Source organism: Orcinus orca, chromosome 10, assembly GCF_937001465.1.
Source record: "Orcinus orca chromosome 10, mOrcOrc1.1, whole genome shotgun sequence".
NCBI classification, from domain to species: Eukaryota; Metazoa; Chordata; class Mammalia; order Artiodactyla; family Delphinidae; genus Orcinus; species Orcinus orca.
The window spans coordinates 83,924,479-83,996,148 of NC_064568.1; the positions used below are offsets into that span (position 1 = coordinate 83,924,479).

At 40.4% G+C, this 71,670-nt stretch overlaps 2 protein-coding genes, 6 non-coding genes and 1 pseudogene across 8 annotated transcripts; 6 read left to right on the plus strand and 3 right to left on the minus strand.

Annotated features, from left to right (window-relative positions):
* Positions 1-287: 287 nt before the first annotated feature.
* On the plus strand, positions 288-17,830 carry SCAND3 (SCAN domain containing 3). The gene is made up of 4 exons (XM_004286111.3): positions 288-1,501; positions 9,870-10,017; positions 12,145-13,640; positions 15,708-17,830. Exons 1-4 carry the CDS (start codon positions 1,082-1,084, stop codon positions 17,622-17,624), a joined length of 3,981 nt encoding a protein of 1,326 aa, XP_004286159.1. The 5' UTR covers positions 288-1,081; the 3' UTR covers positions 17,625-17,830.
* A 1,631-nt stretch (positions 17,831-19,461) lies between these two features.
* On the plus strand, positions 19,462-19,538 carry TRNAT-UGU (transfer RNA threonine (anticodon UGU)). Its single transcript has one exon. It is a non-coding gene; the product is annotated as a tRNA-Thr (tRNA).
* A 4,214-nt stretch (positions 19,539-23,752) lies between these two features.
* On the plus strand, positions 23,753-23,825 carry TRNAR-UCG (transfer RNA arginine (anticodon UCG)). Its single transcript has one exon. It is a non-coding gene; the product is annotated as a tRNA-Arg (tRNA).
* Positions 23,826-26,698: 2,873 nt separating this feature from the next.
* On the minus strand, positions 26,699-26,792 carry TRNAI-UAU (transfer RNA isoleucine (anticodon UAU)). The gene is made up of 2 exons: positions 26,755-26,792; positions 26,699-26,734 (listed from the first exon to the last, which is right to left on the minus strand). It is a non-coding gene; the product is annotated as a tRNA-Ile (tRNA).
* A 3,833-nt stretch (positions 26,793-30,625) lies between these two features.
* On the minus strand, positions 30,626-35,720 carry LOC105748900 (epididymal secretory glutathione peroxidase-like; annotated as a pseudogene).
* Positions 35,721-52,906: 17,186 nt separating this feature from the next.
* LOC101286782 (glutathione peroxidase 6) lies at positions 52,907-59,906 on the plus strand. Its single transcript, XM_004286849.2, has 3 exons — positions 52,907-53,185; positions 54,999-55,152; positions 59,785-59,906. Exons 1-3 carry the CDS (start codon positions 52,988-52,990, stop codon positions 59,904-59,906), a joined length of 474 nt encoding a protein of 157 aa, XP_004286897.3. The 5' UTR covers positions 52,907-52,987.
* A 4,743-nt stretch (positions 59,907-64,649) lies between these two features.
* TRNAT-CGU (transfer RNA threonine (anticodon CGU)) lies at positions 64,650-64,723 on the plus strand. Its single transcript has one exon. It is a non-coding gene; the product is annotated as a tRNA-Thr (tRNA).
* A 2,508-nt stretch (positions 64,724-67,231) lies between these two features.
* TRNAM-CAU (transfer RNA methionine (anticodon CAU)) lies at positions 67,232-67,304 on the minus strand. Its single transcript has one exon. It is a non-coding gene; the product is annotated as a tRNA-Met (tRNA).
* Positions 67,305-69,143: 1,839 nt separating this feature from the next.
* On the plus strand, positions 69,144-69,225 carry TRNAL-AAG (transfer RNA leucine (anticodon AAG)). The gene has a single exon. It is a non-coding gene; the product is annotated as a tRNA-Leu (tRNA).
* Positions 69,226-71,670: the final 2,445 nt, after the last annotated feature.

Below are 71,670 nucleotides of genomic sequence, written 5' to 3' on the forward strand. Positions count from 1 at the left end.
CTTGATTTTTCCCATCTATAAAATGGAAAGAAGGAACTGGATCTTACATTTCTTTTTTCGAGTCTGATTTACGGTGAATGGGAAAGGAGACAGTGGCCCAGATCTAACGAGAAAAGGCCGGTTGAAGCCTACAAATTCGCTGACTTGGCATTCGCTCAGGGATGCTCTTCTACGTCTGTTTTAGGACGCGGCGGTGAGTCCTGCGGGTCTGAGTGCAGCGACGGGTTATCACCGTGACAAAAAAACCAACAACCCAGAGTAGCCTCTACACTAGCGCTACTCACACCGTGAAACTCTTTTCACCCGGGAACTGGGTAACTCGGGAGTTAAGTCTCTGTACAGTTTACTGAGCACTTGCCTCCGGGTGCTCACCAACGTTACCACGACCACCGAGATGACTGCACCACCTGGAATCCTAGAGCGGACCGGAAGTGAGCGCTGCTCCCCCGGCCTGGCGGGAACGTGGGAGCAGCTGCGTCGGCGAGGAGTGCAGCCCGCGGCCCATCTCTCTGGCGTGGCGCGAGAGGGTCCGAGCTTCTCTGAAGGGAAGTGCAGGCGGAGGGAAGGTTGTGTCTGCGCGGCGACAATCGGGCCTCCTCCGCAGACGGCTAGCCGTGTGGCAGGAGCCCTTCGCCCTCTCCACGCGGGCCTGAGCCACAGGGAGCGCCGGTTTCGGAGAGACCTGTCTGGTTTCCTTGGTGGAGCTCGTATATCTAGGCTTTATTTAGGGCCAAAGTCTCCCCAGTTTTCTGTCTCGCAAGTAACCTGCCGCTCAATCTGTGGTCCTGGAGCTTTAGTGAGTGCAGTGAAGAAGCTTTAGTGAGAAACTGTGAAACTTTAGTGAGAAACTGTGCTCACAGTTTCCCGTCTTGTCAGAGAATGGCTTCACTTTCAATGGAATTGCTCGAGTAACTGCCCTGTTGTCGCCTAAACAAAATTTTTTTAGCTGCGTCTGTAATTTTTCTGGTCAACAGGGTTTTCTTATATCGAAAACTTTCCTGACCAAGAATTGACTGGGGCCTTCAAGGAAAATCTGCCTAGACCCTTGTTGGAGCGAGCCTTTCTCTAAGCTAAGCTAAGGATGGCGGCAGCCCCGGGGGCCCTCCCAGCCTTGGTTGGCCAGGCTTCAGAGGAACAAGGGGAGATTATCAAAGTAAAGGTTAAAGAAGAAGACCCTATTTGGGATCAGGAATCCTGCCTACAGAAGGATTTGTCTCATACCAGGGAACTCTCTCGTCAACGCTTCCGGCAGTTCTGCTATCAGGAGACTCCCGGACCCAGGGAAGCTCTGAGCCAACTCAGGGAACTTTGCCGTCAGTGGCTGAGCCCAGAGATGCACACCAAGGAGCAGATCCTGGAGTTGTTGGTGTTGGAGCAGCTCCTGACCATCCTGCCTGAGGAGCTCCAGGCTTGGGTGCGGGAGCATCATCCTGAGAGTGGAGAGGAGGTGGTGACTGTGCTGGAAGATTTGGAGAGGGAGCTTGATGAACCTAGACAGCAGGTGAGAAATTGGAGGGGCCATCTTCTGTGAAGAATTTGAGTGCGTGGGTCCAAGGTAGAGTAAGTGGGGTTAACTTCACACGGACGGCTGCAAATTCTGGTTCTGGGCATTATTATTTGATCACTGGCGTAGACGAATAGATTCATGCTTCTGGGATAACAATTTGCATGTCAGTGATAGCTGATCCTAATAAGGAGATGGTTTAACCAAATGGGAAACGTTGGTCTATTGCTTGCAAATGGAAAATATCTCTTATTTAGTGACTGTGAGATTAAGGTAGCTATCTCTTCTTACGATCCCCGCTACTTTTACCATATATGAAAGCCAATCAGTGCAGGAATATAAGGAATACCTTCTAGGAGAGACAAATAGAAAAGTAGTCTAATTTAATGGAAATATCAGGAAATGGTGAATCATAAGATCTGGGTTCTATGATAGGCTCTGTCACTAATTAGCTGTATAATCTTGGGCACACACACTTTCTCTGGACTTTGATGACTTCATCTGTACAGTGAAGAGATTAATTGCATCATTTTCTAGATACTTTTCAGTACTTGCAGTTGTTGGTATGTGAGCCAGTATTCTGTCTTTTCCCATCACACTAGAGGTTATTTTTAAGAGAATATACTTGCTTTCTATGACTGTAATTTTAGAACATTCTGGATATTGCCAAACACTGTTACATTTCTATAATGTTACTATCTATACATTTATCTGAATTCTTTTTGAGTATGAACATTGTATGTATACAGTCTGATCTGTTAAAATATGTTTTACTGGAATGCAGAATCTTTCATATGAGATTGGTAAATAGGAAAATAAGTCAATATAATGCTGAAATTGTGCCGGCTCATATATGAGTTTTCCCAGAAAGTTGATGTTTTGGGCCACCAAGTAAGAGCAGCTGAATGCAAAGTATATGACTATAGCTGAGTGCAGCAAGTTGTGAAGACATACAGTGCATAATGTCCATCCACTTCCATATCCTTCCTCTTGGCTCTCTTGGCCCCAGTCTCTGTTTTGGAAGCCCTTATGTGCATAGTTCCCTCCCATTTTGGTGCATGTTTTGCTAAACTTTTTTGTATTCCAGAAAATGAGCAAGGAAGGGGGTTTGCAAGTGCCATAGAAGCATGCTGGTGATAAAATTTATGCTAGTGAGCACAAAAGAAGAAAAGATTTAACAACTGAAGAAAAGCTCGAAATTATAAAATGTTTTGAAATAAATGAAAGAACATGTGACACTGGGTGTGCAACTGAAATAAAAGCGTCAACTTTACGAACAATTAGAGACAATGCTGGGAAAATAAAGTTATCTAGCTGGAACAACTTCCATTGCTACAAAATTTATTGGAAGAAGGCATAAGGAAATGGTAGAAATGGAACATTTGTTTGGATTTTATACCAAAGAAAGAAGCAATCAGAGGTAACCTTTCTCAAAATTAAAGAGAAGACTTTAGCAATACATGAAGACCTTAAGAAGAAAGTGGAAGATCCTGCAGAAGTGCCTTCATTTAGTGCAAATAGTGGCTGGTTTAGTGGCTTCAAGAACTGCTGTGGTTTCCACATTATTAGGATCTCTGGTGAAGCTGTGAGTGCAGAGAAGCTGCAAAGACATTTCCCCGAGTGTTAAGAAATTTGATAAAGAAGGCTATAACCTGGATCAGATTTTTAATTTTGATGAAACTAGTCTCTATTGGAAGCAAATGGCCTCAAGGGCCTATATCTTGAAGGAGAAATCATAAGATCCGGTGTTTAAGGCTACAAAAGGTCAACTGACTGTGATGCTGGGTGGGAATGCCAGTGGGAATTTAAAGCTAAAGCTTGTGTGATTTTTCACTCTGCCAACCCACAAGCTTTAAAAGGAATTGTAAAGACTAGCCTGGGTGACTGCTATAAGTCTAGCAAGAGAGGCTGGATGACAGGGCAGGTATTTACTTATCGTCAAGGTGATGTTTTGTAGATGATTTCTTAAAATATTGCAAGAAGAACAATTTGTCTTTCAAAATTCTTATAATTTTCAGTAATACACCAAGCCATCCTCCAACAGTTGCTGAACTTTCTTCAAATATTAAAGTTATCTTTTTATCTCCTCATACAACTACTTTACTCCCTGATCAGGGTGTGATCACAGTTTTTAAAGCTTATTATTTAATGATAACATTCAAGGTGTTTATTGGATCAACAGGGGGTGACAGTGCACACACAGTTTTTGAATTCTGGAATTGATAGAGCATTAAACCTGCAATTGATAGTCTTGTAGAGGCCTGGAATGATGTCACCAAAACCTGTTTGCATGGGGTGTGGTGTAAGATTCTCCCTGATTTAATTTATGATTCTAAAGGCTTTGAACCTTTAGAAGAGCTCCCTCAAATCAAAGCAAGCTGTATTGCTCTTGCAAAGGAGGTTGGATTTGAAGAAGTTGAGAGTGAAGATATTGAGGAACTGCTGCAATCTCATGCAGAGGCTCTCTCTACACAAGAGCCACAACAATTAGATGCTGAGGCTCAAATGGAAGCGTTTAAGAGGATGGTGCAGTTCAACAAGCTACCCCACAAGAGCATTTCACTTCTCAGTTATCTTCTGCTCTAAGTATGATAGAAAAGCAGTTACAGTGGGTAGAAGATAATGATGCAGAACACAGCAGGATTTTACTTTGTGGCATGAGGTCCTGTTTGGAGCCATGTTAGCAGCTTCTTTATGAAAGAAAGAAAATATTTAAGCAGCAAAAACTACATATCTTTTTATAAGCCAATATCAAAGAAATAAAAACAAGATGATGAGCCAGAACCGTCATTATATTTTTTGTAATATCACTACATTTCTTGGAAAGTGTGCAAATGCTTGTCCATCTGAACTTCTGATGATGATATCCTCTACCCTTGCCTCACCCTTTCCTTACACCTCTTTCTAACAAGATACCATCACCTTTCAAAGTAAAATCCTATACTTAATGTAACATTTCTTTATTTAATGTCTTTTTGACTATACTTGTACTTTTATTGGAATTTCTGTAGTTTTATTAATGCTCTCCTGACAAAGTTGTGTAGAATTTAGTCTACCCTACAACTTTATTTTCTCCATAAATCCTGTTATTTTTGGTGCAGTTTTGCAGAAAGCATGTTTTTTCATGAGTTCATATGTTACCGCATAGATGCCTGTACAGGCAGTCTCTTATCTCTAGCCAGCACACCTTTTCTCTTTGTTTCAAATAAATAATATTAGTTTTTTCCCTTAGGATGTACCTGTTACTTTAAAATTTTCCTCTTCTAGCTTTGTTGAAAAATGCAACCATTGGTAGGACTTGGTGTTTTGTCAATCCTGGGTAATGTTCAGGGTTATGCTCTGCTCATACTTGATAGTTTTTCATGTGACTCAGGGTTATAGAAATCTCCTAGTCTTATTGAATGTCAAGTTTGCATAAATGTTTCTCACTTTTCTTGTTTCTGTGTGATTTCTGAAGGGAGGGGGAAATGCCATTGTTGCAGACACTTTTAGCTGCCAACCCAGTATCTATTGTACACCCCTTCTTTCTTGCTTAAAAAATGTTGATTTTGTTCATGTTGGCTATGTACCTAACTAAATAATTTTCAGCTTTCCTTGTGCTAGAGTTAGCCATGCATCATAGTCTGGCCAGAGAGAAATAAGCATATTTTCTGGGAATTTCTGTAGAAGCTTTAATTTTCCTTATAAAATGGCACAGATGTGTTTAGTTCTGCCTTTTCCCACTTCCTGTCTTGAACGTGGATGTGATATCTGGAGCTGTGGTAGCCATCTTGTGACCATGACATGATGATAGGCATGAGGATGAATACCAATATGTTATGAATGGCAGAGCAGAAATATAAAGACAACTCGGGTCCCTTACAGAACTGTTAGGTATGTGAATCAATGCCAGCAACTGCCGTCCTCTGGATTTCTTAGCATATGACAAAAATAAACCCCTATTTGTTTAAGCCACTATAAGTTAGGTGTTTTAATTAATTGGGAAATACATGCATTTCTAATGAATACAGTCATATTTACTCCACTATTTTATGACCAAAATTTCTTATTAGATATCTTAAAAAATAAAATCTGGGAATCATATAGTGAAAGACAAATGACTTTCATAACCAGTTTGAAGTAATTTCAGCTTTGTAATTTGTTTTTGCCATCCAGAGGCACCCTTTACACTTTTGTGGTAAAGGCAGAGTGGAATTCCTCCTATTCCTTCCAAGACCAGGCCCACCTACCTTGGACTAGTCCCTCTAATGGAAGTAAGAAGAAGTAAGCAAGCAGAACCCAGGGAAGCTGAGGAACACAGCCAACCAGCCAATGTCCATAGAAGCGAATTCTAAGGGGATTATCTTAATAGGTAATAACAATGAGATATTACTATATTATAGGTTCATCTATAGCCAGGGAGGATATCTGTGTTGCTTAGAACCCAAAACTTGAAAACAATAGAAAATGAATTTCTATCTACTGTATTAGGAGAAAACAAAACTAATTGCTTACTTTTGAAAAGGATTAAAACACTGAACTGTATTCATATGTGTAAATAAGCGTGAGAGAATTGGTAGGAAAAACTTGAAGAGTAAAGAAGAGAGCAATAGTCTCATTCGATACTAACATACCATAAAGCCTCTTTAGGTAAAATTGTGGTACTGACACATGAATAGCTGGATCAATGAAACCATAGGAAGTATGAAAGTGGACTGGAGCACATATGAAAACTGAGTACACAATATATGTGCCATCTCAAATCACAGTGGGGAAAATGGTGTTTTAAGTAAATGGTGTTGGGACAAAGAGATAGCCATTTCAAAAAGAAACACATGAAACCCATACCTCATACCATATTCCAGAACCAGAATAAACTTTAAATGTGTCAGAGATCAATATATAAAATTTTAAACATCCAGGAACTAGGAGAAAACAAGCATGACTTCTAAAATAATCTGAATGTATAGAATTACTCAAAATCTAGAAGTAATATCAAAAACCTTTTTTTCTACATGAAACATATTTTTTAAATGCAGGACAAAAAACCCCCACAAGCAAATCAATATAATAAATTAGTGAAGATATTTGCAAAATATGTCATAGGTATAAGTGAATCTCCTTAACAGAAATGCAATAAAAATAATCACGAGACATGAGCAGTTTTTTTTTTTTTTTACAAACAAACAAATGGCTATGAGAAGATACTCAACTTCAATCATAAAAAGAGCAAATCAGAACTATACTGAGGTGCCATTTGTCACCTATCAGACTGGCAAAAATTCAAAAGCGTGGCAACACAACCTGTTGGCCTGACTGGGGAAACAGTTCCTCTCAAATGTTGCTGGTAGAAGTGCAAAATGGTACCATCCCTATGGAGGGGATTTTGGCACCATCTAACACATATTTATGCATTTACGATTTGACCCAGCAATACTGCTTCTGGGAATTTACTTGGAAAATACAAGTAAGAAACAACATAGACACAGTTTTTCATTGCAGCATTATTTGTAAAAGCAAAATATTGTAAACAACCTAAATGCCCATTCGTATAAGGGTGATTGAATAAACTATGGTGCGTCAATATAATGGTACTATGTACACAAACAAAAGCATAAGCAAGATATCTATGAACTGGTATGAACTGATTTCCAGATAATATTTTTATATTAAGTGAAAAAAAGGAGGTGTAAACTATACAATATGAAAAAATAAGTATACACACATTTGCATTTAATTTGTATATGTATTATATACACACAAATATATACATGCAGACGTGTGTATATACGTATGTATAATGTTTTTACTTATTTTTGCAAAAAAAAAAACCAGAGGGTAAAGCATCAACAACAAAAAATGGTTTCTTATGGGAGTGGGGGAGAGTAGAATGCAGGCTATGTGAATATGAGCAAGACTTCTCTGGATACATATTTCGTTTTTTTTTACATCACGTAAATGTTCTCAGTATTTAAGAAACAATACTAAATTCAAAATGATAAAAACAGAAACAAATGAACTCAACAATATATCAAATTAACATAGTAATACAGAGGAAACTAATAATTCAGGTGGCTTGACCACAGTACTCTGACCATATACTTTTAGCGGGATACTGCCTATGGGCCTGTAAAGCTGCAAAGATATATTGAACTTTACTTAGTAGGTATGTTGTTGGAAGTGTTCTACAACACAAAGCATGCTGATTCTGAAACTCTTTTGTATTATTGTAGTTTAGAGCCAATGAGTAAATAATATATATACATTGTTATGAACTGCTTTTTTTTTAACTGTGGGAGAAGGAAGATATTAATATGGAAGATGGAAAGGTGAGGAAAATTCTATAGGTATTGAAGTTGAGTTGAATTCATGTTATTTTAAAAAATATATTTACCAGCTTTATCCTTGAAAGGGCCTAGAGGAGATGACACCTATTAAAAATGAGCCTACTACTACTCAATCTTTGCTACTAAACATTGTTGTCCTCTAAAATGAATAAAAATTTCTTGGGAAAAAAAAACAGTTGAACTAGATCTGGGACAGGGAGAATACAATGTGGTCCTTGTATTGTTTATTCTAGAAAGCTTGGATGTGCCAAAACCAAAACCAAAACAAAACAAAAACTAGTGGGGTCATGTCAAAAGGTTGCAGGTGCTAGATCAAGGGGGCTCCCACTGGCCAAATTTGAGACAGTTTGAGCATCAAAGTGAGTGAGGATGGAATGGATTATAAAATAAGTCTATAGTGATACTCAGAAAGAGAGACAGACACCAAAGTAGGATGGACAGAAAGCTCTTTACAGAAAATTGCTAGCTATTAAATGTGGAAGGAATTGTAAAAGTAGGAAGTCACCATTTTGCAACCCCCAGTATAACAAGCAGAAATCAATGAATGTTAAAACCATTGGGGAATAAGATATTTGCATAGTTCCAAATTGTTACCAATTATTATTTATTACAGTTGGAAAAAGTGTATTTTTGAATGGATAGATCTGGTAGTTACCACCTTAACTAAGTAATCAAATTTAGCATTATCTACAATAAAATAATTTGACAACTTAATGTAACCTGTGATGTGACACAGTAAGTACACATTACTTACATAGTATTCTTCCAAAAATGTTCTTTCCCTGCCGCCAAGCAGTCGCGTGGAGGCTGAGGCTCGGGTGCTTTCAAGATTCGGCTCCATCCGTAACCCACCTCCTTGGCCGAGGAAGGCATTGCTGCTGGAGGTGTAATGGACGTTAATACTGCTCTGCAAGAAAAAAAATGATCAAATTAAAAATACTGGCTTTTTGTTCCTCAAAAAACAAAGAAAGAAAAAAAAAGTTTAACCAGAATCTACTTGTGAAGAAACAATTAGGCAAGTCCCTAATGTGCGATATTCTATAAGACAAGTAGCCCTGACTTTTCAAAATTTAATGTCATAAAAAAGCCAGGAAAAAAAAAAAGTCAGGAAATGATTTTAGATTAAAAGAAGCAAAAGAGATATAATAACCAAAAACAATGTATAAATATTGAATGGATCATGGACTTAAAAAAAGCAAACATAAAATGCAGGTGACCCTTGAACACCTATGGGGGTGAGGGGTTAGGGGCATCGACTTTCTGCACAGTTGAAAATAGTCCTCCCTATACATGGTTCTTCCATATCTGTTTCTGCATATGCGGATTCAACCAACCAGGGATCGTGTAGTATTTACTGTAGTAGTTACTATTGAAAAAAATCCGCCTATAGATAGTCACCCAAGGGTTAAACCAATGTTGTTCAAGGGTTAACTGTATGTATGGGGACAATTGGGTAAATTTAATTATAAACCGAGTACTAGATCATTGGTGTAAGGAAGAGATAAATGTTTTCTTTTCACCCAACAGTTATCCACTTTGATTGGCTTTTTTTTTCTCCCATCCATAACACACTGGGCTAATGTTTTCCACATTTGGTCTAAAACAACTATCAGATTTCTTCCTGAGTTTAACAGTTCAGTTAGTTCCTATTAGATAATTTGCATACCCCCCAAATATTTACTTTTAATTGCTCACACTGAAACCCATTTACAATTTTCTTCTGGTTAGGAGGAAAATTAGGAAAGATTCCTTTAATGTGCTTCCATTGTTATTCCCCAAAACAGAAACCACAAGGATGCATATCAACTCCTGTTCAATGCAGACAGTTTCTGTTGTATGGCTCTGGCTTTATTCGTCCCAGCATTTTTTATTTCTCTCCTTATTCTATCTTGCACTCCTCTTAAGAATTCAATGAAGACTTTTTTTTCTTCTTATATCCATTCTGTTTCAGTAGAAGAATGTTTTGAAGTTTAGCTATGGTTTGTGCAGTGATGTGATTAATATTATATTAGTTTCCAAATGTACCTGTTTATCCCCAGGTCCCACAGGACACATATGGGCAGGAAGTTCCTATGGAAGAAATGACTCTTCTAGATACTGCAAAGACGTCCTTAGGTACCCATCTCCAGACTATAGAGGACGGAATGGAATGTGAATCTCCAGAGCCACATTCACTTCAAGATAATGGTGAGCATAAGTTAGTCTTTGGAAGGAGGATGAGATTTGGGAGGAGGGAAGGGTCCATTCATAGAAATCTTATCAAATTTTATTCCATTGCAGCTTCTACTAAATATGGCTGAAGGAAGGGTCAACGAGTGTAGTGCAATGCTATTAAAGAAGTTGAATTAAGCAGTCATGCAATAATGTAAAAAATAGTTGAACACAAGATTTTTCATGGATATTTTGCAATGGAATTAAGTACCTATGGATAGATAAATCAGAGATGCCTCTGTATGTAAATGCTGATCACTTGTCAATGTAGACATGGGTCCCATTTCTGTAGCCTCTGCCCCCAATTCTTGTTACATATGACTGTTTAAGACTTGGAAATACTACTTCGATATTCTACTGAAGAAAATGGAATTTCTGAAGTCTGTCCACTAGAGATCTAAGGACTATTAACAGTGTAATGTGTGGTGGAGGCAGCAGCACAGGCTGGCCTAGTTATGGAGTAGCTGTCTTTTCCCAAAGGCTTAAGTATAATTGATATAATTTTCTTCTTTTCTTTTCTTATAACCCTAGCAACTCCTTATTCTCTGCTTATCCTAGACCTACTAACATTGACTGTACTAATTTCTGAAGCTCATATTCTCAGATTACATATTCTGAAGCTCTGGTTCTCATTTACGTTGCCCTGTATTTCTTTCCTCCCCCCAGTTTATCTTGTTTACCTTCTGTTATGTTCATGGCTCCATAGCATGATGCAAAATGTATCAGTGTGGAAAGAAATACTATCTATATAATGGTCTTTTCAGTCACATTTTGAAATACCACTTATCGTGAGTGTTGTCATCCTCATTATAAAGTTAACAAATTTTTATCCAACACTTTTTTTTTTTGTGGCCACACCCAAGGCTTGGCTTGCAGGATTTTAGTTCCCCGACCAGGGGTTGAACCTGGACCACACAGCAATGAAACCACCTGAGTCCTAGTCACTGGACCACCAGGGAATTCCCTATCTGACACTTTTCTATGTAGTAATGTGTTAGATAATGGAAAAGATACTGGAGGAAAAAGTGATCCCTGCTTCTTTAGAAACTTACAATCTTGTTAGTTCTATGAAACAGTTAAAGAAGAAAGTGCTACAGTGCTAGTTTGTGTTGTGAATAAACTATGTCTTCAAGAAAGGAGAACTCACTGTAAGCTTAAATTAAATGATCAAGGAAGTCTTGTTGGAACCATTGAGACTTAAGTGAGGCCAAAACACACAGTAACATATTAATTTGAAGTTTTGGAAGTTATGAACATTTGAGAATGATTTAAATTTACCAATTCAACATTTGTTATGCAAATTGGTAGTATAAACAATGTTGACTTGAGAGAAGGTTTTTTTTCCAAGCAGCTGTAAGACTTTAGAGGTGATATGCTAATTCCAAATTATTCTTTTTGATTTTTTCAAAATAGTTTCCTTAAGACTAGCCAAATTTGATTTATTCTAAGTGTTTCTGTTATTATGAATATTCTAAACATTTATTTTAATATGCTATATTAGGTCAGAGCATTTTCACTACTTCAGGTTCATCTGCTACTCTTTCTTTATTAAAATCAGTAATAAGATTATTGGTATTGGGTTTAGAGTTTCACAGGCACCAAAAAGGAGCTCATGCAAATATATGATGTTGAAACTTCAGCCCCAAATGTTGCTATAACAGCTAACCTGACTGAATAAAACAAAATGTGGTATAGTCTGGGGCTTTAAAAATATCTATGACTGTATTTCTGAGACTTCTCTAGCCAAAAAAAATGTTCTTGTGTAATTAATAAATAAATGAAAAAATAATAACATCAGTTTGCTCCCTGTTTTACATAAAACAGTGCTTTACTTTAAGGCTAACCCTGGATACTGCTCTGGAAAGTCACATCCTGGCTTTCTACTCTTCACTATATCAGAACTCTTTGTTCCTGGGTTGAGTTCTTCATTTACCCTCTCTATTCCTCCAAAGGTAGACTCCCTAACCAAAATTGTATTCCCCCTCTTGTGTGTCCATAGCATCTACTTGTACTCCCAGCTCTCTCTAGTGGCTACTTGAGCAATATACATATTTTAAATTATATTCCCAAATAGTCTAACTGATTTTTTTCTTTATATTTTAGGGTCATTTTTGTGGCTTTCCATGATGTCTCAAACCATGGGTGATGATAACTTTAGTAGCTTAGATACTAATGAAGCAGAAATCGAACCAGAAAACATGAGAGAAAAGTTCTTCAGAAGCTTAGCAGTGTTACTGGAAAACAAGAGTAATAATACCAAGATATTTTCTAAAGCAAAGTACTGTCAATTAATAAGGGAAGTGAAAGAGGCTAAGGCCAAGGCAAAAAAAGAATCAGTTGACTACCGTCGCTTGGCTAGATTTGATGTGATCCTGGTACAAGGACATGAGAAGCTGATTGAGGCTGTAAATGGGGAAACAGATAAAGTACGGTATTATTTACACAGTGAGGATTTATTTGACATACTGCATGATACACATCTCAGCATTGGACACGGTGGACGTACCCGCATGGAAAAAGAGTTACAAGCAAAATACAAGAACATCACAAAAGAAGTTATAATGCTATACTTGACACTCTGCAAACCATGCCAACAGAAAAATTCAAAACTCAAGAAAGTTCTAACATCAAAGCCAATTAAGGAAGTTAACTCAAGATGCCAAGTAGATCTTATAGACATGCAGTTGAATCCTGATGGGGAGTATAAATTTATCATGCATTATCAAGACCTTCGTACAAAGTTGAGTTTTTTGCGGTCATTAAAATCTAAAAGGCCTAAAGAGGTTGCACATGCTCTTTTAGATATTTTTACAATTATTGGAGCACCCAGTGTTCTACAGTCTGACAATGGGAGGGAATTTTCAAGGCAGATTGTCAGTGAACTTAGTTATATTTGGCCAGAACTGAAAATTGTCCATGGGAAACCTCAGCCCTGCCAAAGTCTAAATTCTATAAATCAAACTAATGAGGATATCCAAAATCGGATTATCTCCTGGATGCAAACTAACAATTCATCACACTGGGCTGAATTTTTGTGGTTTATTCAGATGACCCAAAATCAACCCTATCACAGAGGCATGCAACAGACTCCATGTGAGGGTACATTTAGCTCTGAAGCTAAACTGGGCTTGTCTCATTCTCAGCTAACTGAAGAACTTATTGCCAGCCTGAACACAGAAAATGAATTGGAACAGGCCGACAAGGAATTAGAAAATACTCTAAGAGCCCAGTATGAAGAAAATATTGAGACTGGAACAGATAGTAGTGATATTGAAGAAAATCTTTCTATTTCTCCTGAGATAGCCCAAAAAACTCCTCCTGAAAGCAGACTGAATTTCTTATCTTGTGTAGTTTGTGAAAAAGAATGCACAGGTGTTAATAATTGTGTATCATGTGATAGAAACGTCCATGCAATCTGTGGAGTGCCCTCTCAATGTGAGACTGATGGTTATCACCATAGAATAACTTGTAGTCTTTGCTATGAGACCACTACAATGAAAAGGAAACATGATGAGATTCCAAGAAGTTTGACTGTTCAACCCTCCAAAATGTTAAAGCCATCGGAGACACCATTTTCATCAGACAAAGTAGGAGACTGGGTAAGAGTTTGAGTGTCTGCTGTAGATCAAAGCAGGGGAAGAGCCTCATACTTTACTGTGACCATGATGAGTGAGAAATTTTTGAAGTGGCATACTAAAGCACAATTATGGCCATCTTGTATATATTTTCTCCAAAGAAAGGCCAATTACATTTAATGTCCTCCCTCCACTCCTTTTTTCAAGTTGGAAGTTATAACCTTGGATGCTGCTTTGTTTATTGTTCTGGGGTGAAAAACAGTAGTATCTCTTACTTATTTCTGATGTCAGGCATTTCTTAGCGGAATGAGAAAGCTAGGGGATAAATGGTATGCATGATGGTATGTTTCTATAGAAGGATAAATTTGGGGACAGATGAATTTAATGTTACTTGGTTTTAATTATATGTGAGTTTGGGTTGAGGGGTAAGCTAAGAAAGGGCATCTCAGGTCAAGTGAAGAAATATTTAGGAAGGGCAGGGGATGATAAATTTGGTTGGGAGATATGGATTTGTGTTGGGAAAGAGTTTGGTTTTCTGATTTAAATGCAGAGTGTGAAATAAGACCAATGAGGCTAATATGTGTTCAGGTAAGTGTTTTGAAATGTGAAGCTTACACATGATTTGGGCCAGTGGTACTCAGAGTTTGTTCTTCAGACTAGTGCTGGTCTGCAAACTGTTTATACTAGTCCATAATTAGGTAAGTACACAAATTTGAGAGCATTTGGAAAGTTACAACAATTTGACATTGCTGCAATGCCCAAGCACGTGATTAATGAACTCATGTTTTCAAATAGAATATTCAGTTTGGGTGTTAAACTCCCAAGGTGAGTCACATGTGGTAGCAGCTCTACATTAGTCAGCACAATAGGTTCATATTAAAATGTGTGATATAGGGGTTCCCTGGTGGCGCAGTGGTTGAGAGATCGCCTGCTGATGCGGGGGACACGGATTCGTGCCCTGGGCCGGGAAGATCCCACGGGCCGCAGAGCGGCTAGGCCCGTGAGCCATGGCCGCTGAGCCTGCGCGTCCGGATCCTGTGCTCCGCAACGGGAGAAGCCACAACAGTGAGAGGCCCGCGTACCGCAAAAAAAAAAAAAAAAAAAATATGTGATATGCTATGATTAGCTTGTCAGCTGTAACCCAAAAGTGTATAAAACTCTGAGAAAATGTAAGTATTTATTTATCTTTATAACTTAATTTAAAAATAATTTTATATTTTTAATCAAGCCTAGTTTTGGGGTTTTTAAAATTTTTTTAAAGTATAGTTGATTTACAATATCATGTTAGTTTCAGGTATACAGAACAGTGATTCAGTTCTATATATATTTTCTTTTTTCTTCTTTTCCCTTATAGGTTATTATAAAATATTGAGTATAGTTCCCTGTGCTATACAGTAGGACCTTGTTGGTTATCTATTTTATATATAGTAGTGTATATATATTAATCCCAACCTCCTAATTTATCCCTCCCCTCCTCTTTCCCCTTTGATAACCATAAGTTTGTTTTCTATGTCTGTGAGTCTCTTTCTCTTTTGGATATAAGTTCATTTGTATCTTTTTTTTTTTTTTTTCAGATTCCACATATAAGTGATATCATGTATTTGTCTTTCTCTGGCTTATTTCACTTAGTATGATAATCTCTACGTGCATCCATGTTGAGATATATATATATATATATATACACACACACACACACACACACACACACACATACATACATACATCACATCTTCTTTATCCATTCATCTTTTGATGGACATTTAGGTTGCTTCCATATCTTGGCTATTGTAAATAGTGCTGCAATGAACAGTGGAGTGCATATATCTTTTTGAATTAGAGTTTTCTCTGGATATATGTTATTTTTAGTGTTATTTTTAGTGTTTTGAGGAACCTCTATACTGTTCTCCATAGTGGCTGTACCAATTTACATTCCTACCAACAGTGTAGGAGAATTCCTTTTTCTCCATACCTCTCCAGTATTTATTATTTGTAGGCTTTTTGATGATGCGAGCCTAGTTTTTGATTTCTAGTTTAACATTATTAAAGACAAAAGTAAAATTTGTATTACTTCTTTTTAATTCTAATTTGCAGATGGAAAAACAAGCTTCACTGGACTTTTTTGTGAAGAAAAGACATACCTTTTCTGAATATGGCAGTAGTAGTAAAAGAATTGGTAACAATGGAAGTCATCCTGAGGAAGTGAAAACCAAAAGAGTTCATACTAGCTTTACTCGGAAGTATGATCCCTCATATATTGAATTTGGTTTTGTAGCTGTAATTGATGGTGAAGTGCTGAAACCACAGTGTATTATTTGTGGAGATGTACTGGCTAATGAAGCAATGAAACCATCGAAACTTAAGCGGCATCTATATTCAAAACATAAAGAAATAAGTTCACAGCCAAAAGAATTCTTTGAAAGAAAGAGTACTGAATTGAAAAGCCAACCAAAGCAGGTGTTCAATGTTTCTCACATAAACATTAGTGCTTTGCGGGCTTCTTATAAAGTAGCACTTCCGGTTGCTAAGTCTAAAACACCATACACAATTGCCGAGACACTAGTGAAGGACTGCATCAAAGAAGTTTGCTTAGAAATGTTGGGTGAATCTGCAGCAAAGAAGGTAGCTCAAGTGCCACTTTCCAATGACACCATAGCACGACGTATTCAGGAACTGGCGAATGATATGGAAGACCAACTCATAGAACAAATAAAACTAGCCAAGTATTTTTCACTGCAACTTGATGAATGCAGAGATATTGCTAACATGATAATTCTTTTAGTATATGTGAGGTTTGAACATGATGATGATATAAAGGAAGAATTCTTTTTTTCAGCCTCTTTACCAACAAACACAACTAGCTCAGAACTGTATGAAGCTGTGAAGAATTATGTTATCAATAAATGTGGTTTGGAATTTAAGTTTTGTGTAGGAGTGTGTTCTGATGGTGCAGCTTCAATGACAGGAAAACATTCTGAAGTGGTTACCCAGATTAAAGAACTCGCACCAGAATGTAAAATAACACATTGCTTCATTCATCGAGAAAGTCTTGCTATGAAAAAAATATCACCTGAACTAAATAGTGTGCTTACTGACATAGTAAAAATTGTGAATTATGTAAAATCTAATACGTTAAATTCAAGATTATTCTCTTTATTATGTGATAATATGGAAGCTGATCATAAGCAACTGTTATTGCATGCTGAGATACGGTGGTTATCACGGGGAAAAGTTCTATCAAGAATGTTTGAAATACGAAATGAACTCTTAGTATTTCTGCAAAGCAAGAAACCAGTTTGGTCCCAACTTTTCAAAGATGTGAATTGGACAGCCAAACTTGCTTATTTATCTGATATCTTCAGTATTTTTAATGATCTTAATGTTTGCATGCAAGGAAAGAATGCAACATGTTTTTCAATGGCAGATAAGATTGAAGGACAAAAACAAAAGTTAGAAGCTTGGAAAAAAAGAGTTTCTACAGATTGTTATGACATGTTCCATAACTTAACAACAGTTATCAGTGAAGTAGGCAATGATCTTGATATTGCATGTCTGCGAAAAGTTGTCAATGAACATCTTACAAATTTGTTAGATTGTTTTGAATTGTATTTTCCATCAAAAGAAGATCCACGCATAGGAAATTCATGGATACAAAATCCATTTCTTTCATCAAAAGATAATTTAAATTTAACTATAACCCTACAGGATAAGTTGTTGAAACTGGCTACTGATGAAGGATTGAAAATGAATTTTGAAAATACAGCATCACTTGCTTCATTTTGGATAAAAGTTAAAAATGAATATCCTGAGCTTGCTGAGATTGCTTTAAAATCTCTTCTTCTGTTCCCCTCAACATACCTCTGTGAGACTGGGTTCTCTACATTAAGTGTTATTAAAACAAAACATAGAAACAGTTTAAATATACATTATCCCCTGAGAGTAGCGTTGTCATCAATCCAACCTAGATTAGACAAATTAACAAGCAAGAAGCAAGCTCACTTATCACATTAAATTTTTAAAATACTGATTTATAAGGTTTTAATTCAAAGTATACATATAGGCATTATGGAAGTGTGAAAAGTTATGATTAAATTGACAATTCTCTATATAAATTGCCTATATGTAAACAAAAGTGTACAGTTTTTATAATTCTCTTATTTTTCCCCGTTATATTTGTTATATTTATTAAGATGTAATTTTAAATCTGTTCATTCTAATATTAAAAAAATTTGTCTTGTATTTTGTATGTCTTTTCATTATTGCATTTTATTAGGATATTAAGATGGTAGGATGACTTCAGGAGGGGAATAATTTCTTTAAAATGATAGACTTCATCAGTGAAGGGAAGTGAATTCAAGGGGTGGAATTAGAATTTGAATGCAAGGGAGGGGGTCAGTAAGATGTTAGGTTTGTTAAACTGATCCTGGGTGGTTTGGTTGGAAGTTGATAATAAGTTTGTTTTGTTGGTGCATGTTCAGATGCAGTGTTTAAGTGGGTAAGGTGGGGGAAAGCCATCAATGCTTATAAAAGCTCAAATGGGAAACAACCCAAATGTCTGTTCACAGAATAAAATGTACTGTGTTTATTCAACAGCTAGAATACAGTAGTAAAAATGAGTTATTGTGGAGGGAATTCTGCGGTGTGATGAAATGTTTCATCTTGATTGTGGTGGTGTTTACTATTAGCCATATGCAAAGTTGTCAATCAGGGTCCCAGATGAGTGTTATCTGGGTATACAGGAGACTGCTGTCAAGAACTACCTTGTTCTTACTCCTCTTAATTGATTGCAATTTCATCTTTCATCCTTTCTCCTACTTCTCATCCCAAATACATAGCAACAATAGATTATATTGACTGAATTTCCACAGCACCCACACTAGCCCAGCTTATCTTTACCAAAATTGATACTCATGTTTCCCAAACTATGAGCTTAAAAGCCACAAAATTGAATATTTTCAACACAGACAAGGAGGAGATGAACAAATAAAGAAATTTTTTAAAAGAAAAATCCCGAGTTTGGCAAATGAGAAACAATATTGGATGGTAGTTGTGATAAATTATTATTATTCAAAAGTATTTACTGCCTCTTCCTGGGGTAAGATTATACTGCCCCACTCCACAGATATCAGATTTGACTCATTTGCTTCACTCTGGATAATGAAATGTGAGCAGACCTGACATGTTACTTTTGGGCACAAAACAAGAAACAGTCCTTGATTTGCCATATCTTTTTTCTTCCTCTGTCAAGACGCCATCAGTGTTTCAAGTTGAGGTGGCTCCATTATCCTGGGCGGAGTCATGATGGACAAATAGCAGGAACAGGGTATCTGTTATGGTAAGCCACTTTTATTCTTGGGGTTGTTTGTTTCTGCAGCACTGCGAAAATGCTGTACTGACAATGTGATTGAATCAGCACCGGAAAATGACTTCGTCTTAACTCCAGTGGTTCTTTGTCTGAACAAACTTGAACAAGTCCTTAAACATTTTTGGAGTTGAATATAAAATAAAGATGGTAATATGCTCAGCATTTGGGGTTGTCACTGATGTTCAAAGAAGAAATAAATTCAGAAGCTTTTGGCAAATTCTAAAGTACTAGAGAAATGTAAGGTATTACAATATTTTCACTCAAAGTCTGGACTCAGACGTGGTGTCTATGGCATCATTTTAGCTTCTGTGTTGCTGTGAGGCATAGTAATCATCACATTGTCAGGCCCTTTGTTCAGTCACTGAAATGTGCACAAACTGCATATGAATAAGACAGAAAAAGAAGATATGAGGATATTTCTCAAAAGAACAAAGAAAAATGATGAATTCAATAAAAGTTACTTTTGAAACCCACTCATTGCTAGGTTCTGTGGCTTAGTTGGTTAAAGTGCCTGTCTTGTAAACAGTGATAGATCCTGGGTTCGAATCCCAGTAGGGCCTCCTTTGCACATTTCTTTAGCCCTGAGAAGGGATGAGGAAATTGTCCGTATAAAAGTACTACAGTACCTCCTGCCTCCTCCTGACTCCGGAAAAAGTCAGAACCCTAAAAATTAGTTTAAACTTCTGCAACTCTCTTCTTCCCATCACAAAAAGGCAAGTGAACTTGTGAGGGCCATTTTCTGGGGAAATACGGATAGTTGTCCCGGGAGGGGTTCAGAGAGGTGTCGAATATGAACATTCTTGCCATTTGCGACAACATGGATTGACCATGGCTATCAGAGGGGAGGGTAGTGGAAGGATGAGTGAAATAGGGAGATTAAGAGGTACAAAATTCCAGTTACAAAATGAATGAGTCATGGAGGTGAAATGTACAGCATGGGGAATATAGTCAAAAATATTGCAATATCTTCGTATGGTGACAGATGGTAACTCGAGTTATCATGGTAATCATTTCGTAATGAAAATATCAAATTACTACATTGTGCAACTGAAACTAATATAGTGTTGTAGGTCAAATATACTTCAATTAAAAAAAAACTTTCCATAAATAAAAGAAAACCTGAATCAACATAAAAAATATTTCATTAGCCCCACTGGCACTAGCATTTCTACAGTGTTGAAATAGAGTCTTGCATTTAACAAGTTAAATGAGTTTGTTGGGTTATAGATAATGGTTTTTCATCTATCTTTTTATCTAGTTTGTTATATTTTTTTCCCATTTTCAGTTTGTCCATTTATTTTACATGTAATTCCAGATATGTGGAAATCACATATGCTGCTTGCAAAAGTGTTTGTAGTAAAGTCACTTGCTGTGACTCAGTTAAGTCCACTCCTAAGTACACATCTGTCTTGCAGTCATTCAGCTGAAATGAAATGGTCACTGTACCCAAATGATTCAAATGGCAAGACTGATAATGCTGCACATGCACCAAGAGGATATGAAAATGTTTATCACTCACATAATGGCGCTTACTTGGAGAGCAGGGGAGGCTCACAGGTAAGTCCAAAAACAGCTTGGAAGAGCAAGGAAGGGTGATGGGCTTTGACTTTTATTGGGTTAGAGGGTGGGCTGGCGGGTGAAGATTCCTGAGAACCACGACTAGTGTGGTTTGATCTTTCCTCTGAGAGAGCTTAAGCACTTTCTTATGGGCTGGCTTAGATGTGAGTGAGAGTGATGGGTCTTGAAAGCTGTCAGTAAATATCAAAAATGGAGTCAACCTCTTAATTACAATACTCAATAGGAATTTGTGCACAGGTCCACAAAAAAGCATATACAACAGTGTTCCTAACAGCCCTATTCATGATATGCCCAAACTGGAAACAACCCATACATCCACCACTAGAATGGATAAATTGTGGCATATTCATACAATTTGACTATATATATGGCAACAAAAAATATTGTTAAATGCAAAAACATGGATGAATCTCATAGTGCTGCACAAAAGTAGCCAGGCATAAAAGAGTACTTATTATATAATTCTACTTATATGTTATTAAAATGTGCAAACCTAACAGATGATATCAGAGTCAAAAGACTGGTTACCCATATGAGGAAAGTCATCAGGAGGCACGTGAGAGGGGCTTCTGGTGTGCTGGTAATGTTCTATTTCTTGACACAGACAGCCTAAGTGACAAAACTTAATTCTGGATCCCATTTGATGGAAATAGTGGCAATAAGTTGGAACAAAAGATCTGAGTGAGAGTTCATAGATATATTCTCTTTGTAAATATTCAGTGATACATTAATACATATATATTCAGATACATACCTACATAAATATAAGTATTCTATATATGCTCATGTTTGGGCACTTTCCTGAATGTTTGTTACACTTCAATTAAAAAAAGTAGTTTGCTTTAAAAAGAAAAACAAAGTCACCAATTAGGAAAGAGAACATTGCCATTATTTTAGAAGTTCCATTTGCCCCACTCCACTTTACACCTCTCTCTCATCTAAGATAACCACAGTATTAATGCTTGTGATAATCACTCCCTTGATTTTACTTAATAGCATTACTACTTATATATGTATCCATAAAACAATAGATTATTTAGTATGCTTAGTTTGTGATTTCTATAGATGATACCATGTATTTGTTTTGGAATTTTTTTTGTTATTGAAATATTATGTTAACATCTCATTCTGTGTGATTTCTAGATTTTTCTTTATTGCATATAATTGTTTTTGTAAATTTTTATAGCTGTCATGAAAATGTGTTAAAACTGACACTATAATAAGCATACGATCTGTTTAAAAAAGAAAAGATTTCTGTTTCTTCCTTTCTTTCTTCCTTACACCTTTTTTTACTCTCCTTTTGTCTAGTAGGGAATAGAAGTGGCAGTTCCTGGTTTACTCCATGTGTTCCCAATTTCAAACAGAATGTTTTGAATTTTTTGCCCTTAAGTATTGTTTTCTGCAGACTATTTTTGTATTTTAAAAATCAGGTTAAAGAACTTTCCTTCTATTTCCAAATTGCTGTACCATTAGTGGACACTGAAATATATTAAATGCTTTTTTCTGTCTGTACGGAGGTGAACAAAACTTTTTCCCTTTAATTTCTTGATATGCTGGTTTTGATATTAGGATGAAAGTAGGCTTATAAAATGAGACGGAGAGGCTTCCCTCTGTTACTATATTTGGAAGTATTTGTGTCCAGTTGAAATTATTGTCTCTGGAATGTTTTATAGAACTTCCAGATTAAAATATCTGGGTTTGGAGTTTTCTCTGTGGAAAAAATTTTGACTATTTATTCAATACATTTAATGGTTTAGGACTATTCATATTTGCTATTTCTTCTTTAGCGAAATTTTTTATTTGTTTTTTGCAGAATTGCTGTTTCATTTAAAATTTCAAATTAATTGGGCAAAATTCTTTACACCATTGCACATTCTGATCCACCTTCTGGAATACTCTTCTAATGCGTTTTTTTTTTGGTTAACCTTTCGCATCTTGTAGATTTCAGTTCCTGGAAGGCTTACTGAAGGCTGGGTTAAGGATAGACCCCAGACAGTCTGTCACTTTGGCCTGATGTGGCCCAGAGAACCGGGGTGGTGCTTTCCTGGAAAGCAAGAGAAAGAGCGCAGCCTCCTCAGGGTGCAGTCGCTGCTCAGAAGCGCTTTTGAGAAAACACTGTTTCTCCAGCACCTCTAAACTGTGCAAAACCTATGTAACCGACTCTGGGGGGCTGGGAGCCAGAATGTGCTGAGAAGGCAGGTTGGATAAAGACCAAAATCCGACCCTCCCAGTTCCTAATAATGGGGGATGAAGTCCCCCAGATGCCTCGGATTCCAACCGGGTTGCTTTCACCACGCCCACAGCACCCCCAGGAAGAGGGTCCAAAGCAGGCGGTGTTGAGTAACCCGGCCAGCCTCGAGCGCGCCTTCCCACCACCCGTGTGCTCTCCTCGCCCGCGCCATCACTAATGGGGGATCGAGATCCACTGAGATGAGGGCGGCTGGGGAAAATGAGGTGCCGGAAAGAAAATATACGAGCACAAATTGACTCAAAACCACTCTTTTCTAACCTGAAGTCTGTCTCCTTACCTCTGAGCTACACAACACCGCAACCCAGTGGCTGCACAAGAGGAGGGCCATTTTCTAATTGCTCGCTAAGTGCAACTGTTGGGCTTTTTAACATAGGTCTCCCTGGAGGGTATTCAGCGGGTCTATTCCTCGTGGTTTCCAAAAGGGGCCAGGCCTAGGAAGACGCTTCTCGATTCAATCCTAATTGAAGCAGTCTTGGCAGGATTGGGCGCCCAGCTGAGAGGGTGGCAGGAGGCGTCTTTCTTGTGATTTTCATTTATTCCCGGAGGGTCTTAATTCTGACTCTGTATTCATTCTGAAGGTAAACCGAGCGTTTGTAGCCGTGATTACAGAGGGACATTCAGTCCTTTTCTCCTTGTATTTCTTTACAGGTTAATGCAACCGGCTGAGAGAGGCATCACAATGCAAGTGTAAAATTTTGTTCAGAGAAGAAATTTGGTGTCAAACTAAGGGCAGGAGTTTGGAGAAAAGCGAAATTTCCATTTTGTCTTAGCCTCTTACCATAATTGCTTGGAGAAGTTACTTGGCTTTTGTATCAATGACACCATCTTTTAAATAAGATTAATAAGGAAGGCCTCTCTTCGTAAGAATTATATGAATACTAAATAATACAGAAATAGTCCAGAGTCTCAACACTTGTAATATTTTTCACAGCTGGAATGTTGTAGGACCACGTGGCCTAATGGATAAGGCGTCTGACTTCGGATCAGAAGATTGAGGGTTCGAATCCCTTCGTGGTTGTAAGTCCCTTTTTCACGCTCCGGTTCGCTTTTCCCAGGCATCACTATCCCAGCTCTCAGATTCCAAATTATAACATCCGAGCACTCCAGAGATCTCCCCTCTGGTATGATTGATTCAGTAAGTGGGGTCGGCGCCAGCCCCCTGCATCCAGCCGCTCGTACTTTAGAAGTCCTTGGCCAGACAGGCACACAGGTGTGGGAATAGGGAAAAGCGCCAGCCCTGGTCTTCCTGACCCTCTTCTCGTGGGTTGGGTGAGCACAGTGAGCGAGGTGGGTGAGACAGGGCACAAATGTCAAGGAATTTTGCTCGCTGGTCAGGCAGTACCGGGAGGTCTCTGTTATTTTAGCGTGAGACGACCCTCACTCTTTCATTGGTTTTCAGTTGGTTCTCGGCAATTTGACGCTGAAAACGCGTCTTTATGTTGAGAGATTTGTTTTTTTTGAAGTCAGTTTAAATGTCGCCCCCTTGCGAAAGGAAAACTTGCCACATTTTAGAGGCGCTAGAGAAACGATGTTCTAAAACCCGCCCCTGATTCAGGTGGCTGCCTCCCGAGAGGCGCGCGGTCCTTCTCTGGCCTCTGCAGAGACCTCGTGTGGGTTCTCCCGCACGGTGCGGGATGAATTAGTTGGACTTTCAGCAATATCTGAGGAACCAGGGTTAAAACAGAGACCTGAAACTATGAGAAGAGGCCAGTCACGCAAATTAGGATGAAGAGGGAGCAGCCTCTACACAAGTGGAAAGAATGTGGCCAAATACATTTAAATATTTAGATGTAATGGACAAATTAATAGAACAATATGACGTATCAAAGTAGATTCAAGAAGGAATCGCAATTTTAAATAGTCTTAAACTATGAAATATTTTGAATTAGTTGTCAACTCTTCCTTCTGAGAAAATTCCACATCCTTTCGTTTACCAGGGGCTTCTTTAAAATATTCAAAGAAGAAATAAATCTAATTAGACACAACTCTTCCACAGTATAGGACAAGAAAAGAGAGAAAGAAAAAAAAAATCCACAACTACTCTTGCCGAATGCCGTAATGAGCTTTTTCCCATGAATGTACCTCTTAAACAGCTTTATTGAGGCATTATTTTCTTAAAATAAACTGCATATATTTAAACTTATAGTTTGACATATTTATAACTCATGAAACCATCACTACAATAAAGATAATGAACATAGACATCACCCCCAAACGTTTCCTCGTGCCCTTTTGTAATCCCTGTTTATATGTTGCTGGACTTTGTTTGCTAATATTTTGTTGAGTACTTTTGTGTCCATGTTTATAAGAGATATTGATCTATAGTTTTCTTATCTCATTATATCTTTGTCTGGTTTTAGCATCAGGGTAATTTGACCTTCTTTTCCAAATTTTAAAGAGTTTGTGAAGAATTAATATCAATTAAAAAATGTTTGGGAGAATTCAGCAGTGAAGATGTCTGGGCTTTTCTTTGTGGGTAATTTTTACTTAATCAATCTGTTTGCTTGTTATAGACTCTTATTCCACGCTAAATGCCTTTATCAGTCATCTACATCTTTGTAACAAACCTCACCTAAATTTAGTGGCTTAAAACAATAATTATTTATTTTGTTTGCAATTTTGAAGTTCAACCACTTGGGCTGTGCTTAACCAGGCAATTCTTTTGCTGGTTTTGCTTGTGGTCACTCATTGATTGCAGTCATCTGGCAGCTTGACTGGGACCAGATGGTCCAAAATGTTCCCACTCACAGTCCGGGGAGTGTGGCTGGGATGGCTGGGATGGCAGGGACTCACTCTCCACATGATTTTCCATCCTCTAGGAAGTTAGGTGGGATTTCTTCACATGGTGTCTCAGGGTCCCAAGACAACAAGAGGAGAAGTTGTAAGACTCTTGAGGCCATCTTGGAACTCTCACAACTTCACTTCCACAACACCATTACCACAGCATTCTATTGGCCAAAGCACAAGTTCAGCTCACATACAAGAGGGAGGGAAATAGACTCCGCCTCTTAATGGTAGCTGCTGCACAACCACATTGCAAAGGGACATGTATAATGGGATGAATTTGTGGCCATTAATCAATCAATAATTTATTATCTCATTTAACACTAAAAACAACACTCTGAATAGCCCCTATAGATATGTCTATTGTATATCTTGGTAAGTAAGTTATCCACGATCACTTCTTTACCAGCGTTAATCTAAATTGGTCTGTGAGTCTTATTTCGAACCCACATGTACCTGGTGGGCAGCTCAGGGTAGGGCCGGGGAGAACATAAGCACTCCAAAACGTAGCAGCAGATGAAAAAGAACTGATAGTGCTGAGCACTTGCGCACGGGCAATTATAAATCTTTTGTAAAGCCGGAGAGCTCCATGTCCGTGTCTCAGGATGACTCTGATAATGTTTAAGATCCAGGTGAGATTAAGTGACCCACACGTAGGCTCCTGACTCAACTCATTTTCTGAGACTGAATACCTGTGTCTGCGATATATCTACAGGCAGCATGGACTTATAAAGAGTAATAAGCATCCTAGAGGAAGCCCAGAGGACTGGAGAAACGGAGGAAAGCAGGTTCAAGGACAGGACATTTTCCGCTGAAAGACTTGTAAGAAAAACCAAGATCGTCCGCATTTCGCATAATTGACAAATCAGATGTAGTTGAATACTGTGAACAATCGTCTTGGCAAGTGTCAAATGATAAATTGCCAAAGTGTTGGAAGAAGGCAGGCACCACACTCAGCAGGATGGTACTTGTTATGCATGACTTTAAGAGAGAATTTTAAGACAAATCACAAGCAAGATGTAGGACAGAAATCACAACAGTTGATCTCTTTGGGGGTGGCCTCATATTTGGCCTGTCTCGTTGTATGGGCTGGAGAGTAGTAAAAGTTGCTCCAGGTGAGGCTCGAACTCACAACCTCGGCATCGCTCACAAGTGTACTGTCTTATAAGTACCGCGCGCTAACCGATTGCGCCACTGGAGCTACGTTAGGGAGATATAAGTGAATATACTTTCACAGATGAAGACGGTATTTTTGTTAAAGATATTAAATGTTATGAACAAAATGGCACCTTCTGATATGGGGCTTCCACAAATGGGATTAAAAGCAGCAATCAAGGCATCCCTGGTATTTGCCAATCTGCAGCCGTTTCCTCCCCAGTACAGAGATGCTGCCGGGGCTGAGCGTCGCAGTTCTCTCTATCTTGATTTTCCGCTCAGATTCCCACGGCTTCTCTAAATTCAGACTGTTATTTGAAAGCATTTGAATGAAAAAAAAATTACATTGATTCCACAAAGGCAGGAAGCTTTCCACTTAGGAGTGTGTATTTCACCTGTAAGAAACCAGTGCATTTTCATTGCTTCCGGATTCCCGCGGACTTTCCATCTCAGCGGTTCTACTTGCTTGAGTTTCCCGTCTCCACTCTGAGCTCTGCTCGACTGACCTTTCATCTGCTTCAGATGCCACCTATCCCACCCCGACCCGATCACTCGCTGTTTTTTAACCTAAGAATGTTAAAATACGTTGTTATCCTGAAACATTCAGAGCTAATATTTCCTTTCGAAAAACCACTGTTATAAATGTGCAGATGCAATACATACAAAGGGAATGCAGAAAAACAAAAAGATAACTTGAACATTTTCTGAAGTCTCATACTCAGAGAAATCTATTGTTTATATTTGTTGTAGTTCATTTCAAGCTTTTAGTGGGCACGCTGTGAACCAGACCTGAGCCACAGCTCCATTTGTTACCTGGTCCCTATTACCTCCATTTTAACGGGGGGGCCATGATGACACTTTGGGTCTTTCCGTATCAATATCAACTTGGACCTTGTTTCCAACAGTCCTTGAAATGTGAGGGTATTTCTCTTTCTTAAGTTTTTGGTTATTGAGTAAATGCTCATAAGTCCCTTTAGGAAAGGAATGGGGGAATTATATTCTACATATTTGCAGTGGCACTGCAGGGTCCTCAGGACTTGGCTTCTCCTTTAGTCAAAAATTTCAGGTCTGAAAACTGGTTTAAGATCAGAAATTGAGCAAGGTATTGTGATTTTATTTTTAACTGGTGTAGCTGCCCTCAGTCTCCTGATTCTCTATCCTCAATTTCTTCTAATTGTGTAGACAGTGATATGCTTGTTGACTGCCCGTCTGTATTGCTTCTAGGGATGCTGTATTTTATTAATTATCTCAAACACTCTGCAAAGTTGGCTACCACTCTGAAATTGTCTCTCATTACAGTAATTTTGCCCACCCACTCCTGGGGCATGCACACACGCACACACACACACACACACACACACACACTCACGGATTCTGATGGTTGAGTGCTGCTATCTCTGGCCTGAATTATTTCAGGACCCTATAGTCCCCATTGCTGTCAGTGAAGTTACTTCTGTAGCAGAATCTCATACCATCAGCCCAGCGCCAACAGAGGACACTCATTATAGAACTTCTCAGTGAGGCTGGTGCCCCTCTCCTCAGCATATTACTTTTTTTTTTTCAAACAGAATGTCCTTTGGCCCTCTTGTGACACATTCACCTAGTGGGTTTTCCAGCGTTACATGGTAAATCCAATAAATCCACTCTAGCATGCCCACTTTTCTGAGATTTTGATCCCTCCTTTCTGCCATAATCACGAGAGTCCTGGCATTCTTACCACATTTAGTGAGAGCCATTTCTTTTTCAAGCAGGAGAATCCTAATAGTATGTTGAGTTCTTGCCAACATACTTTTGGAGAATACTCCAGTATCAGTAAACTCTACTTCAGCTAACTTTGAGTTCTCTTCTTGATCCAGAACCCTTAGAATTTAGTTCTATGTGGGAAAGACGCTGAGTGAGTGGCAGAGGCACATGTTTGGCAGAGGAGAGGTCTCTGCATTGTCTTCAGGGAAGAAGAGGACTGGGCTACTTTTAAAAGGCTCAAAGGATCTTGGGAAATCTGGAGATTTAGATGTTCTAATGCATCCCACCAGACGTCTCCATTCAATGTCTCAAGGTTCTATTCTCTTCCAATCAAGGCCATGACCTAGGCATAGAAGATAATCTAGTTTGAGAATTTAACCCACTTTGGAGTTCTACTATTCTTATGATTAAATCTTGGATCTGAACCTTAGCTTTTTATGCTCTTGAGTTGCAGGATATGAGAGGTTCTTTATATCCTATTATGGAGACACTCTGGCTTTCACAGTTAGCCTTTATTTGATGAGATATCATCCTTAGCCTTTAATCATCTTTTTCCAAGGCATCAGTTTCTTCTAATAACAACGATACAATTCTGTTATTATTACCAGCTCTCCCATATTTATCAAGCACCTGATACATCACATCTTCTTGTGCATATCCACCAGTATAGCATCTCAGTTCAGGTCTGGTGAAAGTTTTAAAAACTGCTACTTTGTGCCAGTGGCTGTTTGTGCTCCACCAATCCCCTCACTACCAACCAGATGGTGGGTAATTCAGCTTCAAAAATCTCATCTTATCATCCTCTTTCTCAGATCACTTTTGGTACTAACTATTGTAGGTTGAGTTCCCTGGAAAGACTCCAAGATGGGGATTTGCATTCAGAAAGTTTACTGGGGCACTACCTCAGGGTCAACACCTGAGAAGCAATGAAGAGAATCAGAATTTGTCAGAGGGAAAAATTGGGCTGCAGTACAAGTGCAAAAGGGCAATTGCCTACCCCTTGGGGGTCTCCACCACTGGAATGGATCCTTCAGAGTTGTCCTAAATTGAGAAGCCAGATCGTGGCTGTTATACCTCTCGTTGACCAATAATTGCATACAGGCTGCCCCTGGAAATGAAATGTGACCCTTGACCTGAGACAATTCCTAAAGAGGGATGAGAGTTGAGAGCCATCAGGTAACAACCTTTCAAGGACCTGGGATGGTAAATCCTTCTGTACAGGGGGTTCAGGTAATTTGGTCAATCCATCATCTGTGACAGTCACAGTGAGGAAGAAAAGAAAGGTATGACGAGTTTGAGCACAGGATAGGATTTAAAAACCACCACACTGATCCCAGTTGCTGCAGAAAAGATTTTATTGGAGATAGGGTCAGGGCTGGTTCTGAAGCTGAGGAATCTAAGGTTGAGAGAGGAAAGCCTGTCCTTCAAAGGGTGCTCTGCCCAAGTGTCACAATCTGAATACAGTAAAGATCAGACATAGGAAAGTTTCTGTAGGGTCCAAATTAGAAAGAGGCTCCAGGTCCCACTATCGTGAAGATGCCCTTCCCTTCATGTGAGGCAATTTCCTGCTCCCACTAGACCTAGGGCTCCTACAGAAGAGTGACAGATCAGTGGGAGCAGGGGTGGGCTGGGTGTCACAGATAAAGACTGATCCGAAAATGTTTGGAAATTGACATTACATGTTTCTCCTGGAGAAGGAAATATGTTATGAAGTGGAACCTAGATTGTATGGCTATACACCCCATTGCTATTTCTACACCTTTAGGGTAGAGAGAGAAGGAGAAATCAGAATGTGTAGCAACGTTCTTTTTCAGGATATTGTGACAAACTGAACCTTCCTCATGGAAGGATGATTTCCCTTTGATGGATATGCATTATTAAATTTGAAACAGATGTCTGAGGATTTAGGGTTTCCATTCTGTTTTTTCTTCACCCACTTACTCTTGCAAGGGGAAATAGCAGTAGCCTTCTGAATATAAATCTACTTGGTAGAGAGTGGGAATTTTGGCACTATAGAGGTGATTTAGTCAAGTGGAGACCATTTAGGAAGACAGTATAGTGAAAAGATGGATTTTTTTTTTTTGAACAGGTCTTCAGGTAAGAAGCAGAATGGCTCCTGCCCCCAACTTGGTCTTCCTATTTGATTTTGAGCTGTTTCAGGTCTGCCAGAATATCTCACTTGACTGTACTGACGAGCCTGATGGAACCAGCGCATGACAGGGACTCCATCAGGTCCCACCAGGAATTTTTCAAAATTCCAGCGGATGTCATGGGCCATGATGGGTTCCCAGGATATATGTTTGATTGAGCCCATAAGTTCAGAAGGGTGAGGACAGGATTGCTGCAGCAGAGAGATGGAAAAGAGAAATGACTGTATCATTTCTGCTCTTGGATGATTCAGGCTATTTTCACCCACAGGTAATCTACTCCCTCTTATATCAAGATATTTTCATTTCCTCTGATTACTAATATATTCTCTGAATCACTAAGATACCAACTACCAAGAATGTTGTAGATATTATAGCAAAAGTCTATTCCCTCTTTCTGTTTCTCCCTGTGACCACATCACAAAATCCTGCTGCTATGAATAAGATATATCACCTCTCTAGCTTTCAGTTTCCTTTTCTGCAAAGTGAATGGTTTAGATTAGAATGTGGTTTCCCAGGTCTTGATGCTCCATGGGCCAGTAACATTTCAAAAATATCTTTTGGGACCAGTAGGAGTTCCAACATTTTGTTTTGTCAAATAAGAGAAAATTTTAAAAACATCATTGCTTCACCATTTAGTTTTAAAAAGATAATTATAAGAATAAATTACATATAGGTACTAATCTTAGAATAAAGGGTAGCCCTATAAATCAGTTGAGTTTATGAAATCCTCCTTATATTGTCCTATTTTCTCAATTTACTGAGAATATATAAAAATCTCAACATAGGCCAGCTTTGGCCCACAGTTCAGCATCTAAGAACACTGAACTCTGATGATCTCTAGAGGCCCGTTCAGCTCTCACATTCTCTATATCTAAGAGTCAGTGTTTCATATAAAGCACTTACTACATTGTATTATATCTGATTTCTATGTCATCCTCTCCAGTATGAAATCATCAAGGAATAGGGACTGTTTCTATTCAACTTTATACCCTTATTATTTAGAAAACTGCCTTATAGATAGCAGGCACTCAACAAGTATACCTTGAATGTATGAATGAATGAATGTCAATGAACAAAAGAGAGTGGTCCCAGTGAAAGGTGACACTCTACACAACTCTCTCCACCACACAAAGCCAGAGCATCATAGATACTAACAAATTAAACCCCAATCCCTATGCTAATCTGGAGATCTCTTCCAAAGAGTCCAATCCCACCTCCAGGCAGGTGCCCTTGGATCCATTTCTACCACACCAAGTTTATGCTAGGAATATTTGGGAAGAAGAGGCTTAGGTCAGTGATTAACTCACCTTCAAGAAGATGAAGACTTTCTGCTCTTTTTTGCCATTCACATCCCCTTTCTCAAAAAGCTGGAAATTAGGTACATATCCTCCTCCTGGACGGACATACCTGCAATGAACCATAATGTTCCCAGGAAGCTCCAGAATATATGAAAGAAAGTTATAATGGGGTACCAGAATTTGAGGTCATGAGAAAGGGGAGAGAGAGGTGGAGATGTGGAAAACAGGGCTGGGAAGGGGAAATAAGGCCATTTTTAAACTTTGGGCTCCCTGATTCACTTTATTTTTCTCTATTCCACATCCTATCACTGTCTCCCCCTGCACTGTTTCTGTAGCAGCAATACCAGGAGCTATTTCTGTGCTCCTGGTCCTCCGTGGTCTGTCCAGTTCTCACTTCCCAGAGAGGGGGAGAGAGTGTCTGACACTGCCAGACTCATATCAGTAGAGGCCAAAGTTAAAATCAGTTTGCAGATGCCCCTAAGCCTATTAACCCACTACCCATCCCAGAAGTCCCTAATATGGAAGTGCCTCTGGAAACAGAGGAAAGGTAGACAGAGACCCCTATAGGGTTTCAAGCAGGCACTTACTTCAGTCCCGGAAGGATCTCTGAGTTCTCTCCTGGTTCTTGCTTTCCAAATTGGTTGCAGGGAAAGCCCAACACAACTAGGTCAAAGGGCTTCAGCTCCTCCTTAAGTGTGCTCAGTTCTATGGGTAGAGAAGGGACAATATGGCGGCCTGGCTAGAGAGCCTCCTTGTGTAGAGAAAGATCCTTAGAGATACCCATTTTACAGAGGAAAAAACCAGAGGCCCAGGGAAGGAAAAAAAAAATATCTAGGTCAGAAAGACTGTTTGTGGCAGGGCTGAAATTAGATACTGGATCTCTAAACATGTATTCAAAATGTTATAGTGCAGTATTTCCCAAATCTGCAGCACATCAGAATCAGGTGGGGGCCTTCCTTTAAAAATAGGGATACCCAGGTTCCATTCCAGAAAAATTTCTGATTACATTCTTTTGAGATGGCTCCCCAGTCACCTTTATTATTCTAAAGCTCACCAGATCACTGCTGGTGGGATTGTAAAATGGTTTAAGTGCTATGGAAAATAGTATGGAGGTTTCCCAAAAAATTAAAAATAGAACTACCATAGATCAGCATTCCCATTTCTGGGTATATATGCAAAGAATTGAAAATAGGGCCTCAAAGAGATATTTGCACATCCATGTTCATAGGAGCACTATTCATAAAAATCAAGAAGTGGAAGCAACCCAAATGTCCATCAATGGATGAATGGATAAACAAATGATTGAAGAACTGGCCTTCAAACAAATTCAGCCTTAAAATGGAAGGAAATTCTGTCACATGCTACAACATGGATGAACCTTGACGACATTATGCTAAGTGAAATAGACTAGTCATGAAAAAGACAAATACTGCAGGTAAGACAAATACATCTGGTATCTAAAGTAGTCAAATTTATAGAAACAGAAGGTAGAATGGTGGTTACTAGGGGCTGGGGGGAAGGGGAAAAGGAGAGCTATTATTTAATGGGTACAGAATTTCAGTTTTGCAAGATGGAAAAGTTCTGGAGATTTGTTTCACAAGAATGAATATTTTTAACACTACTGAACAGTATTCTTAAAAATGGTTAAAATGGTAAATTTTATATTATGTCTTTTTGTACCACAATTAAAAAATGAAAAGCTCATCAGGTGATTTTTAAACAAAACTGCGTTTAAATATCACTGCTCATCAGTTTGCCTTCCCTGGTTGGTTAATTGGTAGATTGAATCTTTCTTTTAAAAAGGAAAAGACACACACAATGAGAATGTGCTTCTCTCCTCTTTACAAGCTGGTTCACCCTGGGTGGAGTGTGGGTAAATCTGACAGGGGAAAAGAGAACCAGAGAAATTCCAGGTTGAGCTTCCTGGTGTTCTTCAATAGTCTTCAGAATGTTAAAGATGCATTCTACCTAAAAACCCTCATTGATATGCCAAAACACAAGCTTCCAACTGCCTTCTTCCCCAAGTTTTCCAATTTGTCTCCTCAGACTTTTATAATTGTCTTCCTTGTTCACCCTTTCTGAGCTAGATATTTTCAGTCCCCTAGCAAACACTAACCAGTCCCACTCAGATTCTGCTCAGCCAATGGGGTCAACTGATATCTCCTCTTAGTCCTTTATTTATTTTTATTTATTTACTTTTGCAATATGAGATTGCTTTCCTGTTTCCAAATGGTTCCTTAGTACCTTTCCCCACATCCTCCACTCTTGTCTTTAGTCACTGTAGGTAATCACTTCCTCTAGGAAAGAGACAATAAATTAGGAAACATGTCTACCAGTCCTTGAGTAGCTATTTCTCAGTTTCCTCATCTGTTATGTACAGAGTGGGAACTGAATAAATTGATTTTTAAAGTCCCTATAAACTGGTAAAATGAAGTATGGTCCAGTAGAATATTCTTCAGTCTTAAAAAAGAGGGAGGAAATGGTCTGAACTCCAAGGTACCTTATTAATTTTAAAAAGCAAATTGGCAAATAGTATTTACAATATGTTATCAACTGGGGGAAAAGAAAAAAAAGAATACCCATATATTTTGTAAACATGATAATATTGGTCATCTGAAGGGAGGGGAAAGAGTTGAAAAAACTTTTCACTCTAAACGTCTTTATTCCTTTAATTTTGAGCCTTGTGAATATATTACCTTGTCGAAATATAACATAATCAAAAATTTTAAATCAAAGTTCTTATTAGTTCAAATATAAGAAGTACATCTGTTTCTGAAAGAAAATAACCCTGTTTATTATTTATTGGCTTTCAAACAACAAGGCCTAAGATATGAGAAAGATAAAAATCTGCTCTGAGTCATGTACAGAGAGGGAAAAACTACACTTAAAGGAGGCATTGAGGTTGGAGAGGGAGTGTTTGCCTCTATTATGGCCTCCTCTACCAGCCCTTGCTCCAGTCAAATGTGCTCCAGGTATAAAGCCCCTTTCCCCTTTTCCCTGTCTTTGTAAGTTACATGTAAAACCCTGGAAAAGTCTCAAAAACATCAATCCTACCTCCTGTATTTACCAAGGAGACTTGAATCTTCAGAGAGGCTCCTAGCTGTCAGATACATTATTGATTCTCCTGGAAATCTCAGGAGAAAAGCAGAGGCAGGACATAGGAAGGGGTCAACAAACATTTTCTGTGAAGGTCCAGGTAGTAATTTCAGATGGTCTCTGACACCATCACTCATACAACCACTCAACTCTGCCTTGTAGCTTAACATCCATCACAGACAATCTGTAAATGAATGAGCATAGCTATGTTCAATAAAACTTTGTTTACAAAAGTAGGCTGGCCAGATTTGCCCTGTGGACCATAGTTTACTGACTCCTGACATCAGGGAATAAAGTCACTTGATCATGAGTATTTATTTTGATACATAGAATTAGAATTAGAATATAATTCCAACATGACTTAGAATATAATGAGCTGGAAAGTTTAGTCCCAAGGAGATTTGGTTATGAACTCTTACCAGAGTATTGAGCTGTCAGACCACAATAGGTGGCCACATTGACAAAAAGGACATGCTTGCCCGCATACTGCAAAGAGGGAGAAAGCAGAGGTCAGAGTCTTACAAGAAGGACTGAGGGCAAGATTTGGGAGCAGGACAGAAGGCTCCACCTTTGAGCCCTGTCCCACCCTCTCTGGTGGTCACTCACCTTCTCCAGCTTAGAATTTGACTGCACGAAGCCAGCTAGGAAAAGGGGGGAAAGATAGGAGGCCCTTAACTGTACAGTCATGACTAGTATCTGTAGATCACTAGTCTGAGAGTCTGAGGTTGTCGGGTACCTGGCAGCCTTTTGATACCCTGGCAGGGACTAGCCCCAGCCTATGCAGGCCAGTTGCAGGGTGGCAAGGATTTCTGGGGCGTGAGTAGGGCAAGAGGACGTAGAATTCAAACCACGTCCTCACCTACACACACCTCCGTGAGCACTCAGCACTCACTAGTGCGATGAGGACCCGGGACTCACATAAATTCTGGCAGAATTATGAAAAGGTGAGGGCAAGCGCTCCACAGTCCTTGAAGACTATTGTCTATTTTTTCTGAGTGGATAGCCGTATCTAGGTGCAGACATCTCAGTAAAGTCACTGCAAAAAGGCATGACAGGGCTTCCCTGGTGGTGCAGTGGTTGAGAGTCCGCTTGCTGATGCAGGGGACGCGGGTTCATGCCCCAGTCCAGGAGGATCCCACATGCCACGGAGTGGCTGGGCCCATGAGCCATGGCTGCTGGGCCTGTGCGTCCAGAGCCTGTGCTCCGCAACGGGAGAGGCCACAACAGTGAGAGGCCTGCGTACCGCAAAAAAAAGGCATGACATAGACATTCCAAATACTAATCCTAATATTATTATGTAAGTTAAAAAAAAATCAAATAATGGACCACATGTGATCCATTAGAAGGAAACTGGGCCTGAGGAAGGGAAAAATATTTTCACGTTAATATGTTCACTGTACAAATGTTTACAAATGCTTTCATGTGCTTACTAGTCAGTAAGAAAAACCAAGCAGCCCAAGAGAAACACGGGCACCAGACAGTAAACCAAGTGGCATCTGTAGTAGGATACAATGTTCTCCCTTACCAAGAATTAAAGAGGTATAAAGAAGAATAGTTGCATTTTGCATTTATCAGATTGGCCAAAGTTCAAAAGAACAGAGGTGCCCAGTCTCGGTGTCAGTCTGGTATAGGAGGCTCTTACACACTAGGTGGGGGCAGGGAGGACTACTAATAGCCAACAACTTTCTGGAGGATAATCTGCCATTTTGAATGCGATGCTTTTTTTTTAAGTAAATAACTTAAATTTTTTTTTGAAATAATTATAAATGTATAGGAAGTTGCAAACACTCCTCTTAATCTCCTGGAAGCCCGAAGGCCCAAGAAGGATAATGGAAATGAGACTCAAGTTCCTCTTAGGATAAAAATGCTTTGCCTCTCAACCGTCATAAGAACCCCCATCCATTCAGCAACAGTTTCCAGCCACTGCTCAATAGTCTCAGCCAAAAGTTTAGAATAGATGAGTTGATTATGCAGACCTGGAGCCCTAGGAATTGCTGAGTTTCTCACATAAATAACATATTTAAATCCCACCAACTTCATGGGGGATGGGGGGGCTGACCAGTAACTTTCTCTTGTCTACAATACAGTTTTACTTTCTGGACCTCAAGTGCTAAGGTTTGAGTTAATCATACTCCTAAATTCATGATTATTTGTCCTTGTAAGATTCCTCTCTTGTTTTATTTATTATTCATACCCAAACTTCAATGATTTTTGATTCCTCTCTGCCTATAGGTAAAATATGTTTAATGTGCATAGTGTTCTTATTCTTGAAACAGTTGTATATTCCTCATCAGATTATTAGCCCCTTGAAGTTTAAAAAATTATTTGGGTTTTTTTTTCTATTTAAATCTCAGATTTAAAGGGTAGAATTAATCAAACTTTTAAATTTATGGCACTTTATCATCATTAGGCTATGCAATGATTCTCTTCTTATATTAATTAAAAAAAATTTTTGTCCACTATCCACTCCCATTTTCCTACCTCTCAGAGAGGAGGAGTGGCAAGGAAACAGTTACTACAGAATGGAAAGTTGGCAACATTTGTTCTGTTGCAACAAAACATTTGGTAAAACTGTTGCCTGATGACTTAGAAGGCAAAATGACTAAAACAAGGATGAATGCCGTTTGCGGTTCCTATGGCTTTGGAATTACAAGGGGTGAATTCAGCAACTAACTGTGCTGTAACGAGATAACTAACAAAGAGATGTTGAAAAATATTTGGATTAGTTGAAGAGTATCAGGTTTGTTTGCCTTTACCACTCTTCCCACACTCTTCTTCCTCCTCCCACAGGATTTGGGCTGACAGCTCAGCTTTACTCCCACGTTTATTGAAAAGATAAATTCTTCCCCTCCAATTCTCAGTTCCTTTCCAACCAACCCCCTCCTTCTTCCAGGTTCACGTAAAAAGCTGCCTCCCCTTCCTTAAAACTGAAGTCTGAGTAGGGTTTAATTCTTGTTTCTGGTGGAATCTGGGTATTCATTAATTCTCTTGGAAAACAGAAGATTTTTGTTATCCCAGATTTCTGATCTCTTCTCAGAGGCCTCTAATCTAGAGGGAGGAGCCCAAAACAATGACTGCTGGTCCAGTCACAAAGCTCCCAAAGCCCTTTAGGGCAGCTATACAGGTTTTCTGCTTTGTGGCCCCTTCCCACCCACAGATACTTTGCCCAGCCACAGTTCAAGAACTATGGAGATTAAAATATCAAGCCTCAAAAATAGTGTACTTCAATTCCTTCATCCTTCCCAGGATGTGTGACTTTGGGCAAGTTACCCTCTGTGCCTCTGGTCCCATTTGTGAAATTGGGAGAATAATATGAACTTCATCGGACTAATTTAAAAAATAAAGGAGATAATTCATTTAAACTCTTAGCACTGGACTTAGCCCAAGGTAAACACCCATCGTTAATTTAACAGATGAGGAAACTGATGCTCAAATAGAAAAACTGACTTATCCAAAGTTACGTGGAATTACACACTGCTTCTCCCTTGCTGTTATAAATTCCTTACTTTCTTAGTCACTTTATCTTTGCTCATCAAACAATAACTAACTCCTAAAGTAGAAGAGAAAATTTCATCAGGTCAAGTGGCCTAAAATCTCTGCCTTCCCAAGTCTCTGTGTCCCATTGTCTTAGTTTCCCTGGAAACAAAAGCTCTGACCTGGAGAAGAAAAGGTTTAGGAGCTCATGCTCAGCAAGGGGCTACATGGGGCCACTTCCTGTCATGGTCTACCTGACTGTATCATATAACTGCTGCCTTCTCTTCATACCTTCTACCAGAGCCACATGTCAAATTCCTGTTATTTCCCTTCTGGAATGCTGAAATAATTTCCTACTTGTCATGTGTTCTCTCTTCCAAGTTCTTCCCCTTCAATGCTTTTTTTCCTTCACCTGCTGCCACTGGAGCTGCTGAACACTTGTCTGATGATATCCCTCCACCGATAGTGAGCCAATAAGGCTAACTAATTTATTATAGCATCAAATCCAGAATCTCCAGCATGGTATCCAAATTGCTCCTGATGCGACCTCAGCCTCCTTCTCAATCTTCAGTCTCAGTAGCTCCTCCTGTGAACTCATTCTTCAGACAAGCTAAATACTCTCCATTCCTTGAAACACTTTGGATTTAGGTTCTTGGTCTTGGAGGTCAATTACACTGATTACTCGGGGATTCCACCTTCCCTGCCCCAAATTATCTATATATTTATTTCCATTGAAAGGACAGGGAATGCAATTTTATCAGTTTTTACGAAACAAGATTTTAGGTTTGAAATGTTTGTCACCTGAGCCATAGATTAAGTCTGAAAACCAGTCCAGATTTAAATTAAACAATAAGAACTGTCACTTCCTGACTTTAAAAAGCCTGTAATTGCTAATCGTCCGTAATCTTAAATAGAATGGCAAAAATCAACATGTCTCAAGCACTGCCTATTTTCCCCAGTTGGACTCCAGTTTTTCCTCGAGGTAGGTTTCTCATGAGGATAACTTTCTTGCTCATAGCTAGTGGGTGGCAGTTTAAAGTCAAATAAAGCCTTTCAGATTCTCTGTCTTAGCCTCTGTTAATGACTTAATCCTACCTAAAAATCAGCACCAAGTTTCTTGTGTTAGTTTCTTTGATCATAGAGGAAACAGGTTCAGTTTTTTTCTGAGATGTAGTCCACCTCTTCATCCCAGATTCAATCACAGCCTCTGCAACCACCCAAATATGATTTAGAGATTTTTGTCCACCATTTAGTTTTACTTGGATATTTTCCCTGAATTTGATAATCTCCATTGGCATCTGTGATCCCCATTCATGTCTCCAGGATTTTCCTGTGTTGCAAGTGTGGGTTACAAGTGTGAAATTTAGGATCTACTCCTAAGTCTGCCATTTTAAAGTTATATTGCTTATGTTTACATAGAATTTGTAGTTGACAAATCTCCTTCACATCAAGGATTTCATTTAGCCTTCACAATCAGCCAGTTAAAAAGGTAGAACAGGCATTATTTGCTCAGATTTTCAATGGAAAAGTGAGGTTCAGAGAGGGGAAGTGACAAGCAAAGTCTCATTAATAGTGTAGACCTAGACCATAAACCAGAGTTTTTATTTCAAATCCATTTGCCTCTCTACTCTAGGTTCAACTCCCAATCAAATATACGTTTGGAAATGAAGGGAAGTTCTAGAGAGACCACTGTCCTTTTGCATTTAATTTTCATCCTCATGTGTTCTTAACCTTCTGACCTCCTTCCCCAAACATGATAAGGAAGCTCACTTCTGGTCCAGGCTGATTCTGGCCCTGAGCCTTCACTGAAACAGCTGGTCCTGACTCACAGATTTTCCGAAGTGTCTGTCACTCATGCCAAGCTTTCCTCCTCCAACCTGCTACAGGAAGAATTCTGCTTCTTGGAGGTTGGGGGAGGGGGAGGGGGACAGGGGGAGGCCGTGAGAGGAAGGATGTGTACTCCCTTAGGCAGTGTTCTTGTCTGTTCAGTCTTAATGGGCTGGGGGAGGGCGTGGGAGAGAGAGCTCTGTGTCCATGCACAACCACAGGAATTTGAGTAACCCACACCATTCAAACCCAGATGCCCTCCCACCTGGAAATTCTCCAGTCTGTGTCTCAGGCCCTTGCTGCTCCCAGAGAAAGAATAAATATGCCCATTTCACCAATACACACTGCAAGCCATCACCAACTCAATACAACTGTGGGACATTGAGAAAAATATCAAAATCACCAAAGTCCCTTCTAAGGCTGACATTCTTAGTTTATTTTATCAGTTTTGAACGATTCTGGTCACCTTTAAAACTGATTTGATCAGTTATTACCCCTAGAAGATTGGGAAACAAGAGTAGGAAGCCAGAAATTTTACAAATTTTAAGCTCTAATGTGTCTTATGGTTCGTATTTCCCAGGCGACGACTGTATACATGAGAAGAAGATGCTCAGTAAAGTGGAGAGACTGCCTCATCCAAGTCACAAGGCCAGGGCTAGACACATCCACAACTCTGCCCCTACAACAGCCTCTATCCCTGTTACAGTCAGATCAGATTTAGAACAACTAATTTATCCAATAGTTCCTAAACTGACTTTATAACTTCTCTTTCAAACCTGGGTTCATTCAAGGTTCATGTTTTGATATTGATTATGTCTTTTTTGTATCTTTTATTTTAAATCTAGAACAATCCCACTGTTTCTCTTTTATGGCATTTTTGAAGTTATAAGTCCAGTTGTCCTGATAAATATCCCACATTTTAGTTGTCTCATTTTTTCCTCACAGTGTCATTCTTCCACTACACAGACAGACCTTGTTTTATTGCACTTCACTTTACTGCACTTTTATAAATTGAAGGTTTGTGGCAAACCTGAGTTGAGCAAGTCTACTGGCACCATTTTTCCAACAGCATTATTTTTTTAAATTAATTAATTATTTTTTAAAATTTTTGGCTGCATTAGGTCTTTGTTGCTGCATGCGGGACTTCTCTACTTGCAGTGAGCGGGGGCTACTCTTCCTTGCGGTGCGCTGGCTTCTCATTGCGGTGGCTTCTCTTGTTGCGCAGCATGGGCTCCAGGCGCGCGGCCTTCAGTAGTTGTGGCACATGGGCTCAGTAGTTGTGACTTGTGGGCTCTAGAGCGCAGGCTCAGTAGTTGTGGTGCACGGGCTTAGTTGCTCTGAGGCATGTGGGATCTTTCCGGACCAGAGCTTGAACCCATGTTCCCTGCATTGGCAGGCGGATTCTTAACCACTGCACCACCAGGGAAGTCCCGGAATTATTTTTTAATTAAGGCATGTACATTGGTTTTTTAGACATAATGCTATATTAAACACTTAATAGCATAGTATAAACATAACTTTTATACCCACTGGGAAACCAAAAAAAAGAAAGTGTGTGACTCACTTTATTGCAGGGGTCTGGAAGGAACCAAACCCACAGTATCTCCAAGGTGTGCCTATATTTCTTGTTTTGGAAGTGAGGTCAAAGACTTGGATGGACTAGAATTTTGTGAATGTTATAGTCATCCCTGAGTATCTGCCAGGGATTGGTTCCAGGAGCCCCTATGGATACCCAAATCTGCGGATGCTCAATCCCTTATATAAAATAGCACAATACAACGGATACGGTCAGCCCTTTGTATCCACGTGTTTCGTATCCATCGATTTAACCAACTGCAGATGGCTGACTGTATAAGGTAGGAGTAAAGTTTTAATTTCTTTTCCCATGGATATCCAATTGAATCATCACTATATATTTAAAAGACCATCCTTTATTTTTCTATTACTTTGCATTGTACTTTGTCATAAATCAAGAGTCCTTATATATACAAGTCTATTTCTGAGCTCTCTATTTCTTTCCATTGTTCTATTTGTTTATTCTTAAAAGAGACAACGTTTAATGTACTTTTTTTTCATTGAACAACTTTTTATTGAGCTTCTGCTATGTGCCACACATGGTTAAAAAACAAAGACTTTATAAACATGAAAGCTTAGTTTGTTCTTTTTCAATAAACTGAATCAATTGAAAGCAAGCTCTTTGTTCCCAAGAATGAGTTATAATTTAGCTGCTTCATTTTTGTCAGTAGAATGCCCACTGAAGTAAAAAATCCCGAAATAAAAGGAACCAATGATGAAATTATTTCTGTCACTGATGATAGTGAAAAAGAATTTGTAGATATTGATGAGGATCTTTTAGAAGTAGAAACATTTACACAGGAGGAAATGGATATATACCTATCAGACTATGAAGGTCAGTTCATTTAGCTAATCTTTTTGTTTGACCTTACTAATTTGATATTGGTGACTGATTATCTGAGATAAAGTAGTCTTAAATCTGAATTGGCATGTTTATAATAGCCTAAAGCCAAATATTTAAAGAGAACTTAATATTTACGAAATGCTAAGCATGTTTAATGTAGATTTTAACATATAGTTTTAAAAATGAATTTTGATATTTTATGAAGCAAGTTCTCCCATCTTCTTCAAAAGTGTCTTAACTATTTTTGTCCATTTGCATTTACACTTAAGTTTCTTAAACACCTTTTCCAAATTCCTCAGGAATGTCTGTTAGGATTTTGGTTGAGATTGCATTGAATCTATAGAATAGTTTAGGTAGAATTGACATTTTTACAGTGTTTACTCTTCTAATCCATTAAGATAATATACCTCAGAATTAATTTAGAGCTCTTCAAAACTGTGCCAGTTAAAACATATTTCTCATCATAAAGATCTAGTACATCTTTTGCTGAGTTTACTGCTAGGTATTTGATTATTTTATGTAATTTTAAAATTAAGTTTAATTTTTTAATGGTTTCTGAAAATATATAGATATAATAAAATTTGTATTGATTCTTTTATCTAGCAACTTTGCTAAATCCACATAATTATAGTAATTTATTGCTAGTTTCTTTCTAAATTATATGTTCATAAGGTATGCTAATGGTAGTTTCATTTGTTTCTAATCTTTGTACATTTAATTTCCTTTTTTTGCCTTCAGTTCACTGGCCAGGTTTGCCAATACAATACTGAATTGAATTGAAGTAGTAGCAGAGACATTCTTTCCTTGAATATTATTTCAAGGGGTAATGATTAAATATTTCACCATTAAGTATGATATTTGCTGTAGACTTGTGTTAGATACTCTTTATCAGGTTGAAAAGGTCTCTTGTATTCTTAGTTTGCTGTGAGTTTAAAATATGAGTTGTTGATCTGAAACAAATAGGCTGCCAGATATTTCTCCAGCAAAGATGAGTTTATTCAGGATGAGCAGAGAATTGCTTTTCAGGGTCTGCAACCGTGGTGAGCCACGTGTAAGTCCCCACAGGCAAGGAAAGAGACCACTTTTACAGAGAGGAAAAGGAAGTTGGGAGGGCTACAGTAAACAAAGAATCCATGGCTTTTCATTGGTTGAGTTCAATTGCCAAAAAAGAAGTTTTTCTTCTTCCTGTTGGGCTCTGCTATGGTCACAAACTGTGAGAGCTCCCCCTTCTGGTCGCCTAACTCTATTGAGGTTTCTGTTTATTAATTTTTTATAGATTATATAATTATATGTTATATCACTGGTATATTTAAACATAAATAGATATTACCTATATAAATATATAAAGAGAAAGATGTTTACATGGTCAATCTTAGTAATACATTTACTGTGATGGTTAATTTTATGTGTCAATTTGATTGGACCATGCATTGCCCAGCAAGCAAGAAATCTCTCTCTTTCTGCCTGTCTTTGAATTGGTCTTCTGTCTTTGGATTCAGACTCAGAGTGGAACTTATACCATCAGCTCTCCTGGTTCTCTCAAGCCTTCAGACTCAGACTAGAACTATACAATTGACTATCCTGGGTCTCCAGCTTGTTGACTGCAGCTTCCTGACTTGGGACTTCTCAGTCTATAACATGTGAGCCAGTTCCCTATAATAAATCCTTTTAGATAGAGAGCTAGATAGATAGAGAGCTAGATAGATAGATCTAGTATCTATTTATCTCTAGAAAAAAGAACCAGTAGAGATAGCTCTACCTCCTTATCTATCTCTCTCCTATGGGTTCTGTTTTTCTGGAGAACCCTGACTAATTTCCTTGCATACGCTTGTCGTTGGGTGGATTGGTGTTTTCTAGTTTGTCCTTACCAAGAGGTAAGGACAAGCTGTTTACGCTGTTCAGACCATAGCTTAAGGTAGGCAGACTCTTACTGAATGGACCCTAGGACTTGGTGTCTGACCCTTGTGGTAGAATAAAAATTAAATATTTTCTCTTTGTCCCCACTTCCTGGCCCAGAGCTTCTTAAAGCTGTTGAAATCTCCTGAGTGGGATGCGTGCTAATGAGAAGACTGGTGGCTGGGGGCTCCTGCATAACTTCAGGATGCAAGCTGCTAGTCAGGAAGACCAAGTCATAATTAGAGAATTGGAGCTTCCAGCCCCGCCCTCTCTCCAGGGAATGGAGAAGGCCTGGAGATTGAATTCAATCACCAGTGGTCATTGATTTCATCAATCATGCCTTTGTAAGGAAACCTCCATAAAAAACTCTAAATGACAGGGTTTGAGAGCTTCCTGGTTGATAAACACTGGAAGCATTGGGAGGGTGACATACCTGGAGAGGGCATGGAAATTCCATATCTGCACATCCCCCCATACCTTGCCTTGCATTTCTTCCATTTGGCTGTCTCTGAGTTACATCCTTTATAATGTACCAGTAAATGTACGTAAAGTGATTTCCCGAATTCTGTGAGTCATTCTAGTAAATTATCAAAAGTGAAGAGAGGGTCGTGGGAACCCTCAATTTATAGTTAATCAATTAGTAGATGGGTGCCCCCATGCTGGGATTTACAGCTGGTCCCTGAAGTGGGGGCAATCTTGTGAAACTGAGCCCTTAAACTGAGAAGAGTTGGGAGTTGGTGTCAGAATTGAATTGAACTGTTGAACACCAAGTTGGTGTCTGGAGAATCACATACCCCCTACACGCAAGAGGCCTTCAAATCAGAAATTCAACTCTACCTGGAGAAATATTAGCCCTTCATGAGAAAAAAATGTTAGTGTTCAGTTTCTTTTTCTGCACAATTGGCTTGGTAGTGTGTTACCGTCTTGTCAGTTCTTAAGTGCTCTATGAGAAAGATTAGACTACAGACAGAAAGAGAGAAGGCAATATGACCATGAAGGCAAAGATTACGGTGATGCAGCCACAAACAAAGGAGAGCCAGAAGCACAAGAAACTGGTTGAGGTAAGAAACAGATTCTCCCCTAGAGCCGCCACTTGATTTGGTCCAGTGAAACTGACTTTGGACTTCTGATCTCTAGAGCTATGAGAGAATAAAGGTTTGTTCTTTTAAATCACCAGGTTTGTTTGTGGTAACTTGTTACAGCAGCCAAAGGAAACTAATATGGATTTCGGTACCTAAAAGCAGGTGCTACTGTAACAAATACCTAAAAATATTGATGTGGCTTTGGAATTGGATAATGGGTTGAGGCTGGAATAATCTTGAAGGACATGATAGGAAAAGCCTAGAATGCCTTGAACTAACTGTTGGTAGAAATACGATATTAAAGGATGCTTCTGGTAAGGGATCAGAAGGAAATAAGGAACACATTATGGAAAATATAAAAAGAGGTTTGTGACTCCTTCCTGGTATCACTCCAACCTCTAGCTTCAATTGTTATATCTCCCCTGTCTTCTATAGTAAAATCTCCATCTGCTTTCCTCTTATAAGAATACACGTGATTGTATTTAGGGCCCACCCAGATAATCCAGGATAATCCATTCATCTCAAAATCCTTTACTTAGTCACATAAGCAAAATCTTTGACATATAAGATAACATTTACAGGTTCCAGGGATTAAAATATGATATCTTTGGATGTTATCATTTAGGCTACTATAGACTTTGGATTTTGGATCAGAACACACTTGAATGTGAGTCCCAGTTTGACACAGATCTGTAACTTAGGGGAATTATTTCTACTTTGTATTCATAACATTATTTATAAAATGGAGAAAATATTAACCTTATGGCTATTTTGGTAATGATTAAGAAAATCTGTAGAAATATGCCTGATACAGAGTAAGAAGGGAGTCAATACGTGTTAGTTCTCCTTCTTCATACTTTGTTCTTTATCTCCCATCTCCCTTTATCACTACCTTATTTCTTCTCTATTTCCTCCCCCATTCTATCTCTGGGAGCAAATTCCTCCTAGCATCACTTGTTTCTACTGACTTATCCTCCTGAGGTCGTTGTCCAGAGAATACACAGAGTTGGCCCTGAGATCTGTTGAGAAGTGCAGGAACCTACCAGCTGGTGTTGAACCATTCGAAGTAAGGATCATCTAAACTGCTTCAGAGCTTCTGCTGCAGAGAACACTGGTTCTAAGATCCCGCTTGACACGTGGCGTGGCCAAAAATAAATAAATAAATAAATCAAGTGGGAGAAGTCAAACTTGACCCACTTCTGTCAGTTGCCCCTAACTTGATTTTCTTGGTCCAGTGAGAGAGGCTTTCCAAGGTCAGAAGTGTCGATTACTCCACTTTCTGGGCCTCTGCCTTTCCATACATGAATTAAGGAAGCTGCAATACTTGAGCACTACAGTTTTAGAGTTTGCTGAGTCAATACTCTCACTTCTCAGTCTTCTCAAGGTGAAAATTGGTCAAATTAGATAACCAAGAGATCTGAACATATTAAAAGATGAGGAAATATTAAAAGATTATTAAATGTGAAAGGACTTAAAGCAGTCATCTTTTAGTCCAAACTCCTACCCTCCAGGTTAATTGTTGGATTGTGGTTTGCAGTATTTGATGAGATGGCATAGTCTTTCCTTCTGAGGGAGGAGCAAGGCCTGAGTCACAGAAACTTTGGGACTATGCCTTATTGGGGGATGTCTGGTTCTGTGGCCAAATAAATTGCTTAGCTCTTGCAGGTGCTGTGGGTGTCTCAGATGCCTGTGGCTGTGCATGGACACAGTGGCACTTCCCTGGTACATTAAGGTGGAAATAATAGATACGGGCCCTACCTGGGAAAGTATACATTCTTCTTCACACATTTTCCCTTTTGTCTCACCAAACCCTAGAATTATTTCTTGGAGCAGATGAGGATGGAAACTTTGGCAATAGTGGCAGAGCCTACAGGAATACTTTACTTCAGGGCAAGTTGCCTTAAGGAAGACATTAAGGGCCACAGCCAGCCTGGATCTGAGGTGTCCTCAAGGATGAGGCAATAGTAGACACAAACATGGATAAAAATGTTACAAAAAAGGAAACTACACCATACATCATTCACCTTGTTACCAAGTCCAAGCTCATACTGCTTGTCACACGACAGGCCAATAAGTGGAGAAACAAGGTGTTGGGGCAAGGAATAGAGACTTTATTCAGAAAACCTGCAAACCAAGAAGATGGCAGACTAATGTCCTAAAGAACCATCTTGTTTGGGTTTGAATACAAGCTTCTGTTATGCTACAAAGAGAGGGAAATGGGAGGAAGTGAGGTCAAGAGGTGATGAGTTGTTGCAGACTTCTTGGTGCCAGCCAGATCTTGGAGGGGACGTGGTCATCGTTTGTTCTTGAGTTGTTCACTGTAGGGTTGGCCATGATGCTCCTGTAAATCTTCAACAAGACAGATGTTATTTCCTGTTCTGCAACTCCTTATCTCTATGTGGATGAGTGGTCACCAAGCAAGGGAAAATTATCTTTCTAATGATTAGTATACCTACAAGCTAAGCAAAAGTAGTTTAGCTTTAAAGGTTAAGCATGGGAGGTGGAGCTTCTGGAAGGGGACTATTCTGTATACTTCAAGCTACAGGCCACATTCCATTTATGATTAACATGCCTATGTACAGAGTTAGCAAGGCTGGGCAGGAGGCAATTAGCTATAGACCACAAAGGCTAGACCTTAAAGAAATAGATTCAATATGGAGTCAGGTTAGTTCTTCCCTGTTACAGACTCAAATTCCCACTATGTGTAGTTAATGGATTTAAGGAAGTCAAAGGCGATTTTAAAACAAACAAAAAAAGTTAGATTTGAAGTCAAGTGACTCTCTGGCAGTCCAGTGGTTAAGACTCTGCATTCCCAGTGCAGGGGGCACGGGTCGGGGAACTAAGATCTCACATGCTGCATGGTGCAGGGGGGAAAAATCTTACTCTCCTGAGTTATTTCTACTCTGGTAGTGAGGGCAAAATGAAAAATATCATTTACAGTATGGAATGGCATTACAAAATTGTGGCAGATCTGCAATTAAAGTCTATGTCTTTCCTTTGCAAAACAGAGAAGAAAATCCCTGGAGTCCAGAGAAGAAAATCCTGGAGTCCTGAGAGGAGGGTCCATGTACCTAGGGAGATAGATTAAATCCGAAAAATATTTCAGTTAGAATCAAGCAGAGGCTTGAATCTCTAAGTTGAGGTTCAGGTAAATAAAGAAATAGTTTCATTCTGGAACTAAGATGAAGGCCTGTATGGACGCAATAAAGAATTTTGTTTCCTTTACAATCAAAGAAACTGAGAATGAAAGAACTTTATGGTGAATGTGGGGTAGACATAAGGCAATGGAAGAAACTTGTCGGAAATCAGAGAGGACTCAGTTCTTATCTCTGAACTGAGACTTATTTACAGGGATTAGTTTCCTAGGGCTGCCATGACAAAGTGCCACAAACTAAGTGGCTTAGAACTATGGAACTGTATTGTTTCACAGTTTGGGGGGCTAAAGTCTGAACTCAAAGTGTCACCATGGCCATGCTCCCTCTGAAACCTGTAGGGAAGGATCCTTCCTTGCCTCTTCCAGCTTCTGGTAAGCCCAAACATCCCCTGGCTTGTGGCAGCACAACTCCAATCTCTTTACGTCCTTTACAAGGCCATCTTTTTATGAGGATATCAGTCATATTGGATTAGGTGTCCATCCTACTCCAGTTATGATGTCATCTTAACTACTTACATTGGCAAAGATCCTACTTTCAAATAAAGTCACATTCTGAGGTCCTGCAGGTTAGGATTTCAATATACCTTTTGGGGGGGAATATAACTCAGCCCATAACATCCTGTGACCTTCTACAAACCATTTCTCTTCTTAGGAGTCCTGTCTATGGCATCTAAACTGCTTGGGTCAAAGAATTGGGTCAAAGAAATAGTGATTGAGACAAATTGATATGAGTCTCCCATCCTCTTCTGCCCTAGCCCTAGGCTATTTGAGAAAGGCAGCGAGACTGACTCTATGGCTTAAGTTCAAGCCCTCATCAAGCTCACTAGACCCCTGATTTGTGACTTAGGCCTCAGAGAGTTACCTCTGAGGTCTTGTTTGATAATTGTATCCCATCATTTTGAACAAAAACATGCAATTAATGTGTCAAAAAATCTTTCAGGAATGATCCCAAAGTACTGGCCAGATTTTACCTAAAATGTCAAGAATCAATACCTAGATAGGTGGATTTTGAGTGATGAAGACAGTCCAATCTGCCAGAAACATAACATTTATGGAGGGAAGGGTACACCTGAAAATTTAACTAATGTCAAATCAGGAAAGATGAGTGCCCCATGGGAGAATTTCAGATTGAAAGTGTAAGAATTAGGGAGGAATCAAAGTATTTTAAATATGAGCGATGTCAACGAAACTGACCTTTAGAAAAGTCATAGAATAGAAGCAAAGTGTGGAGGAAGAGAGACTGGAGAAGATCTGGGAAGTATGGGAAGTAGGAAATTTCCCCCTATCCCTCTTGAGTTATTGTGGCTGGACTCATAATAAAATCAACACAAGACAGATTAACAGGAGAAAAAGAAACAAATTTTAATTTGTGTGCATGGAGGTCTTATAGAAATGGGTCCCCAGAAGTGGTCAAAGCAGGCAGCTTTTATACTTTCTAGACAAAGACCAATAAATATGTGAGGACTTGACAAGACAAAGAAACTTAGGCTTTGGGTGCTTAATTAGTGAAAAATGTAAACAGAGTTTGGGCTTGGGGTAGTAAATTGAAGAAGTAACAGGGTTTGTTTATACAGGCTTCTCTGCCCAAATTCCCTTTCTCTGGTGATAAGCATGTCCTGATGCCTCGAGATGCAGGGAATGTACCTTTCACATGGGAGATTTATTTCCTGCTTTCAGGGAGACAGAGAGGAGGGTCAAAGTGTCTCTCTTGCGTCAATCATTTCTTAAGTAACTAATTCAAAATAATCAACATGCCATTAAGGCATATAAATATATATATATTTTAAACAACAGCAATTTATTTTTGGCTGCGTTGGGTCTTTGTTGCTGCGTGCGGGCTTTCTCTGGTTGCAGCGAGCAGGGGCTACTCTTCATTGTGGAGCGCAGCCTTCTCATTGCGGTGGCTTCTCTCATTGCGGAGCGCGGGCTCTAGGCGCCCGGGCTGCAGTAGTTGTGGCATGTGGGCTCAGTAGTTGTAGCTCGCGGGCCCTAGAGCGCAGGCTCAGCAGTTGTGGCGCAGGGGTTTTGTTGCTCTGCGGCGTGTGGGATCTTCCCTGACCAGGGCTCGAACCCGTCTGCCCTGCATTGGCAGGCGGATTCTTAACCACTGCACCACCAGGAAAGTCTGCCATTAAGGCGTATTTTGGGGTGGCCCGCCCTGGCCTCAACGGAAGTGAAGAGACAAACTAAGGGGTGAAAGCAAAGCTCCTGGAAGGAGCTAATAGGGATGTGAACTATGGCTCCGGAGGAGGAGTGAAGGGGAATTGTAGCCCTGAAATACCTTCAGGGGGATCAGGGACATGAGATGTCTGCCCCTTTCCTCCTGCTCAGTGTGTGCTCTGTACCTTCAATTCTCATCACTGGAGGCCAGGACCCAGGGTGCTCAAAAACTTAGGAATATTGGAATAGGAACGTGGGAAGTTGGGCTTTTAGACTATTTAACTTACTGATAAGGTCTATTCAGAAGTGTCTCCTCACCACTCAAGGGCTAGTTATTGCAAGATGAGCAAAAGTAAATCGCCTCAGACATTGAAGATTTAGTCACAACTGATGATCCATGTGGAACCAGAGCAAGGGTTCTATGGTAAGAATCAGGAATTTGCTTTCACCTCACCATTACTAACCTGTGACCTTTGAGATGTCCCTTCTGTCTGTGGGCTTCAGTTTTCTGATGCATAAAGATGAACATGTGGATAATAAATAGACTTCCAGTTGCTTACATGTTTCAGGCCCTGGGCTGAGTTCTTTTCCATCCTCAAAGCAGCCCTAGGAGGTAGACACTATTATTACCCTGATTTTACAGATAAGAAAACTAAGGTACAGAGACATTAGCTTTTTCTGAGATAAGGAGCTAGTCAATACCCTTATCATGGGTATTGAACTCAATGGTTGCTATAGCTTCACAGTCTAAGGTTCAGCCATTTTTAAAAATGAGAATGGCAAGAGGCCAAGGAGCTTGGGAATGTGTGTAGGTCTGTGCCAAAAGAGGGACGCCTTCTGCATGACTGCTCTAAATGCCTAGAGGACCTGCTTGGCGGGATCAGATATCAGCCGTCAGGCCATAGATTATAGGCCTTTGAGAAGAAATCTGAGATAACAGAAAGCTTATCTTCCAACAGAGTTCATGAGAATTCAACCCCATCCAGACTTAAGTTTCAGGAGCAGAGAAAGGCTTTTGTGCAAACCTGGAAGAGACAGGCGGATGGAGGGGACTGGATGTCAAGGGGCTTAGAAATGAAAAGGAAGAAGTTATCACTTCAATAAACAAGGGAGTTTAGTAAAGCTGAGCTGGCAGTGAAAAGCCGGAAGGGAGCAGATGGGAGGGAGGAGAGGTGGGAGAAACAACTCTGACTCTTCACCCATTCAAATACTTTGCAACAACTTTCAGATTGTTACCTTATTAGGACCTCACAGTAAATAGTTTTATGGAGTAAGTGGGGTAGAGATGATTACAATAATTTACAGAGAATGAAGCTCAGTCGAGCCCAAGGCAGTTCCCTAATGCACAGTTTAGATCTTTCTCCTGGATAACTTCCCCCTGTGAATGTGTATCCATCATCTGTGTTACTCCTGCATTAACAAGCCCTTCTCCAGGGGACAGATCTCAGGGCAAAGGGTCTGAGACATGCAGGTCCCCACATCTGGACTTCATAATTAGAAAATACAGTGTGCTGTTGACTAAGTGATGAAAGTCTGAGGGGACAGTACAAAGGATTAATAGTCATCTGGACGATGCTTCTCAAACTTTAGCTTGTGTGTAAATTACATGAGGATCTTAATTTTTAAAAGCAGATTCTGATTCAGTGGTGGTGGCTTTACTTCCTGGATGCAGAGCCAGCACCTAGGAACTGCCTGGAGAAGGTAAAGACAGTACTTCAAGTTCCAAAGAGGGAAGCCTCCGCCTTCACCTGCCAGAGCACGGGGTGCCAGAACACCAGCGGGTGGCCTGACCCGGAGGCACTGGGTGCTCTGAGCCTTCAGGGCTTGCAGGAGTGGGCGGAGGAGTGAGGGGGAGGGGAGGGGGAGGGGAAAGTTGGAGAGAGGGAAGAAGAAAGGGGAGGGAGAGCGGGGTGGCAGGGAAGGGGCGGTTGCCCATGTGCTAATGCTGCTCTGCGATTGGAGGGCGCATCTTCAAACTGGTCCCTGCCAGGGGCTCAAAAGGAGCCGAGATCCCTGGGGACCTGAGGCTCGCCTACAACTCCTAGTTCCAGCCATGATCCCGCAGTTCTGGGCCTACTGTCTTTTCTCACTGTTCCTGGTCGGCTTCGCTCAGCCGACCCCGAAGCAGCAACAGATGAAGGTGAGTGTCCCGCAGGGAATTTAGTCAATTTAGTGATGACTAAATTGGCCGCCAAGGATGCAAGGAGTTCTCCCTTCTCCCCCTCTACGAAGGACGAGATCCATCTTGCCAGCCCTTCCAAACTGACATCTGCCACTGCCACTGCCGTCCTGTGAGGCAGAGGCTCTCCTAAACTCTCTTTACGTGGATCGTCTCCCCTGAGCCTGCTGGGTCACCGGGCCGAAAGTGGGCCAAGGACGCAGGCTGCTCTCGCTGCGTTCCTCTTTGCCACTCCCCCTGGTGGCCGCTTGATACCCCAGAGCCCGTCCCCTCCACTCTGGTCTGGAACCTCAGGCACTATTGCGGGTCCGGGAAAGGGGACATGACGTAGCAACTGGATTAGAGGGAAGCTGAACTGGTTGCTCTTGGGGAGGGTGAAACCTCGGGGCAGGTGGAAAAGAAGTTGGTGCTGAAATGTGCCCTAAGGAGTTTTAGGGTTGGGAGAGGGGTTTTTTCTTTTTCAGGGAATAATAAAACACAAAAGGCCCAGAGAGTTGCTGGCCAATTTTAATTTCAGGGGAGGTGATGTGGCATCCTGGAAACAAAGCTTGGATCACAGGGTGATATCCATGTGTGAAACAAACTGCTGGAAGCTGTTGAGCCCAGAGCTAAGGCAGCATGAAGACAAGGAAAATGGAGGCACACAAATGACAGCTCACAGGATGATTTCCACTTTTTTAAAAAAAATTGTACTAGAAAGAAAGGCAAATGCTAGAAACTCTTCAGCAGAGAGCTGAGGTAGCATGAACGCAAAAGAGAATGCAGGCACATAGATGACAACCCTTTCTTGGTGGCTTTCTTAGGCTAATACTCTCAAATATTTGGATTAATGTCTGTGCACAGATGTGTATGGATGTATGGAACACAGGGAACGTGCCTGCCCTACGTCAGCCTCCTTCTCTCCAAGGATAGTGAAGGGGAAGCTATGCCTGGTATCCTAGTGACAGAACTAACAGGCTTAGAAAATGATAAAAGAGTTTTCTGCCCCACTCTCCCCACAGGAGCTGACCCACAAGCAATTTCTTCACTGCATGGGGCAGACATTTATGTACATAGAATTTTAGAGTAATTGAAACTCACTTAAATTACTCTAAAATTCTATGCCTTTTCTCCACATCTCCAGGAGTCCCTCTCCTCAGATAACAGCATTTTAGTTTTTTGCTCCAGGTCCTGTTCGCTCTTTCCCTTGGCATGCTTGTGCGTAGGAAGTCTCTTTCCTTTGCTTCCTGTTTCACATAGAGATAAGAAGAAAGGGGTGTCGAGGATGAATTCTGTAGGTACCAGTGAGCTCCCACCAACAAAACTCTGGAAAGTGCCTTCAGTGGGATCCAGAGGAGGAAAAAGTTATTTGCTGGGCTCTGGGGGAAGGAAATTACAATGTAAGAATATATAGATGAGAAATTTATGTAAAACATATTTCTGTTATGAGAAACTCTACCAAAATCTGTTAAGAATATTTGCGAAGGGGTGGCATGACTGGAATGTGGTGTTAGGCTGTGGAGGAGAGTGCAGGTAAATTGTAGATCGGAGAATGGAGGCAAATTGTGTTCCTATTCCAGGAATGGGAAGAGGATTATAAAGTGCTTGTCCCACCGTTAAAAAAAAAAGATTGTAAGTTAGAAGATATAAGTTCTACCTGTGGCATTAGCCATAACTAAAAATATCACTTTGAAAATTCTCTTCAGTTCTTAGAGTTTAAAAAAAGTCCACAGATATTGGGGATTATCGTTTGTCTTATCATTGCATCATTATGGTTATTTGTGTCACATTCCAGATGGATTGCTATAAGGGGGTGACAGGCACCATCTGTGAGTATGGAGCCCTCACCCTCAATGGCGAGGAGTATATCCAGTTCAAGCAGTATGCGGGCAAGCACGTCCTCTTTGTCAATGTGGCCACCTATTGAGGCTTGGCAGCTCAGTATCCTGGTAAGAATTCACGTTTCACCTCTCTTGGAACTAGCTTTGTCAGATGACCATATTCTAAGTCCAGAAGGTTTTGCTACTTTGTTATTAGGAGGAAGCAGGGGGATGCGGGGGGGATAGCTGATCATCATGTGACTCTATTCCCCTAAATCCTGCCACTGCTCTCTGCTCCTTAGAGTGCCAGGAGAATGACCTCCAGATGTGAGAATGAAGATTCTCCCAAAGATTTAGTCAAAGACCACCAGGAACATATCTGTAGTTGAGTTTGTTGCTCGATGTTCTGAGGGAAGACATATACTGTAGACAACCATGGGGCTCTCAGTAAGAAGATGTTAGAACGGACTTGAGGACTTGAGGATCTCGGCTTGTGTTAGGTGATTTGGGGGAAGCCAATGACTGGGTATCTTAATAAATCATATCTACAGAGTAGGAGGAATAAAGCAAGGGTAAAGAAACAGCAATCACTTAGATTGGTAAGAATAGGATGATGCTTGGTCATTTTTGTGATCTGGATAATGTTCATGTATTGTGTGGTTAAAATATGATTAAGGGGCTTCCCTGGTTGCGCAGTGGCTAAGAATCTGCCTGCTAATGCAGGGGACACGGGTTGGAGCCCTGGTCTGGGAAGATCCCACATGCTGTGGAGCATCTAAGCCCGTGTGCCACAACTACTGAGCCTGCACTCTAGAGCCCATGAGCCACGACTATGGAGCCCACGTGCCTAGAGCCCGTGCTCTGCAACAAGAGAAACCACTACAATGAGAAGCCCGCACACCGCAACGAAGAGTAGCCTCCGCTCGCCACAACTAGAGAAAGCCTGTGCGTAGCAACAAAAACCCAACGCAGCCAAAAAAGAAAAACAAAAACCCAAACATGATTATGGAGTGGTCCTTGTTTTTGCCTTGATTCATCATGGTCACTTGTACGATATTGATCTTCTGTGAAACTGTTTATGTTCAACAGGAGAACACCAAACCCTAGCTGTGACTCCCAGGCCAGAATCTAGCTTTCAGGGGCTGATTTTATCTTTCTCACTGGTGACTTCTGGTAACAGGAAAGACGATTGATCTTTGATATTTTGGAAAACACCGTTGGGTTCCGCAGGCACCTCCAGATGGCAGAGAAGAGGAAATGTAGTTTACTATCTACATAGTATTTAACTGGAGTGAGAGCTATTTGGGAAAATGCTTCATCTCTCCAAACTTGGCTCAACCTTTGGTGGCTGAGGTGGATTTTCCATTTTATTTGTGCACTCATGGGAAAGAGTTTGGAATTCCTGCTGATCCAGAAAAGGTTAAAGTTTTAGATGGATTATACTAGAGATAGATGCAGTTTTTGACATGCCAAGAACTTTATTTTCAGCTTTTTTTAAAAGTTCAAGATAAATTCGAAAGATTAATTATACCAGTGCCACCAAAAAATGGATCAAAATAATACATGACAGAATTTTAAGAAATTTTTTCACATATTGACATCAGTATCTAGTCAACTGATCAAAAATATAAAGTCCTATCAATTTGTCTTGATGGCGCTCCAATAATAAGAAATCCAACAATTTTCTCCTTTTTAAACACCACTTAAATTTAGGCATATTGCAATCTCACTTCTAAGATATATGGTTCACCAAATTTTTAAAAATTAATTAATTTATTTTGGCTGCGCCAGGTCTTAGTTGCGGCACGCGGAATCTTCATTGCAGCATTCGGACCCTTAGTTGCAGCAGGTGGGCTCCTTAGTTGTGGCATGCTTGCGGGATCTATTTCCCCGACCAGGGATCGAACGTGGGGCCCCCTGCAATGGAAGCACAGCATCTTATCCACTGGACTACCAGGGAAGTCCCAGTTCACCAAATTTTGATATTTGAAAATTAACATTCAGCGGTGCTACAGTTTGAATATTCGTGTCCCCCCACAATTCATATATTGAAACTAATGCCCAGTGTGATGGCAATAGGAAGTGGGGCTTTTGGGAGGTACTTAGGTCATGAGGGTAAAACCATCACGAATGGGCTTAATGCTCTTACAAAAGATACCCTACAGGGCTCCCCAGTTCCTTCCACCATGTGAGGACACAGGAAGAAGTTGGCAGTCTGCACCCTGGAGGAGGGTCTTGTTCAGAACCCTACCGTACTGGCACCGTGATCTTGGACTTCCAAGTTCCAGAACTGTGAGAAATAAATTTCTCATTTATTTATTTACAAGCCACCCAGTCTGATATTTTGTTTTAGCAGCCTGAATGGACTAAGACAGTGGGGACTGCTTGATTCAGGCAAAAATTATATTAAAATACCCCCTCCACCAAAGCACAACAAAAACCAAATGATTCACATTTACCAAAAGAAGCTAAAGACCTTTTCAATTTAATGTTGAAATTGTGCATAAAAAGATACTCTCAAATTACAGATTTTGAAAAGATCAAGACACTTAAAAGAATTTGGGAGTCACATTATATTTATTATTTTATGTACAATCAACTCTAGGGAAAACCTGAAAAGCTAAATACTACTTTTTTAATTTTTATAAAAATCTCAGGATCTAATTATAAGAGGCTAAACAACAGTTTAGTATCATTTAGCAAGTGGGGATTTTCCTCCCTTCAAAAAGTTAAGCTTGAAAAATATGGTAAGCTTAAAAAGTTGTGAGGTGTAAACAGAAGTTCCATGGAATGTAAATCTGCTTTTATATCTGTTTTAGTTTAAACTTGTTGAATAGGTAATACAGTCACAAGATTCAAAATTTAAAAGGTACAAAAGGGCTTTACAGTGAAATCTTCCACAGTCCCTTCCCTTTGGGCAACGAGTGTTATCAGTTTGTGGTGTACATTTCCATAAATCTTTTTTTTAATATTTATTTCATTATTTATTTATTTATTTGGTTGTGCCAGGCCTTAGTTGCAGCAGGCAGCCTCCTTAGTTGAGACACATGGGCTCCTTAGTTGCAGCATGTGAACTCTTAGTTGCAGCAGGCATGTGGGATCTAGTTCCCTGACCAGGGATCAAACCTGAGCCCCCCTACATTGGGAGCTCTGAGTCTTAACCACTGCACCACCAGGGAAGTCCCTGCATAAATCTTTAGTGCATATGCAAGAACTCAGTTTCTCTGTCTCTTCTCTCTCTTTCTCTCTCTCTTTCTCACACACACACACACACAAATGATTCTGCGCAGTGCATTTTAACATAATAAAATATCTTTGACATTATTCCGTGTCACCACATGATGAGTTTCCTCATTCATTTTAAGATATAGTTTTCCAGGGAATTACCTGGTAGTCCAGTGGTTAGGACTTTGTGCTTCCATTGCAGGGGGCACAGGTTCCATCCCTGGATGGGGAATTAAGATCCCACATTCCATGTGATGCAGCCAAAAAATGAGCAAGACCAAAAAAAGAAAAAAAAAGGATATAGTTTTCCATTGTATTGCTGTGCTATAATTTATTAAACTAGTTCATGAGAATTATAAAGAGCATCTCATTCAAATTTTACTCCAGATGAACCAAAGTTTGCTAAGTATTTCCGCAACAGGAAGGAAATATTCTTTTTTTTTTTTTTTTTTTGCGGCACGCGGGCATCTCACTGTTGTGGCCTCCCCCGTTGCGGAGCACAGGCTCCGGACGTGCAGGCTCAGCAGCCATGGCTCGCAGGTCCACCCGCTCCGCGGCATGTGGGATCTTCCCGGACCAGGGCACGAACCCGTGTCCCCTGCATCGACAGGCAGACTCTCAACCACTGCGCCACCAGGGAAGCTCAAGAAGGAAATATTCTTGATGGTTAAAGATAAAAGGGATAGTAACTGAATAAATATATAAAGAGAAGAAAGCACTTCCTTTTAAGAAGAGGTCCTTGGGGGAGATGACAGCAGATAGAGCTGAGTCTGAATAGGACTGGCTGGTGCTGGTCATGGAATCAGTAAATCTGAACTGAAAATGGCTAAAGTTGGAAATAATGGTACAAGTCCAGACAGAGAGTTGGAAAGCTTCCTGGCAGTGGTAAAGAGCAGTTTGGAGTTTGTAGCCTAGAATCCCAGTGAGTGTTCCAGGGAAATGACATCAGTTATGTCACTGGAACTGACAAAAAGGTAGAGAATGCTTTGGAGCTAAGCTTAGCATCTCACTGATTCCCTCAACAACTCCCAGGTTAGAGCACCAAAGAGTGCTCCTGGGAAGGTGACTGGAGTGTCAGGTTGTGTCATCATGGGGCATAGTGAGAGGAAGGGGGTAGCATGTCCATTTTGTTTGCCTTTCCTTAAAACATTTTTGATCAATCAATCAATCCATCAACTAAGGAAGGCAATGGCATTTAAATCTGACTTCTCTTCAGAATCAAGCAGAACCCTGCCTCCCCCCAACATGCACACACAGAGTACTAACCAATCTGTGCTTTTAAAGGAGGGCTCCTATTGGATGATGAAGAGCCATTTATGGGAGCTATTGCACAAGAAAAATGGCAGCTATCGGGATGCGCTTCTGGATACCTATGTTCTAGCTTTTTGCTCTGTTTCCTCAATGTCTGTAATCTTGAACCTTCCCCTTCATAGTCCTCAGCTTACTCATGTGATAAGTGGATAAATCAGTGGTCTTTTACTGCTCAAGGTAGGGCTGCTGGCCGGGCTATCCATGCAGTTCACTCTCTACTTACAGAACTGAATGCACTACAGGAGGAGCTGAAGCCTTTTGGTGTAGTTGTGTTGGGCTTTCCCTGCAACCAATTTGGAAAACAAGAACCAGCAAAAAACTCAGAGATCCTTTTGGGGCTCAAGTAAGTGCCTGCTTGGGACCCTGCAAGACCCTGTCAGGATTTTCCTTCCACATTCTACCTAGAGGCTTCTTATTCTGGAGACTTCTGGGGTGACTGACAGATTAATGGGTTCAAGAACATCATTATGATGCTTTGAATTCAGTCTTGCCCTACTGGCAGTGCTCAATAATTCTCTCTACCTTTCAGTACTTTAATGGTAAGACTACAGGAAATCTATTGGAAAAGCAGCACAGGAAAAAGGAGAAGATACAGGAAATAGAAATGAATCAAGAATCCTAACCTTCCAATTTTCTTTTTTAAAAATTTTTATTGGAGCATAGTTGATTTAAAATGTTGTGTTAGTTGCTGCTGTACAGCAAAGTGAATCAATTATACATATACATATATCCACTCTTTTTAGATTCTTTTCCTATATAGGTCATTACAGAGTACTGAGTAGAGTTCCCTGTGCTATACAGTAGCTCCTTATTACTTATCTATTTTATATATAGTAGTGTGTATATGTCAATCCCAATCCCCCTATTTATCCCCTCCCAGTTACCATGAGATTGCTTTCTACATCTACATTTTAGTGTCCCCTGAATTGGCAGGCGGATTCTTAACCACTGCGCCACCAGGGAAACCCCGCAGTTTTTTTTTGTTTTTTTTTAAATCTTTACAGTGGCTATCATGGTGATCATCATCATCATTACTGGCACTACTATTGCTGCAAATTTTTTCCTCGAACCAGAGGTTGCCACAATTTATCATTTAAATTAGATAGACTTGAGCTAATTGAATCTAAGACTAGTGTTGTTGCATAAATCTACTACCCCAACAAACCACCTAGTAGGCATCTAAAATCACTAAGGCTCCGCTAATCACAAAACCTTTGAGGAGAGCCCCTGGACAGGACAGGGATGTTCTAAAGTTCAGAGAACCAGTACTCAGACCTTCTCTAATCATCCTACTCCCAGTTTGTTAAGCAGCCCATCCCTGGAAGTAAGGCCCCAATACTGTCTCCCCCATGACAGTTATTGCATAGATGTAGTATCTTCCCTGTAGACTGCATGGACACTGGTGGTTGTTGGACTTTGAGAGTGCCCGTGTTAGTTCTGGAAGCTGGATTCCCCAAATCTGATAAAGAGTAGCCAAAGCCCCTCCCATAGCCAGCACATTGAATCTTGCTCTGTGGTCTTGTGAATACTCTTTGACTTGGCTTCGGGTCTCAGAAAACAGAAGCTGTGACTAGCAGTCAGGTACACATAATTTACTGAGAGAGTGGTCTCAGAAGAGGAAATCAGTGAAGCAGAATAGGGCAGGGTAAAGACAGAAGTAAGGATGCAATTTCTGATGGAATTTAGCTTCAGGTAAATTGCACTATAATTATTTCCATCTTGAAGGAAGAGAGATGGCCTTTTGTAACTCATGTCTGTCAATCTCTAGCTATGGGCTCACCCTCGAGCCCCAGGGGCATAACCGATGTGAGACAGCTCCCTTTGGCTGAAGGAAATTCTCTGAAGAATATAGCAGCTGAAGGTAATACTCTGAAAAAGGGGCAGCTATGGGCCATTAGGAGCCAACACTCAGAGCAGGTAGGGATGGATGGACAATCCTTCAAGCACATCTGAATCAGGCCATGGAGACCATCTACTACCCTGCATGAACAACTCATTATTCGGAGCAATCCCCAGTAGAGGCCCTCACTCAGTCAACATTTTCTCTTTCTTGCCTTCTATCTCTAGGGAATTGATTCTCAAAGCATGGTCCCCTGACCAGCAGCCAACAGCATCCCTTGAGAACTTGTTAGAAATGCAGTTTTTTAGATCACTTTCAGACTTACTGAATCATAAATGAGGGTTGGGGAGGGTGGGGATGCCAGGGTGTGGGTGGGAACAGCAATCTGTGGTTTAAAAAGCCTTCCAGGTGATACTAGTACAGGCTAAAATTTGAAGACCACTGCTCTAGGGAATGGAGAAGCAACAGAAGGTATTGAAATTTTGACAAAGGATGAATGAGGAAAATCTCTCTAGTATTCCATGTGGCTACCATGTCTTCTGCATGACCACGGCTACAGTGCCTCCCCCGCTCAGCCATTAGGTGTTCCTAGGACCCCAGGGCTGACATGGACAATTCAGCCCCTTGGTTTTCTGCTTCCTCAGTCTCTGACCCTTGTGGTTTCCACCTGGGTCCAAACTCAAGGTGTATTATCTGACAGACTTCCTTTTTGACCAAACTTTAGTCAGGCTTCTCTGAGCCCTCTTCCCTACTAGTCCTCTACCTTGGCCTGTCTTTAGCAAAAATCCTGTTCTTTATGTTTCCCTGTGGAATCACTCCAAGATATTAGAAGTGATTAAGGTGCACAAGAGTGTGTTTGATACTCTCATTGAGTAAAAAGTGGGTTAATGCTATATGCATGCACTTGTCCTTGGAAGGAAACACAAAAATGAGTATGTGCGTCTGTAAGGCTGTAAGGCTCCCTCTCTGGGAGGTGGAGATGAGGTGGGAGACTGGGAAGCAGGGAGCGGGGGCATGGTGGTGAGGGGTAAGGAGGGTCTGTTTGATACTTTTTCAGGTTTGGGACTTGCCAAAATGTTACATATACAACATAAAATCTTTTTACAGAAAGAAAAGTCTATCCTTTTGGACTACAAGTCTTGACCAAAGATCTGAAAAATGAGGGGAATATGGGGAAAGTTTTTTTTTTTAACTGAACCTTAATTTATTATGGTAAAGACAAAGTTCTTCCCTGAACACGTCTCTGCCAAATTATCAACTCCCAAAAAAGCGACTGGAAGGGCTCTCTCCCCTTTATGGAAAGGTCTGTAGAAAAATGATTGGCAGGGGTGAGATTTGAATCTCTGTATCCCAAGAGACTAGCGCCCTCCCCCAACGCTTTGGATCGCTTAGGCAATTTACCTCTATGTACATGGGGAAAAAAAGCAAATTACTTTACAGCTATTTCTAATGCTCAGAAGACATATAAGGAAAGTAAATTCAGTGTGAACTTTGTGTATATTACCTTCTCCACTCCCTTTCAACAGACACTCGTCGGGAACTTCACGTCCTTCAAGCAGGCAAAATTAGAGTTAAAATTGTATGCTCAGACTATTCCTAGATTCCCACGCACCAGATATCAGGTGCTCCATCCTCCCTGATTCTCTGCGCTGTAATGAATCTTCCCAGCTACCGAGAAAGAGCAAAATTCGGTTTCGGGTGGTCGCCCCTCTGTCCGTCCAACCCGGACCCAGCACCCCCGAGTTTCGCCTCTGGTGCGGTCTCTCATGAGAACGAGGAGGTAGACAGACTAAATCCATTAGAGTCTAGAAAAATCAACCATTGAGAAAACGTTTGAAAATCACCATGGCCGACCTGGCTTTGGAACTGTGACGACCCTGAGATGAGTCTCAGATTTGCCGGCTGAGTTTAGGCGTCAGCGGAGAGAAGTTATATTTCTTGTCCGCAACTGGAAAGCAGACGAACTCCCCTCCCCACTCCCTGCCCCCGCATCCCTAACCACCTGGACTTCGAGCCCCGACCTTTTAATAAAGACCCTGTTGTAAAAGACTATGGAAAGAAACATCTGTGCGATAGACTCACATTTTTGCTGAATATGTTTTTATGGCCTGAATTCCCAAAGTTCAGGGCTGGGATGCGTGATGCGCGTCTTCGTACTCACCCGGGTCCTGCGGGTTCTGACCCTGCGAACGCAGTCTGGACTGGTCCTCGGGTCTCCCCTCTCCCGTCCCGGCCTCCCTGCCCGCATCACCTCAGTGATCCCAGTTCCCGCCTGTCCTGGGGCGGGGCGGGAACTGGGACTCATCCCGACTCCCACGGCCCTTCCCCCACCCACGCGGGGCCTTCTGGGGGCGCGCAGCCGCGAAGTGGTCCAGAGCCCTCCAGCTTTGCTCTCTGCTCGTCCCCGAGGGGATGCGACTGGGAGGTGCGGGGAAGGTGGGTCACCGTGGGGTGCAGGGACCGAGTTAGAGGGGAGAAGGCGTTACCTCTTCTACGAACTGATTTTCAGAAGTACCTGAATGTGAAAACCTAGTCCTAGAGGAACAGAGGAGGACAAAAATTGGGGGGAACTGAAGTAAACAGCCTTTTTCCTGGTTGGATTTTTTCAGATGCTCACCAAATTTCCTGAGGCGGAAGCTGCAGAGGTTCCTGGCTCCCTGTCCGCACTCCCACCTCCACACCCCTCCTGAGAGGCTCCAGGTGGAAGGTTGTTACAACAGATCTTGACCGTGCTCTTGAGAATGACAGCACGGGATTTGGAGGGAAACTAAACGGGCTGACACCTGTAGTTGAAGGAAGATGGCCTTAACGCCCAGCCTCCTCGGCTCCACCCGAGAGATGCACGTTCCTCCTCTCACCAATCCGGCACCTTCAGGTACCTCAAATGAGTTACTTTGTCACATATGGCCAGTTATTTCATGCAAATCCTTGAAGGTTTTTTAAAAATTACATATAGTTTTTAAAAGGCATATTTCCTTGTAAAAATCTTTACCACTTATTTCCTAGCCTCGACTTTCTGTAACGCTTTTCCTTGGGATAACAGAAAAATCCTTTGTCTAACGCTACACCTGCCTATTACTTTTCCTTTCGTATTTTTCTGTCTCTAGCGCGTTCTGAGGAAGTGAAGCATCTCTCTGGAGTTGGCATATTTTCTAAAGGCAACAGATTAACACTAGACAGTGTAAAGTCATTTTTTTCACCCAATCGAAGTAAAATGGGGTAGATTCGGCTGTCCCCTCACCTTTCAGGTGGCTCTATGGCTTAGTTGGTTAAAGCGCCTGTCTCGTAAACAGGAGATCCTGGGTTCGACTCCCAGTAGGGCCTTGCGTTTTACCCGGAAGTCAACTCTTCCTGAAAATTTATTTTATATTGGCGAGTTAATTGTGTCTTCCTACTAATCCCCCACAAATTCTCACCAAACTTACAGCGCTAGAACTCAATCAGATACATTACAAGTTATTCGACTGCAATTTGCTCAGATTCCTTACTTCTGAAGAGAAGTAGATCCTTAGGGAGATGACAATTCAAATGCAAACCACCTCCAAAGAATACTGCATGTGACTTTACCTCAATCACTTTTCAAATAGGTTTTGCATTGAACTGTGGTAAAGTGTTTCTGAGCGCCTACAATGTGTTACAGTTTAAAGTACCCAAACAGGAAGATACGTATAATCTCTCTAGAGTCTAACAATCTCCAGCTCTAAAATTGATTTCATTAAGTAAGATAAATTAATGAACAATGAATCCACTACTAGCTATAAAGGAAAATTAGGATGTTTGCAGGGGCATGCTTGCCATTTTGAACAGTATATTCCCATGTTACTTCTCTTAAGGAAAACACTAGAATACTTCAGGAATGATGATCAACTGGAAGGAAAAATGTCCTAAACACAAACATTCTATAGCTAGGACAAAGTTGCTGTGAGAAAAGAGCAAGTTGGACAATTCTGCCAGATATCTAAAGCAATTGAGTTTCAGCCCTAAAGATTTATGGAACTTCTGTGTCTTTTTGTCTCCCATTCATTCATCAATTAATTCAACAGCGTAAACTGCTGGTCTTTTATGTACCAGGCGTATTTCTGTCTTTCTTCTTCTTTCTTTCTTTCCTTTTATTTTCAGTTACATTTTTTTCCCCATGTTATGGGAACTTTTAAGATCTACTCTCTTATCAACTTTTAAATATGCAATTCAGTATCATTAACTATAGTCACCAACCTGTGCATTACAACTTCAGGACTTATTTATCTCATAAGTGGAAGTTTGTACCTTTAACCACCTTCACTCATTTTGCCCGCCACCCCCAATCCCTGCCTCTGGTAACCACCCCAGGCATATTTCTAAGGGCAGGAAATACAGCAGCGAACAAAGCTAACAAAAAGCACTACTCTTACGTATCTTACATTCTGGTGGGGGGGTGACACGGAAAATAAAGAAATGAGTGTGTAAAATAAGTAAGCATATAAGATACTGATGAAGTCTGCAGAGAAAAATAAATCAATGAAAGAATATGGGGAGAGTATAGGGTGGAGGTATAGTAACCAAAGAGTGTCATCTGTCCTTTGGTAAAATCACTGGCAAATGTTAAAAAATTATTTTTTAACTTTTTAATGAGAAATAGTTACCAAGTGGCTACTATTATTACTCTAAGAACCATGAGTAGCAATATTGAATAATCAGAAAACTGACTCCCAACAATGCCTGGATCTCACCTCCATTCATTTTGATCAGGGCTTTATTGAACTAGTTCACACTGCCTGTATTCAAACCTCAGCTGCTCCACTTACTAGCTAAGGGACCTCTGGCAACTTGCTTTATCTCAATGGTCATCACTGTGCTCCTGTGTGAAATGGAAATAGGACTACCTAATAGAGTTAATGGGAGGACTTGAGGAGTAAATACACATAAAATATTTTAGAAGGATATCTAGCACATAAATAAGCAATCAATAAAGTAAAAATTGTGCCCAGAATTGATTATACACGGAGCCTCACTCATTCCAAATTTAGGTGATGATATTTGCAACTTTTGAACTGACGAAATTTAGATGTGTTGATGCTGAAAATGAGTTAAGACTTGGGGGGAACTTGGAATGGGGTTAATATTTTTCCATGTGGGATGGGTGTGAATCTTTGGGGACCAGCAGGTAGACTAAGATGTCCTTTTCCTAATCTCTAAAACTTGTGAATATGCTATCTTGCAAGGCAAAAGGGATGTGATTAAGTTAAGAATCTCAAGATAGGGAGATTATCTTGGATATTTGGATTGGTTCAATGTAATCATAAGGTCCTTATAAGAGGGTGGTAGGAGGGTCAGAGTAAGAGAAGGAGATGAGACAACAGAAGCAGAGGTCAGAGTGATATGAACATGAGCCAGGGAATAGGGGCATCATCTACAAGCTGGAAAAAAGCCATGATTTCTCTCCAGGGCCTCTAGAAAGAAGGCAGCTCTGCCACACCTTGATTTTAGCCCCTTAAGGCCCATTTCAGACTTCTGACCTCCAGAACTGATAAATAATAAATTTTGCTATTTTAAGGTGGTAAGTTTTTGCTAATTTTCTAGGGCAGCAAATAGTTAATACAGATTTACGGTATGGGTGTGCACTGTAGTCAACGTATTGAAAAACTGTCTTGCTGCCAAAGGAAACTGGTACCAAAGAAACCTGCTGAATTTCTTGAAGGACTACAGCCCCATGTATAATCACATCAGATTGACTGACTGGGAGTTAGTCCTAGTACCTACATTTCACACCACAGAGCTCGATTAGTGGGATAATTTTGTTTACTACCCTGTTTCTTTCTCAAACGAGAGTCTGTAGGAGTGACAAAACTCTTTTGCCTTCTCTGAGGCTCGAACTCAGGACCTTCAGATTATGAGACTGACGCGCTGCCTACTGCGCTAAGAAGGCACTGGCTTGTCTTATTTTCATTAGAACTATCGATTCTCTTTCATGTTTATACGAACTTTCTAGGAAGTTATATTTTTTGAATAGAGTGAAAAATAAGAGTATGTGCTAGGGCATATGTTTACCATTGCTCCAAGTATGTCACAATGATTGACCAAAAGTATTTCAGGATTTTATCCTTGATTAAATATGCCACATGGTGAATTTTTTTTTCCATTATGCCTTAAACACCACTTACTGCTGGGGGACATTAGACTTCATTAGATTTCACACTGCCCCACTTCACAACATGTGTAGAAAGTGACATACAGAAACGAGAGGCCTGAGCTGGGTCCACAGGCGTGAAGATTTCCAGACTGCAACAATGAAGGACACACAAAAATGTTTAGCTCTGCTGAGGGCGAAGCTGCTGTCTCCTTATCTAGCTCTGGAACTTCCTTGCCTGCCAATGTTCCTCTTACAATCGATGTCTTTGATCACGACCATGACCATGACCTGAAGGCCCTTCTCTTCTGGCTAGAAGTCCAGAATAATGTAAACAGAGGCGAGATAAGGTGGAAGAGATGAGATGAGATGATTGAGAATGGAGAAAGAATATACTGGATTTCAATCCGGCAAAGTAGAAACGGTCCCAAAATGGAAACTGTAGGACTGAAGTGTAAATCTTGTATGTGCCATCTATTAAGTTAGGAAAAATAATTCACTTGGTTTTCTTGGGAGTATGTCAATTTTAAAAACTTCATTATCTGTAAAATGGGATAATATTTCACAGTATTATTTAAAAGACTGAACACTTGACACACACAAAAAAGTTGTTCAATGAATACTAGTAAGTGATACAAATGATGATAGCAAGCTGTATTAAGTGCTTATTATGGGCGAGGTACTCTTTTAAGCAATTTATATGTATCTTACATTTATTGACCATCTGTCTATCTATCTATCTATCTATCTACCTACCTACCTATCTATCTACCTATCTATCACTTTAGGCAAGTCTTATTATTGTCTCCAGTTTACGTATGAGAAAAGTAAGACCCAATAAGTTTAAGTGACTTGCCAGTGGGCTTGTGGCTATGCAGTCGATGTGAAACAGTGGCACTAGGGCTCACTTAAACGGTGCAGCATATAATGGATCAGGCCGGTCAGCGAGAGGGTGAGCCGGGAAAAAAGACCAAGGGACTCGCCCAGTTCGCGTTGGTGGGGTTGGAGCAGGTAAAACGCGTCCTCTCTGGGCCTGGAGAGGATAAGACGCCCCGCACCAAAAGCAAACTAATTCCCTCCCTGAACTTTGTAAATTAAGACCATGATCACATTCAGCAAAAAGTAGGTCTGCTTGCGCAGTTGTTTCCTTCAATAAGAAATCACACACAGACATACAAACCCTGACTCAAGTTCCGAGTGAGTGGGAAGGGAAGCTTCCTTTTTCTAGATGAGGACATTAAAAGTAACTGCCCGCTGCTGACCCCCAAACGCAGTTGACAAATTGGAGACTCCTGATCTCTGCGTCCTCAGAGTTCCGGTGCTGCATCAGCGGTGGTGATTTCTAATCATTTTTTGTAACTACCGATTTTCTTCGTTTGAAGGATATTATGCATTGACTGCTTCTCCCTTTACTTTCGAGTATCACAAACATAGCATAGGAGGCAAAAATGTGTCTCCCGAAGTAGGAATCTATTTGCAGATTTTATTGGTAGTGGGATGACAGTTGTCTGGGGCGGGGCGGGGTGTGTGTGTGCGGTGGTGGTGGTGGCAAATGCTCTAGAAAAAAAAATAACATGCAAGAGAACAGACTTGTGTCTTTTAAAGTGTTAAGGAGAGCTTTAAAGTGTTTGTTCGTGTGGTAGCGTGGCCGAGCGGTCTAAGGCGCTGGATTAAGGCTCCAGTCTCTTCGGGGGCGTGGGTTCGAATCCCACCGCTGCCAGCCTTGTTATCAAACCTGCTTCTTTGAAGAAATTGCTTGAGGTTAGGAAAACGTTTTCTTCCAACTTCAGGGGTAATTAAGGGAAAAACAAAAAAAGTCTGACTGCCAATTGTTTGTATCAAAGAACACGATTTAGTATCTAAGGAATTCTTTTGAATGTTTTTTAAATGTTCGTAAAGAAATAAGTAAAACTTCCACATGGTTCAAAATTACTAAAATAGATATACAGTGAAAGTCTACCCTCATCCCACTTCATTTCCCCCCAGCACTGGTTTCTGGTTCCTCACGCAAACATGTCAGAGCCTGGAGTTACCTTAAAGGTATACTTTTTGCATGCAAGCCAGGAGAAGTCTATTATTTTCCTCACATTTTGCACTTTTCAGACCTATTCTACTGCATCTTGCCTTTATTACTTCTCGTATTTTGCCGTGGTTTTCATATCAACATAGAAAGAGCTTCTTTTCTTTTGTCTCAAAAGTATTCCATGTTATGGATATATCTTAAATTTAACCAGCCACATTTAACAATATAAACAATGTTGAAATAAATAATATCTGCATTTCATAAGGGTGTGTACTAGAGAACTTTCTAAAAGTGCAATTGCTAAATCAAATCATATGTGTGATGGTAATTTCAGTGGTTCCTGTCTTAGTCTTCCCTAAATGTTACTAATTTATCCTCTTATAGAGCCAAGGAAGGGCCTGTTTCCTTGACACCCTGGCCAGCACAGAGCATTCCTGTGACAATGAGAATTAACGGCCATTTAGTTCTTACTAAGCCCCAGATATTGTTATAGTTCTTCACATTGTCATATTATATTCTCAGTAATATATAAGAAAGTTCATATTATTATTCCCATTTTACAGAGAAATAAACTGAAGTTATAACCAGTTAATCTCTTGCTTGTGGGTGGAGGAATCAATATGTTAATACTGTAGGGTAGACTAAAAAATGGTCTTCCAAAAGATATCTCCATCCTAATTCCTGGAAGCTGTAAATATTACCTTATACGGCCAAAAAAAAAAAAACCCACCAAAAAACAAAAGGTGGAGTCTTTGCAGAAGAGATTAAGTTAAGAATCTCAAAATGGGGACTTTATCCTTCATTATCCAGGTGGAGCTTAAATGCCATTGCAAGTGTCCTAGAGAGGCATAGGGTGAGTACAGAGACAGAACAGGAGAAGACAATGTGAATACAGAGGCAAAGATAGGAGTAATGCAACTACAAAGCAAGGAAGGCTGGCTGCCACCAGAAGCTGGAAGAGGCAAGGACAGATTCTCCCCTACGGCCTCAACAGGGAGTATGACCCTGTCAACACCTTGATTTCTGCCCAGTGATACTGACTTTTTGGACTTCTGGCCTCTAGAACTGTGGGAAAATAAATTTCTGTTGTTTTAAGCCACTGAGCTCTGGTAATTTGTTACAGAAGCCACAGGAAACTCATACAATGTCTTCAAGTGCTAATAGGCAACACTACCACAAACAATTTTTGTTTGTTTGTTTACCAGTCTGTTAGGTAGAAAATATTATTTCATTGTAGTTCTGTAGTTTGGATGTCTCTGAGAAACTCACGAATTGGAAAGAGGAAAGGACTGGATTAGGAGAGTTTCCCACACCCTTAGGTTCTTGCCCTCGGTGAAAGAACTCTTCTCACCTAAACTAATTCCCCGAAGTGTGAATTTTCCGTTAGCTTTTAAGGAAGAACTTGTTTACTGGGGTTCCACTTGCCGACCTGAGGGGGCTGGGATGTGGCGGTGGGATTTGAACCCATGTTTCTAAAGAAATTAGAGACTTAATGCTGCATCCTAGAAGGCTCCCACACTACCTCCAAACGTTTTAATCAAACGTTTTCCTCATTTCCAAAAAATATTAAGAAAGTTCTGTGCTTTCTTTGTACAAAATAGGAGCTTCGATTCCTACCCCTGGGAATATCAGAGGCGCATCTGCGAGCGTCCCCTGCTTTATCCTACCACGATCCCCCCAGTCAGCTCTCCGTAAAGGCTTCTGGGCGTTCAGGTGGCCCGCAGTCGCGATCAGGGGACCGCCCTCAGACCTAGCTCTCTGCTCGTCCCCGCGGGGGATGCGACAGGGGGGGAAAGAACGAGTCATCGCGGGGTGAAGGAACCGGATTAGAAGGAAGAAGGTGTCGCCCTCTTTGCGAGCTGACGACCTATTGCACTGGAAATCAGGCGCTTGGTGGGCAGGGAGTGGTCAACGGGTGGTTCTCTGGAACCGTAAGGCTCTTCACCTAAGGAGGATTGTACCTGGATCCAGGGAACACCTTGTGGCCAGCAGGGGACCATTCCGCCTATCCCCGTCCCCCACTCCAAGGGGCTCTACCCCTGTGGTTTTCTGATCGGAGTCTTTACAGCGACCTTGACATTGGTGTTTTGGGATTTTGAGAGCTATGTGACTGACTGTGTAGCTGAACTCTACACTCCCAGC

Bases quoted from the DNA above. Each gene is read 5' to 3' on its own strand.
- SCAND3 (XM_004286111.3), top strand. From the start codon at position 1,082: ATGGCGGCAGCCCCGGGGGCCCTCCCAGCCTTGGTTGGCCAGGCTTCA. The intron at 1,502-9,869 runs GTGAGAAATTGG...GTTTATCCCCAG, and splicing joins TTGATGAACCTAGACAGCAG to GTCCCACAGGACACATATGG. The intron at 10,018-12,144 runs GTGAGCATAAGT...TTTATATTTTAG, and splicing joins ACATTCACTTCAAGATAATG to GGTCATTTTTGTGGCTTTCC.